This window comes from Triticum urartu, chromosome 1 (genome assembly GCF_003073215.2).
Source record: "Triticum urartu cultivar G1812 chromosome 1, Tu2.1, whole genome shotgun sequence".
Taxonomy (NCBI): domain Eukaryota; kingdom Viridiplantae; phylum Streptophyta; class Magnoliopsida; order Poales; family Poaceae; genus Triticum; species Triticum urartu.
The window spans coordinates 431005647-431077409 of record NC_053022.1 but is presented as its reverse complement, the minus strand read 5'-3'; the positions used below and the strand labels follow the sequence as shown (position 1 = coordinate 431077409).

General features: G+C 49.0%; 2 protein-coding genes across 2 annotated transcripts; both read left to right on the top strand.

Annotated features, from left to right (window-relative positions):
* The first annotated feature begins 23522 nt into the window (after positions 1–23522).
* On the top strand, positions 23523–37926 carry LOC125516453 (E3 ubiquitin-protein ligase KEG). Its single transcript, XM_048681894.1, has 15 exons — positions 23523–24559; positions 26257–26607; positions 26684–26914; positions 27418–27543; positions 27628–27961; positions 28039–28196; positions 28390–28547; positions 28704–28825; positions 28924–29058; positions 31319–31443; positions 31806–31910; positions 32123–32356; positions 35055–35388; positions 35723–35911; positions 36042–37926. Exons 1-15 carry the CDS (start codon positions 23823–23825, stop codon positions 37599–37601), a joined length of 4899 nt encoding a protein of 1632 aa, XP_048537851.1. The 5' UTR covers positions 23523–23822; the 3' UTR covers positions 37602–37926.
* A 12507-nt stretch (positions 37927–50433) lies between these two features.
* On the top strand, positions 50434–58085 carry LOC125516443 (xylan glycosyltransferase MUCI21-like). Its single transcript, XM_048681884.1, has 4 exons — positions 50434–51270; positions 51393–51518; positions 51633–52241; positions 57096–58085. The coding sequence occupies exons 1-4, from the start codon at positions 51033–51035 to the stop codon at positions 57794–57796; spliced, it is 1674 nt and encodes a 557-aa protein (XP_048537841.1). The 5' UTR covers positions 50434–51032; the 3' UTR covers positions 57797–58085.
* Positions 58086–71763: the final 13678 nt, after the last annotated feature.

The window sequence follows — 71763 nt, the reverse complement described above, 5'->3', positions numbered from 1 at the left end:
AATGCAGCATTTGATTTTGCATCTCCCGACCGAGGCAAGATTGGGGGGCCGTGCAAAATCGTTGGTGCTACCCAACTGAGAGGATGCAGAAGACGCTTCGAGAAAAATGTAAAAATAAACGTAGAATTGAAGCATCGATGGCTGAGGCATTCATCACAGAGGAGGCGGCAAACTTCGTAACAGCGCACTACGAAGCCAAAAATCGTCATTTGCATAATCCGAAGCCTCGGTACAATGCTGACGAGCCTAAAAAGGGTGGATCCAACCTCAGCCTATTCAAAGGGAATCTCGCACCAGCTAGTGTTTCACATCCAGTATCTTTGGATAACGAAGAATGGCGGACCATTTCGTTGTATATCTTCAACAACCTGATAGAAGTGCGGCCGTACATCGAGTAAGTTCTCGGTACATTGTTTCGCAACTTCTATTTCCTTTGAACTACTCTTATTCCTGGATATGTCATACAGTCGATACGTCGCCATATTCTCGTATGGAGCGGAGATCCAAAAGGATTCCGTCGAAGAGTATGAGCTTCTCGCAAAGCAAGGAGGTGGCTATCCCGGTTTCATCTCTTGGTTCAAACAAACGGTAATTTCTATTAGACAATTTCATTTCATTCGCTAATTTGTGCATAATGCAACAATCCTTTCATATTAAACTTGTAGGCTAATTCAGAGTCTATGGACGACCGAATTGAGACAAGTCGCTAATGGTTTTGACTATAAGGTCCGTTCATTTGACAAGTACGACATCAACGGGTATCGCTTTCGTACCTATGGCAAAGAGCTATCTATGGCCGACCGAAAGTCTACAAATTGTTGTGTATCTGCTATCGGCGAAGGAGGTACCGAGTATTATGGGAGAGTTGAAGCAATTTATGAACTTCTGTTCTATGGTGAAAACCCACCGAATGTCGTAGTCTTCAAATGTTATTGGTTTCAGCCGAAGGAGACTAGAAGGACTCATGAACATATAGGGCTAGTTGAAATCAACCAAAGCACTCATTTAGATGTTCCTGATGTCTATATTATGGCTCAACAGGCGACCCAAGTATTCTATCTACCGTGGGCCTGCCAAACTAATCCAAATCTGAAAGGTTGGGATGTCGTTTATGAAGTGCCGCCACGTGCTAGACTTTCTCCCCCAAAGGAAGAGGATTATGAACCTCACATTAACCCAGACACATATGAAGGAGAATTCTTCCAAGAGACACGTCTTTCCAAAAAGCGTTTCAAGAACCGCTATACTTCACCCCAAAACATTGAAGTAGACAGCGACAATGAATCCGACATCACCCCAGAGGAGGAACAAGAAGAGCCGGAACAAGAAGAGGTTACTGCTGCGGATGACCTGTCAATGCTTGACCGATTACGTCAAGGTGGCCTTGCACATGTTGATGCCAATGAACCCTATGAGCCCGTCATTGATTATAGTGATGATGATGATTATGCATTTATTGATGATACTGATCGAGATTATTAGTAGTGTCAGGTATTACATTTTTATGTTGTACTTGATGATGATACACTTAAGTGATATACATATTATTATTCATGTCGTCTTTTTTTATGTTGTACTAATTTCGTTTATGTTGTCATGGCAGGTGTTGAAAGATGGTGGGCGCTGGTCGGGAGCGTGGTCTGAGGTCTTCCATTCCAGACGCACCTCTCCGCCGAGCGTTGCTGGACAGTATGGCCACACCGCCGGGCCCTTCTTCGTCGACCGCGGTGCCCAGCAGGGGACGAGGTAGGAAGAGAGGAGGTGGGGCACGTGGTCGTGGGAGAGGAGGTAGGGTGACTGCTACGGCGCCTTCCTCGCCGCCACCCCCAGCTGTTTCACCCGAGCACGTGACTGCTAGGGTGGACTCGTCCGAGGAGGAGGCTACACGGACTCCGGTCCACGAGCCTCCGGTCCACGGGTCTTGGGCCCACGAGCCTCGGGTCGACTGGCCTTCGGCCCACGAGAGTTCGGCCCACGTGACCCCGGAGGAGCACACGTCCGGATGGGGTACCTGGCCGGATCAGCCCGAGGAGCCGAGTGGCCATGCTGATGATGGTGGGGAGCCGACTGATCTTGAGGAGGAGGGGGGCACCGTCTACCAGCGTGGTGCTACACGGCTCCCGTCCGTGCCGGTGACCCGCGAGCAGAGGTGGTTGATTTTCCCTGATGGGGAGAGGTAGTAAGTGCATTTAATATTTTTGTACCTTGTGCATTCACGTTTTTTCAAATAACTAATGCGTTGGCCTTGTCATGCTGCAGGGGTTGGGACCACCATCATAGTGTCCGCCGGCCCAACTCCGTCCTTGGAGTTCTTTGCCGGCAAAACTTCCCGGGGTTTGTCACGTTGCCTGGTGAGGGTCGGCTTCCAGAGCTTGGATTGAGCTGGGAGCACTACGTGGCTGCCCCGCCGCCGGATGAAGATTATCGGACGTGTCGTGTGCGACACGAGGGCAGACATGGTGATCAGAAAGTCTGGGGTATTTCTCCTTTAACACATTTTAAAAATCTTCACTAGCTAGTATATTGTACTAATCAATATTGTCTCATTTGATTGCAGACATTCTACAGTGTGAGGAGGATACGAGGAGGACCGCGGCACATGTATCGAGAACGTCTGCAGGCCTTACTCCAGAACTTACGCACAGAGGCTCGGGGTGGCAGGCTGTTCGAGAATACTACGCCTTGCGTGGTATCAAGAAGACCAAGCCGGCGTGCCGCGATAAGTTCCTGAGTAAGGAGCAGTACATGAAGGTAATTCTTAAGGCCTTCTCTACTTAAGTTCCTTCATTTAGTAATTCTTAGCCGTAGCGCTCAAGTTTCTATTTGCTAACTTAGGCGCCTCCGAGATGGTGTGTGGATCGGATGGATTGTTGGGAGGTGTTGGTCGATGAGTGGTGCTCAAAACAATGGCTAGCCCTCCACAACGAGGCCAAGAACAAACGTGCCCAAATGGAAGGTGTGCCACACCATCAAGGCAGCTCCAACTTATATCAGTTCGGGCGCAACTGGGTATGTGGTTTGCTTCATGATTCATGCAATTCATTCATCATGCTAGCTTGAGCCCTTTAATTACTAATTTTCCATTGTTTCTCTCTTTCAGGCACGCTACAATAAGGCGGATAAGGTGCCAGAGGTGTACGACCTGTATGCCATGGCCCACACTGCCTCTTTCAAGAAAGTCAAGGCTTTCTCTCAGTCTGACCTCGATGATGCAAACAACTTCACCAACATCTCCTCCCACAACAAGCTCGTGAGATATAGAGATGAGGGGAAGGCGAGGAAAGGGGAGGACTTTAACCCGAGCCAGGGTCCCATTGATCCAGAGCTGTTGATGATATCTGGTGGCGGGAGGTCCCATGGCTCCATAGCCATTGGAGATGGACTTATCCGTTGTCCTAGCACTCTCCCGGAGATCAAGGCGCGCCAGTCGAGCTCCGCTCCTGAGATAAGGCCTCGTGAACGGCCAGTGCAACTCGCCATCAAGGTTAGTGATACGTACTCAGTTATCTTTCTCCATTACATTGTGTGCGCTTCCATCAATGATTACAAATGATCATGTGAGTGGTGTTGCAGGCTGCTATACAGAGTGAGAGAGATAGAACGGAGAAACTTCTGGCGAAGGCGGCGGAGAGGCAGCGGGAGTTGGAGGAGAGGATGACAAAGATGATGGAGGAGGAGAGGGCACGGAATGACATGCAGGCAAGGGCCATGTACGAGCTCCTTGTGGTAAGTTTCTTCTGCAGATTAGCCAAAACATTCATGTAGTGTTTGTCTCATTACTAACTAGTATGACTAAGTCGTCAAAACCAAATGTGCAGTCTGTGTGCGAGAAGACAGGTCAGACCGCTCCGCCGATGCCAGTGATTGCTCCTGGGACCACGGTGAGTTTTATTTGAATGGACATTACTTGCTAGTCTTAACATTTGAGTGTCATCATGCTAACAAGACATTGGAAATGATCTTTGGTGCAGCGTAACTCCAGACAAGCATCGCACGATCCTTCTCCAGCTACCGACATGAGCCACCCCGCTCCTACACCTCCTGGATCTTGGTAAGTTTATCTAGTGTTTTGCTTAACACATGCATAAAGACCTAGACTTAGCTTTATTTCCTCCAATGCTTACCATAATGACCTAGACTTAGCTTCTTCTCCTCCAAAATGACTTAATAAGCTTACTGACCTCCAAAACCATCCATTTTACCTAAGTTAGCTCTAAAACGATCTGTACTTAGCTTACTTATGTCAAAAATTGCATAATTAGCTTAGTTAGCTCATAAACGATCCATTTTACCTAAGTTAGCTCTAAAATGACCCATTTTACCTAGGTTAGCTTATAAATGATCCAGTTCATCCAAGTTAGCTCAAAAATGACCCATTTTACCTAGATTAGCTCCTAAATGATCCATTTTACCTACGTTAGCTTTAAAATGACCCATTTCACCTAGGTTAACTCCAAAATGACCCATCTTACCTAGGTTATCTCATAAACGATCCATTTCAACTAATTTAGCTCATAAACGATCCATTTCACCAAGTTAGCTAAAAAACAATCCATTTCACCTAAATTAGCTCTTAAATGATCCATTTCACCTAAGTTAGCTCAAAAAGATCCATTTCAACTAAATTAGCTCATAAATGATCCATTTCACCTAAGTTAGCTCAAAAACGATCCATTTCAACTAAGTTAGCTCATAAATGATCCATTTCACCTAAGTTAGCTAAAAAACGATTCATTTCACCTTAGTTACCTCAAAAACGATCCATTTGACCTTAGTTAGCTCATAAACGACCCATTTCAACTAAGTTAGCTCATAAATGATCCATTTCACCTTAGCTAGCTCATAAACGACCCATTTCAACTTAGTTAGCTCATATATGATCCATTTCACGTAAGTTAGCTCATAAATGACATACTCTTCTTGTTCTAACTTTCTTATTTTTCATTTTGCCGATTTCATTCACTTGATGAAAGCTTGCATAGATGGAGTGCTCCTTATCCCTTTCTCTGTTTCTTTTGTATCGTTGAACTATGCATGTATCGTTGGATGAAACTATTGTAATATATATGGTTGGATGCCTCTATGTTGAACTTGTTATGTATGATGGAACTATGCATGTAATATATATGGTTGGATGATGAAGTTATGTGTTGGATATCTTATATGTTTGCTCTGTAATGGCCTTTTGAAATATATCTATATATGTCATATATATTTGTGATGAAAATTGTTGGATTTAATAAAAAACAGATAAAAGAGCCAATATGCAGGCTCTTTGCCGTCTGCCACCGACGGCAACGGGCTCTTTGCCGTCTGCCGCGGACGGCAAAGAAGACACGTGGCATCTAGCTGTGCTTCCTGGGAGCTGACCCATTTGGTCAGTTTGCCTACAGTGGCAGACGGCAAAGACTTTGCCATCAGTGGCGGACGGCAAAGAACCTGCACTTTGCCATTAGTGGCAGACGGCAAAGAACCTACCATGTAGTGACGTGTAGATGACATCATACGGCGGACGACAAAGACACTAGAAATTTTGCCGTCAGCGGCGGACGGCAAAGGCTTGCCGTTAGCCACTTAATGGACTGACAGCACAATTATTGCCGTCCGCTCTCTTTGCCGTCCGCCGTAGAAGGCAAAGGGCCTTTGCCGTCAGCCGCCAGGAAGCAGACGGCAAAGCAGTTGTTTACCGTAGCCTACTTTGCCGGAGCCTTTTGCCGTCCGCCGTTCATGCCTTTGCCGTCCGCCGTGGCAGACGGCAAAGTAGATGATTCCTGTAGTGATCCCTTCGAGGCAATCCACCACAAAGCTGGAGTAGGGTATTACACCACAAGGTGGCCCGAACCAGGATAAACTGTTGTGTCTCTTGTCCCTTGGGTTCGTCGAGCTAGGCTGTGGAATCATTGAGCCGGCGGGTTGGGAAGAGGGAGTCCTTCCCACGCACCCCAGTGTTCGAACCTATCAAGGGTCTGCGGAACCCCGAATCCGACAAATACTAGGTTTCAACTTTAATTTGTTCAGGGGGTGTAGGTGTTCAGGTAGAACTCCTACGAACCACAGTTGTAGCTTTAGCATGATCCTTTATCCTAACAGGAAAAGGTGGTTTCTCAATATAAGCAGTAGGAACAATAGGATCAATATTATAAGTAATAGTTTCTTCTTCAACTTTAATAGGTTCTACTACTTTCACTTTAATTGGAGGATGATATTTAAACCACTTCTCTTTAGGTAGATCAACATGAGTAGCAAAGGATTCACAGAAAGAAGCTACTATCTCAAAGTCAAGTCCATATTTAGTGTTAAAAGCACGAAAAGCATAGGTATCCATGAAAGATTTAACACAATCAAACTTAAGGTTTATACGTGACTCATTACCTTCGTCAAGTTCCCAATCTTCAAAGTTGCATTTAGTTCTTTCCAATAAATCCCATTTGAATTCAATATCCTTCTTCATAAGAGAACCAGTATAAGAAGTATCAAGCATGGATTGATCATTACGAGAAAGCCGAGCATAAAAGTTTTGAATAATAATTTATTTTGAGAGCTCATGATTGGGGCATGAAAGTAACATTGACTTAAGCCTTCCCCAAGCTTGAGCGATACTTTCTCCTTCACGAGGCCAAAAATTATATATATATAATTTCGATCACGATGAACCAGATGCATGGGATAAAACTTTTGATGAAATTCCAATTTCAATCGGTTGTAGTTCCATGATCCAATATCATCACATGGCCTATACCATGTCAATGCCTTTCCCTTCAAAGATAAAGGGAAGACCTTCTTCTTGACAACATCCTCGGGCAAACCTGCAAGCTTAAATAATCCACAAACTTCATCCACACAGATTAGGTGCATATTAGGATGTAATGTTCCATCTCCTGCATAAGGATTAGCTAACAGTTTCTCTATCATATCTGAAGGAATTTCATAATAAATATTTTCAGTAGGTGCAGTAGGTTGAGGAGCAACTCTTTGATCTTCCGGTCGAGGTGAAGATACCCCGAACAAGCCCCTCAAAGGATTATTTTCCATAGTAACAAGTGACAGTAAATTTCAGCACACTATATAAATGTTTCCTTACCAAATTCCACTTACCAAAGGCGCTTCACTCCCCGGCAACGGCGCCAGAAAAGAGTATTGATGACCCACAAGTATAGGGGATCTATCGTAGTCCTTTCGATAAGTAAGAGTGTCGAACCCCAACGAGGAGCAGAAGGAAATGCAAGCGGTTTTCAGCAAGGTATTCTCTGCAAGCACTGAAATTATCAGTAACAGATAGTTATGTGATAAGATAATTCATAACGGGTAACAAGTAACAAAAGTAACTAAGGTGCAACAAGGTGGCCCAATCCTTTTTATAGCAAGGGACAAGCTTGAGCAAACTCTTATATAAAGCAAAGCGCTCCTGAGGACACATGGGAATTACTGTCAAGCTAGTTTTCATCATGCTCATATGATTCGCGTTCGTTACTTTGATAATTTGATATGTGGGTGGACCGGTGCTTGGGTGTTTCCCTTCCTTGGACAAGCCTCCCACTTATGATTAACCCCTCTCGCAAGCATCCGCAACTATGAAAGAAGAATTAAGATAAAACTAACCATAGCATGAAACATATGGATCCAAATCAGCCCCTTACGAAGCAACACATAAACTAGGATTTAACCTTCTGTTACTCTAGCAACCCATCATCTACTTATTACTTCCCAATGCCTTCCCCTAGGCCCAAATCATGGTGAAGTGTCATGTAGTCGACGTTCACATAACACCACTAGAGGAGAGACAACATACATCTCATCAAAATATTGAACGAATACCAAATTCACATGATTACTTATAACAAGACTTCTCCCATGTCCTCGGGAACAAACGTAACTACTCACAAAGCATATTCATGTTCATAATAAGAGGAGTATTAATTATCATTAAGGATCTGGACATATGATCTTCCACCGAATAAACCAACTAGCATCAACTACAAGGAGTAATTAACACTACTAGCAACGCACAGGTACCAATCTGAGGTTTTGAGACAGAGATCAGATACAAGAGATGAACTAGGGTTTGAGAGGAGATGGTGTTGATGAAGATGTTGATGGAGATTGACCCCCTCTCGATGAGAGGATCGTTAGTGATGACGATGGCTTCGATTTCCCCCTCTGGGAGGGAAGTTTCCCCGGCAGAACAGCTCCGCCGGAGCCCTAGATTGGTTCTGCCCAAGTTCCGCCTCGAGACGGCGGCGCTTCATCCCGAAAGCTTCCTTCTAATTTTTTCCAGGTCAAAACACACCATATAGTAGAAGATGGGCATCGGGGGCCTGCCAGGGATCCCACAAGGCAGGAGGCGCGCCCAGGGGGCAGTGCGCGCCCCCACCCTTGTGGATGGAAGGTGGCCCTCCTCTGGTGCTTTCTTCGTCCAATATTTTTTATATATTCCACAATAATTCTCCATGAAGTTTCAGGACTTTTGGAGTTGTGCAGAATAGGTCTCTAATATTTGCTCCTTTTCCAGTCCAGGATTCTAGCTGCCGGCATTCTCCCTCTTCATGTAAACCTTATAAAATAAGAGAGAAAAGGCATAAGTATTGTGATATAATATGCAATAACAACCCATAATGCAATAAATATCAACATAAAAGCATGATGCAAAATGGACGTATCAGCCCCGACCACCCACCGTAACCGGGAACTCCCTGATATTTTCCTCGCCCTCACTTCTACCATGATTTTTTCCGTCATGGACGGCCCAAAGAATGTCATGCAGGTGCGTCTCTGGCCTGCCCAGGACAAAAAGCCCATTTCTGTCATGATTTTTTTCCATAGAAGTAGGATCCCACCACATCTATGATGATATCGGGTTTTGTCACAATTATCATCATAGAAGTGTCATAAGCATGACAGAAAAAATTTGTTCAGCCCAAAATGTCACAGATGTGTCTTTTTTGTAGTGTAAGTTCATGAAGAACAAAGTAACGCTTTAAGTAAGATGACATGATGTAGAGGATAAACTCAAGCAATATGATGTAAACCCCATCTTTTTATCCTCGGTGGCAACAATACAATACGTGCCTCGCTACCCCTTCTTTGTCACTGGGTGAGGACACCGCAGGATTGAACACAAAGCTAAGTACTTCTCCCATTGCAAGGAAAACCAATCTAGTTGGCCAAACTAAACCGATAGTTCGAAGAGAATTACAAATATATCAAATCATGCATATAAGAATTCAGAGAAGATTCAAATAATATTCATAGATAATCTGATCATAAATCCACAATTCATCGGATCTCGACAAACACACCGCAAAAGAAGATTACATCAGATAGATCTCCAAAAACATCGAGGAGAACATGGTATTGAGAATCAAAGAGAGAGAAGAAGCCATCTAGCTACTAGCTATGGACCCGTGGGTCTGAGGTAAACTACTCACGCTTCATCGGAAGGGCAATAGAGTTGATGTAGATGCCCTCCGTGATCAAATCCCCCTTTGATAGGATGTCGGAAAAGGCCCCAAGATGGGGTCTCACGGGAACAGAAGGTTGCGGCAGTGGAAAAGTGTTTTCATGGATGCTTCTGGAGGTTCGGGAATATATGTGAATATATAGGAGGCAGAACTAGGCCAGGGGAGTCACCAGGGGCCCACAAGGTAGGGGGCGCCCCCCCCCCTAGGGCGTGCCCTCCACCCTTGTCGCCGCTTCATGGCTCTTCTGACTTGAACTCCAAGTCTCATGGGTGTCTTTTGGTCCAAGAAAAATCATCGCAAAAGTTTTATTCCGTTTGGACTCCGTTTGATATTCCTTTTCCACGAAGCTAAAAAATAAGGAAAAAACAAAAACTAGCACTGGGCTCTAGGTTAATATTAGTCCAAAAAATAATATAAAATAGCATATTAATGCATACAAAACATCCAAAACAGATAATATAATAGCATGGAACAATAAAAAATTATAGATACATTGGAGACGTATCAATCTATTTGATGTAATATTCTTTTGAGGTGCGTTTGTTGAGATCCGATGAATTGTGGATTTATGATCAGATTATCTACGAATATTATTTGAGTCTTCTCTGAACTCTTTTATGCATGATTAAGATATCTTTATATTTCTCTTGGAACTATCGGTTTGGTTTGGCCAACTAGATTGGTTTTTCTTGTAATGGGAGAGGTGCTTAGTTTTGGGTTCAATCTTGTAGTGTCCTCACCCAGTGACAGAAGGGGTAGCGAGGCACATATTGTATTGTTGCCATCAAGGATAAAAAGATGGGGTTTATATCATATTGCTTGAGTTTATCCCTCTACATCATGTTATCTTACTTAAAGCGTTGCTCTGTTCTTATGAACTTAATACTCTAGATGCAGGCATGAGTCGGTCGATGTGGAGTAATAGTGGTAGACGCAGGCAGGAGTCGGTCTACTTGTCACGGACGTGATGCATATATTCATGATCATTGCCTTAGATATCGTCATAATTATGCGCTTTTCTATAAATTGCTCAACAGTAATTTGTTTACCCACTGTATGCTATCTTCAAGAGAGAAGCCTCTAGTGAAAGCTATGGCCCCCGGGTCTATTTTCCATCATATATTTTCAGATCTATAAACCAAAAAAACCAAAAAAATACCTTGCTGCACTTTATTTATATTTACTTTATTTTGCCTTTTTATTTATCTTTTATACATATCTCTATTAGATATAACTCTTGTTCGTGACCATGAAGGGATTGCCAACCCCTTTTTCGCGTTGTGTGCAAGTGTTTGTTAGTTTGTGCAGGTGCATACATTGGAGACTTGCTTGTGCCTCCTACTGAATTGTTACCTTGGTTCTTAACTGAGGGAAATACTTATCTCTACTTTGCTGCATCGCCCTTTTCTCTTCAAGGGAAAAATCAACGCAATCTCAAGAAGTAGCATTGTATACTCCATATTACGTAATAAAGTAATGTTTGGAGCACTATATCGTGAATCTAGCGCATACCGGGACCTGTCCTGAGCTGACACGTGCATGCATATGTCTAACGCGTGTCAGAGTGCAATGCAAGGGGCCGAAAATGTCGGATGTGGGGTTCCGGCTAACCCTTAAGGTTCGAACATTGGGGTGCGCGCGAAGTCTTTCCCTCCTACCGATCGATGCTCTAGCTCGCTAAGATCTTGCGGACGAACTCGACAAACTCACAACACAGAAAGACACGGGGTTTATACTGGTTCGGGCCACCGTTATGGTGTAATACCCTACTCCCGTGTGGTGGTGGTGGGTTGCCTCTTGGGCTGATGATGAACAGTACAAGGGAAGAACAGCCTCCTGAGGTTGAGGTGTTCTTGTGCTTTTGGAGTTGTGTGTATCTCTGGGTCTGATGATCTCTCTCCTCTCTACTGTGGTGGCTAGTCCTATTTATAGAGGCCCTGGTCATCTTCCCAAATATCGAGCGGGAAGGGAGCCAACAACGGCGGGCAAATTTGAAGGGGGACAACTAGTACGGGCCATCCTGACAAAAGTAGTCTTCGCCTGCACAAAGCTCTGGTGGTGACGCCGTCTTGGCCTCCACAATGACCTCCGCCTTGTCGTCCTCCTGGTCTTGGTCTCGTTGCACCAAGATGGCAACCTTTGCCTGATGCCTCGGTACTCCGCGGCTGCGCCTGGAAACAAGGACGCTGCGCGCGCTGGCGCCCGCCTGGCGCCCGCCTGGTGTCGATCGTCATGGCTCACATCACAAGAGCCTTGTGAGGTTCTCCCCACCTTGATATCTCCGCTCCTCGCGAGCTAGCCTGACCAGGCCGCTCCAGAGGAGATCTTGCATCGTCCGCCTCACGAGGCTTGGCCCCTCGCGAGGGTCTTGGATGCCTTGTTGATGAAGACGGGCCGTACGGCCTGCTAGCTCAGCCATGCCATGGGCCGCAGGCAGGCAGGTCTGGGGACCCCCGTTCCCAGAATGCCGACAGTAGCCCCCGGGCCCAAGGTGCGCTCGGGCTTGGCTTCGCGGCGAAGCCAAGGGTCAAGTTCGGAGCACCGCGGGCCCCCAAAAGCCCGCGGCCTCGGTCGACGCGTGGCGGTTGATTGGACGTGGGCGTCTCCGCTTCCCCACGCTGCCCTTGAATCCGCCTGGCTATGCGGCCCCTGCGGCCTACACGGTTATTTTTCCTTTGCCACGCCTGGTTCTCCCAATCTCCCTGCTTCCTCGACGCCTTGCTCCACCTTCCCAATCTGACCAGCGCTCCGCCTGCTTCACCTCCATGGCGCCGAAGCAAGCCCCAAAGGGGAAGAAACCTCTGTCCTCGCCAACTGCGCCTCCATCCTTCGAGCCGGCGCTCGGCCGGCCTCGGGTGCTCAACGACGAGGCCATGGGCAAGGTGCGCCCCATGCTCACCTCCAGCTTCAACGAGTGGGGAGAGACGCTGACCTGGCCTGCGTCTCGCTCCAGCATGGCTCGGGCAGTCACCGAGGTTCCGATCTTCATTGACGCCCTCTGGGCTGGCCTGCTTCCTCCCTTCTCCGCCTTCTTCAATGCGGTGCTCGAGCATTATCAGATCCACATGCTCCATCTCGACCCTCAATCTGTGACCCTTCTTGCCGTCTTTGCTTTCGTGTGTGAGGCCATGGTGGGCATCACCCCCCCCCCCCGTGGCACTCCTCCGCCACTTCTTCTCGCTGCATCTCACCGGTGCCCGACAGAGCTCAGGGTGTGTGGGCTTCCAGCTCCCCTCATCTGCAAGCGAGTTCCGCACGCGATGGGTGTTTGTTGATGCCGGCGTGCTCAATCCTCTGCTCCAAGCACCGGTGGGGCCTTCCATTCCAAACTCCGGCTGGGGCCATCAGAAGATCACGAGCCCATGCCTTGCCCCCGTCTGGGCTAGGCTGAGGTGGTTGAAGGACCTTGGCGTGACTGCGCCCATGGTGGTGAGGGAGTTCTTCAGGCGTCGAGTTGCTCCGCTTCAATGCCATTCTCGCTCGATGTGGGACTTGCTCAGCAGACAGGACAACATGAGGGTTCAGGAGGAGGGGCTTCCTCTCGCTGCGCGGCAAACGGTGCTCATGGTCCTATCTGGTGTCCCTCTGCCGGACGAGATGCCCAGGAAAAGCTGCATGTTGTACCGCTGCGAGAACAAGGTCACCTTTGCCGCGAACATGCCTTCCTTTGATGAGTGGGGGCTGCGCCCAATTGGCTTGGTGGGGCCCCGCGAGAATCCCGTCATCGTGGTCCCATTCTTTGTCGCCGGTGCCGAGCTCGCCCCAGGTGACGGTGCGGGGGAGCGAGCGGCGACGGTGGTCGGCTGCTCAGATGTTGAGGAGCACATGCCGAGCGGTGATCCGAGGGCGTCGTCCTTGGGAGTTTGCGACTCCCCTCCTGAGGCGTCGGTCGCTGATGAGATGCGGCATGCGGCTCCCGAGGCCGAGGCTCCAGGAGCCTCGGGAGGTCGCAGCAAGAAAGAGCTGGGCTGTTCGCCACATCCAGGCTCCCCTAAGGCTATCCCTCTTGGTTCTTCTTCGGCTCCGCCGCACGCCGGCCGTCACGTCCAGTGCTTCGGTCGCCTTTGTGTGGACTTCGAGGATCTCCGCAAGAGGAAGGGATCCCCCAGCGGCAGCAACAACTTCGGGCCGTTGAAGCGACGGAAGTACATCGCTATCGACAAGTAAGTACCTTATCTTGGTGATCTTCTATGTGCCGCCTTCCTTTCCTGACGATTGTGCCCTCAGGTCCCCTTTTGTTAAGGCCGTGAAATCTCCAGAGAAGCAGCTCCCTCTCGTCCCATCGCACCCACCAAGCTCCAGCGTTACAGGCTCGGACGCTGCCCACGGCGTGGGGTCAGCCATGGGAGTTGGCCCGTCATCATGGCGTCCCGAGCTCGCGCCTTCGTTGTCCTTTCTTCGCGGCCCTGCTCAGAGCACAGGAGGCATGCCAATGGCTCCTCCCTTGGTCACGGTCGGTAGCTGGCTAGCCTCGATCCTGGAGTCTTCTTCAAGCAGCGGGCCTTGTTCGGTTCGGGCCCCTCGCGAGGGTCAGCTGGTGCCTGGGGCCGTGCCAGCCCCCAGCCCCCAACCGGGAGGTGGTGCGCCACTTGATGCTCCACCCGCAGCCCCCGAGGTGGAGGACGAGGTGGGCCGAGCGTTCGAGCTCGAGCACGAGTGCAGCGTGGTCCGCCACGAGCTCTTCCAGGAGGTGATGGGCGCGATGAACCGCCTTGATGAAGAGCTTTCTGGTGTCGACTCGCGTCTTGAGGCTGAAGGTCTTCGGCTGGTGGAGGAGCGGCGCAAGCTGCGAGTGGCCATCAACCTTGGTCGTTATCATCGTGACCTCGAGAACGCGAAGACTGAGGCGTCCCTCAAGATTGCCAATGAGGCCCGAAGAAGCTCACGAGGCCGATCGCCGCCGCGAGGCTGCGGAGGAGCGCGCGTGGGAGCTCTAGGCCTGGAGCGCATCCCTTGAGTAGCAGGTCGAGGCGCGCGAGGCCTCCCTTGCGTCGATGAGGGGGACGCCTGCGGAGGAAGAGGAGGTCCGGCAGCGCGAGGAGACGCTGGCCCTGGAAGCCGTGGAGCGCAGCCTCGAGCTCGAGCGACTGGAGACGAGGGAGCGTCAAGTCGCTCAAGTTGAAGATGCCGCCAGGGCCCGCGAGGCCAGAGTCGAGGAGGAGATCAATCGCCGGGTGGCCGTGGTTCGCGTAGATCTGGAGGGCAGGTACAACCTGAAGCTGAAGCTTGCCGGGCAAGAGGGTGCCGGTAGGGCCGCCGCCCTCAGGCCCAGGTTGGACGAGGCCGAGAGGCATGCGGAGGACACAACTGCCGCCCTGGTTACGGCGCAGGCGGACTTGGCCTCCGCCCGCGCCGAGCTGCTTTCCCTCCGGAGACGAATCGACGACGCCGAGGCCGTCGCTCGGCAACACAGGGATGAAGTGCTTCAACGCCGAACGCTGGAGCGCGAGCATGATCCTATGCTTCAAGACCTTCGGAACAAGGCCAACACCGCCCTGGGTTATATCTACGACGAGAACGCCCCGACCCCTCACTCAAGTGACTACGCCAGCCACCTGACCTTCTTCACCGAGGTGGTGACGCGCCTGGAGGCTCAATCTGCCAGAGCTCGGCAGCTTGTGGAGGAGAGGGGTCGTGGCCTGCTTCAGCGCGCCTTCTCCCGTGTCTTCAGTCACCTTCTGAACGCCGACCCCGACTTCGACTTTGATGCCGCCATTGCCCCTGTACCCATGGCCGTCCGGGGCGACCTGGCGCGTTGGGTAGAGGACCATGTCGACGCGTTGGTCAGGGCCTTCACCTTGGAGAATGATGGGGTGGTGGTCATCACAAACGAAGGTGACATAGTCAACAACGGTGATGGGGGCGTCGCCGACGGCGGCGACGATTCCGACGAAGATGATGACGATGCGAGTGGCACGTCCATGGACGATGCAGCGAGCGATATCTCTGGCTGATCCCATATTCTTCTGTTGTTTTACTCTGCATGCAAAACTCGGGCATGGCCCTTGGAAAACTTGTAAGAGCATTTTGAGAGGGGGAGCCCCTCGTGTAAGCAAATCGCAGTTTTTACTTTCCTATGCAATGTGGGTATATGTCCTCGTGAGCTCATGAAGCTGGGGGTGAGTTTCCCGACGTGGCATACCTTAGTCATCGCCAACTTAGGGCTGGGTCGTGAGGCGACGAGTTACTGAGAATCCTGCGGAGCTTATCGCCCCGTTTGAGGGGGCCCCGCAAGGGGTGAGCACCAGGCGTAGTGCTAGCGCGTGCTTTGCGCGGTCCGGCTCGCGAGGAGCTTTGCGAGGGAAAGGCGATGGACGTGAGTCCCAAACCAAACAAGATCCAGAAGGCGAGAAACGGCTCGAACGAGAAAAGGCACCCCCCCGCGTGCATCGATAAAAATTTAGCTTCAACTTAAGTCCAGAATCAGAAAGCAAAGCCACAGAAAGAGAGATCCAAAGCAAAAGGCCGCGTCCGGCACCTAGTCTAGTCTTCAGGTCTTCAAGTCTTCTCACCGGCACGGAGCTAAGTGTTGTCCACTAGGCATGGGAGGGAGCCCCAGGGCCTGAGTCGGGCGCTCCTGGGACTCCGGGGCGTGTACAACCCCAACTCATTATTACGTGAGAGTGTCACGGGCGGCGAGCTTCACAGGCACCGAGCCTTCTTCACAGGTACCGGCCTTGCTTCATATCGCCAGACGAGGGCCCCGCCTTGCGCCACCCTTGACCTCCTTTGAGCCGACCGGAGACCAGGACGACACAAAGGAGGGAAAGAGGACGCCAGCGGTTCCCTCGGCGACCACAGGTCCTCTGCGGGGGAAGGGTTGTTGAAGCCACCCCGGCAGAGGGCCTACCTCCGGGTGTCCCCTGGTTTCGCGTGCCTTGGGGAGGGGCCTTGCTCCTGGCTCCCTCCCGGCGGCCCCAGCGTGTCTCCCTTGTTGAAACGGGTGCCGCCATGCCAGGGTTGCCGATCGATGCTGCAACCTGATTCATCTGCAGCCCATGGTTAGCATAAGCCTGTTCCTGAGAGGTTAGCGGTACCCTATAGTTGTCGTTGCCGGCGCGATCGTTGTGGTTCTCCGCTGGCTCTTGGAAGGCTTCGACTCCTAGCGCCCCCTTCTCCCCAATCTTCTCCAACGAATGAGCCGATGTCGTCCTCTGGTGTGTACCCTTGGTCCATCATGCGGGGCACGTAGGCTTCCGGGGCCGTCACCCCGAACACCTCGTCGTGGTGCCCCACGCTCCATGTTGCTCTGCCCATCATGGCGTCCTAGGGATGATAATATGGCATCTGGCTGGTGAAGGAAATATGCCCTAGAGGCAATAATAAAGTTATTATTTATTTCCTTATATCATGATAAATGTTTATTATTCATGCTAGAATTGTATTAACCGGAAACATAATACATGTGTGAATACATAGACAAACAGAGTGTCACTAGTATGCCTCTACTTGACTAGCTCATTGATCAAAGATGGTTATGTTTCCTAACCATAGACATGAGTTGTCATTTGATTAACGGGATCACATCATTAGGAGAATGATGTGATTGACTTGACCCATTCCGTTAGCATAGCACTTGATCGTTTAGTTTATTGCTATTGCTTTCTTCATGACTTATACACGTTCCTATGACTATGAGATTATGCAACTCCCGTTTACCGGAGGAACACTTTGTGTGCTACCAAATGTCACAATGTAACTGGGTGATTATAAAGGTGCTCTACAGGTGTCTCCGAAGGTACTTGTTGGGTTGGCGTATTTCGAGATTAGGATTTGTCACTCCGATTGTCGGAGAGGTATCTCTAGGCCCACTCGGTAATGCACATCACTATAAGCCTTGCAAGCATTGCAACTAATGAGTTAGTTGCGAGATGATGTATTACAGAACGAGTAAAGAGACTTGCCGGTAACGAGATTGAACTAGGTATTGAGATACCGACGATCGAATCTCGGGCAAGTAACATACCGATGACAAAGGGAACAACGTATGTTGTTATGCGGTTTGACCGATAAAAATCTTCATAGAATATGTGGGAGCCAATATGAGCATCCAGGTTCTGCTATTGGTTATTGACCGGAGACGTGTATCGGTCATGTCTACATTGTTCTCGAACCCGTAGGGTCCGCACGCTTAAAGTTTCGATGATAGTTATATTATGAGTTTATGAGTTTTGATGTACCGAAGGAGTTCGGAGTCTCGGATGAGATCGGGGACATGACAAGGAGTCTCGAAATGGTCGAGACGTAAAGATCGATATATTGGACGACTATATTCGGACATCGGAAAGGTTCCGAGTGATTCAGATATTTATCGGAGTACCGGAGAGTTACGGGAATTCGCCGGGGAGTATATGGGCCTTATTGGGCCATACGGGAATAGAGGAGAGAGGCCAAAAGGAAGGAGGCATGCGCCCCCCCTCTGGTCCAAATTGGAATAGGGGTGCAGCCCCCTTTTCCTTCTCCCTCTCCTCCTCTTTCCTTCTCTCCTACTCCAACAAGGAAAGGAGGAGTCCTACTCCCGGTAGGAGTAGGACTCCCCCCTTGGCGCGCCCTTCTCCTAGGTCGGCCGCCTCCCCCCTTGCTCCTTTATATACAGGGGCAGGGGGCACCTCTAGAGACACAAGTTGATCAAGTTGATCGTCTCTTAGCCGTGTGCGGTGCCCCCCTCCACCATAGTCCAACTCGATAATACTGTAGCGGTGCTTAGGCGAAGCCCTGCGTCGGTAGAACATCAACATCGTCACCACGCTATCGTGCTGACAAAACTCTCCCTCAACACTCGACTGGATCAGAGTTCGAGGGACGTCATCGGGCTGAACGTGTGCTGAACTCGGAGGTGCCGTACGTTCGGTACTTGATCGGTCGGATCGTGAAGACGTACGACTACATCAACCGCGTTGTTATAACGCTTCTGCTTTCGGTCTACGAGGGTACGTGGACAACACTCTCCCCTCTCGTTGATGTGCATCACCATGATCTTGCGTGTGCGTAGGAAATTTTTGAAATTGCTACGTTCCCCAACAACCGGGACTATGGGGGGTGACGCTTGCATTCGTGCTTGTCGAGGGCGACATGGGGGGGGGTGGAGCCCCCTATGTCGTCGGCCGTGCTGATGTTGACGAAGCCCCTGGGCGTACTCGATGGCACGCAGATGTGGTGAGGCTCGCCGCGCGACCTTGCAGTGGCCTGGGGGGAGTCGATAGCAGAAGGGTGGCGCTCCCGATGCCGCTGCGTCCAACAGCTCAGCAACACGCTCAAGCAGCGTGTCCCGGCCGCTCTCCATCAGCCTGCATCACAGTAGCTCCCTTGCCACTGTTAGTGCCGTCCGCATGTTCGCTTTGCTCCCGCCGTGAGTGCGGCGCTGTTGCTGCGGCGTGACTCGCTGCTCTCGCCGTGGCTCGTACTTGTCGCGGGGTGAGGGTGGATGATGCCTGGTCATGCTGTCCACGCCCAACGGAGCTTGGTGGCACCCGCGTCGCTTGGGGTGCGGGGTCGAGACCTTCATGGGCAGGCGGCGCCATCCGGGCCGTCCGGGCCGGCCAGGCTGCCCAGCGGTCGGATCCGGCCCTTGGGTCGCCAAACATCGTAGCCGGTGAACGTCGGAGAGCTGATTGGCGGAGAAGAAGCTCCGGTGCACCCCTACCTGGCGTGCCAAATGTCGGATGTGGGGTTCCGGCTAACCCTTAAGGTTCGAACATTGGGGTGCGCGCGAAGTCTTTCCCTCCTACCGATCGACGCTCTAGCTTGCTAAGATCTTGCGGACGAACTCGACGAACTCACAACACAGAAAGACATGGGGTTTATACTGGTTCGGGCCACCGTTGTGGTGTAATACCCTACTCCAGTGTGGTGCTGGTGGATTGTCTCTTGGGCTGATGATGAACAGTTCAAGGGAAGAACAGCCTCCTGAGGTTGAGGTGTTCTTGTGCTTTTGGACTTATGTGTATCTCTGGGTCTGATGATCTCTCTCCTCTCTATTGTGGTGGCTAGTCCTATTTATAGAGGCCCTGGTCATCTTCCCAAATATCGAGCGGGAAGGGAGCCAACAACGGTGGGCAAATTTGAAGGGGGACAACTAGTACGAGCCATCCTGACAAAAGTAGTCTTCGCCTGCACAAAGCTCTGGTGGTGACGCCGTCTTGGGCTCCACAATGACCTCCTCCATGCCGTCCTCCTGGTCTTGGTCTCGTTGCACCAGTATGGCAACATTTGCCTGATGCCTCGGTACTCCACGGCCGCACCTGTTTCCTTAGCACCAAAGAGGAAACAAGGACGCTGCGCGCGCTGGCGCCCGCCTGGTGTCGATCGTCATGACTCACGTCACGAGAGCCTCGTGAGGTTCGCCCCGCCTTGATATCTCCGCTCCTCGTGAGCCAGCCTGACTAGGCCGCTCCAGAGGAGGTCTTGTGTCGTCCGCCTTGCGAGGCTTGGCCCCTCGCGAGGGTCTTGGATGCCTTGTTGATAAAGACGGGCCGTACGGCCTGCTGGCTCAGCCACGCCATGGGTCGCAGGCAGGCAGGTCTGGGGACCCCCGTTCCCAGAACGCCGACAGAAAATGCCCTTTATGTATCAATGGATTGTATCTAAATGAACTATCGATTAAATTGTATTGTTGATGTGCATGAATCAACTTTCTACTAGGGGGTGTTCTTACTCCTTAGTAGCGTGGTCAAAAATTAGTGAGGGTGTGTGTGACGGCCTTATACACCTGGCAAAGTGGCACGACGATGTTTTGTAAATAGGTTCAACCGTCTTGTGGTAGAGCGACCTATGTCCTATGGGAGGGTCATCGAAAGTGGTGTCCGGCGCACGGGGCACTTAGAGTGCGGCTGCTTCTGGTGTCCCACGACTCCCGACTAGTCCAAGCCTTATAATGTCCCTCGGCTTCAAGCTCTCGGCCTTCGTTTGCCCTCCTGAAGGGGCTCAAAAGGGGAGAGTGACCCTCCACTTGAGTGTATTTAAGTGAGAGTGAGTGAGTTACATGCCCATGGGTGGCTTCGTATAGGCTAGGGGTCCTTGACAAATGACGCTACCCTTGAAGTAAGGAGGTGGGAAAGTAGAAATAGGTAATTTTCCATCCTTTGGCCCATGTGATTCTTATTGGGCTATGAGGTGGGATGTGGCCCATTAGGGGGGAGATTCCTACACTAGAGGAGGTCTTCTTGCCTGGACCTGTACTCTTCTTGCCTTCTCCGTTGACTTGTTCTTTTATCAGGTCTTCCTTCTTTGACTCATTGACCATGAAGCCTCGCTTAGACTTTCGTTGACTAGGGTGGCTTGGACTATCGTTGATTGCCTTGATTGGTCTTGAATTGTGTTGACCACATGTGTGGCACTCCACGTGGGATAAGGGATGGCACCTGAAGTAGGATTAAAATACACTACACAACATGTACAATGCAAATAAATGATTATCTTCTATATACCTTGCTTTGCTTCTAGGTTGTGTTTGACTGACCAATTCAACCGAACTAAACTAACATCATGTTGTAGCATGTCATCTCATAGGCTAAGTTTTGTACTTTCAGATGATTCATTTAGAGCTTCTTTTCTATCACTCGTTTAGCTTTGAAGGTACATTAGTTAAAGACTATTTCATATAGTTTGCTTAGTTTTTTTGTTGCAGTGGCTCTGCGTTAAGGGCGCAACAGGTCATCTAGGGGGAAGAACAAAAGCCGAAATAAGGCTAGAATAGGAGAGGTTGGGACTCCAAATTGTGAAAGCCTTGTTGTAGGTACCAAATGATGCGAGGCAAGCCATGTAGGGTAGCCCGATCTTCAAAATTGGTGATGGATTCATGAGCGAACACGAAAAAAAAGAGGGAGCCAAGGGACATCACAAGAGGAATAACACACAAGACTAAGATTCACCACCAATCATTCACTCATAACCCAAAGTCAATACATGAGGTGCATGCGACTTAGATACAACAAAACAAATAAAGCTAAAATGCAACACAAGGTAGTTCATCCCCAAATCCCAAATAGAGATGGGGTCTTGAGAGATAGTTCTCCCCAAACCAGAGAGAGAAGGCTTGGAATTACTCTACAAGATGGAGGCCTTGGTCCACTCAGGGTGGGTAGGTCAGCAAAGCCATCTTAAGTTGATAGTCTATACTTTGTTACCTAAATTTAAGAAGGGTGCAATGTATATAGTATGGGAACAAAGGGGTACAAAGGTAATGAAAGCTAAGCGGACTGGGCCCGAAATCGTGCTTGTTGGCATGTCTCGGAGGGTTCAAGCACTCGGAGACTTTAAGGTGACTCCGAGCGAAGACAAAGAGATGCGGGGTTTGGCTCGGAGGGCCCTTGGAAGCTCGGAGCGGGCCCTGAACCTGTGTAGTGCCTTTGCACGTTGCCTTGGAGGTGACTTAGAGGCTCCGATGGGCACCAGAAGCACCACCGAGGCTCCAAGCTTCGCCGTATCCTTTGACTGGCCTTGCCCCCATCATTCCGACTTCACTTCTTGTCCCTTCTTTGAGTCCTTCACGATCCTTGTATTCCGTCCCTTCATACCTAAGCATACATAGTGTTTTCACTTGAGGGTAGGAGCCATGCTTCCTTAAAGTGCATAGGAAGCTCAAAAGATGAACAACATCACATTGGTCTGGATTGCATGTGCACATGCTTGTGTCATCGGTCCACTTAGACTTGACATTAAGTTCCCGGTGATGTCCATGATATGCCCCACATCAGCTGTCCAATGACACGAAAATGTAAACACTTTGTTTGCCAGTTTGTGACATAACTCAAGCCATGGATATGATTTGTGGCTAGTCAAACAAGGGCATGTTCCATGATTTATGTGCTTGTCCACAAGCTCGTGCCCTTTAGGCATGCGTTTATACTTGTCGCAACATCTTGCATGTGCCCAATGCCTGGAAATTCTTGAATTGAAAGATTTCTCAATTTACTCCATAAGCCTATGTCGGTGCCAATGACAGTATAAATGACTTGCATATATGCAATGCCATTTCCTACATTAAGCCAGTTTTGCCCAAGTGAAAGCATCACGACATTTCACTTGTAGTTTCTAGCAAATGCCCTCGTGAATCAAATAGCAACCGTCAACTAATTTGGTAAAGAGCAAACACGTGATCAACTATTAATGACACGTGCATGCAAGGTTGAGGTTGTTCTAGCTGCAATCATACTCCAAAAAATGGGAAGACCACCATAAGGATGGACCAACCAAATTGTTGACGTATCATTTGTATCTGCAATGGCGGCGAGCAATGCTTCATTATCATGACATCCAGAGTTCGTGAACATGCACATGTTGAGAGGGCTTAAACCGTTCTCTCCAATAGACTACACTGCTAGTGAAGGTGGAGATGGACTTAGCGATGACGGTGTCAATGCATTTCCAAGAAGACTAAATGGCCAATTATAACGCATGGGCTTGATTGAAGACGCAAAGTCACATGTTAGCATAGGCAAGGAGATAAGAAAACTCTTTTTCATAGGATTAGTTGGTTCCAAATATAGTAAACAATGACCTCACAAAATATGTTCGAGCCCATAGTTAGACGATGTCCAACACCAGTTTGTGGTGTTTTGACATGGCGAAGCCTCACTGAAGGTGTGTGGTCGTAATGTTTGCATGTGTAAGGAGATAAATAAATTCTTCTCTATAAGATCACTCCGTTTCAAAATATAGTAAGCCATGAATCCGTGAAACATGCTTCGAGTCCACGCAATCGGAGCACCGACTCAGACATGTTTCGATGAGGTGGACCTAGTAGACATGTGAACATGTGAAAGAAGAGGGGAATGTCTCGATTTTCTGTCTCTTAGTTACATGATGAAAACCCTCGTTTCATAATACTCCCTTTGTCTGGAAATACTTGTCAAATAAATGGATATATCTAGATGTATTTTAGTTCTAGATACATCTATTTTTATTCATTTTTGTGACAAGTAATTTCGAACGGAGAAAGTACAAGACAAGGATCTTAAAACGCGTTGACTAAATCTTCCTTCCTTCATTCGGCATTGAGACGTCTGGTCATGCCCATGCTCCGAAAGTAAAAAACCCAAGCACGGGAACAGATCGCCACCGCCGAAGGAACGAACACGCGCGCCGTACCACCTCCATTCCCCAGAGAGAGAGAGGGGGAGAGAGAGCAGGAAAAGGTGGGCGGAGCAAGCAGGCAGGCGCGTGCTGTCGTCCCTCGCAGGCTCCCACCGCATCATCACCAACCCCCCTCCCTCTTCCATCTACAGCTCTCTCTCTACTCCACATCCCCTCAAAAAATCCAACTCCTCCCCGCAAACCCCACAGCCCAGATCTGCCCGGCCTAGGGCACCGGCGCGGCCCCAAAACCCCCCTCCCCCCCCCCCCGGCGCGGCACGGCGCGGCGCGATGCGGGTGCCGTGCTGCTCGCTCTGCCACGTCCGCTACGACGAGGACGAGCGCGCGCCGCTGCTCCTCCACTGCGGCCACGGCTTCTGCCGCGCCTGCCTCGCGCGCATGCTCGCCGCCGCGCCGGGCGCCGTCCTCCCCTGCCCGCGCTGCCGCCACCCCACCGCCGTCGGCAACTCCGTCTCCGCGCTCCGCAAGAACTTCCCCATCCTCTCCCTCCTCTCCGACTCCCCTTCCTCCCCCTCCTTCCTGCACTCCGACTCCGGCTCCTCCGACGAGGACGACGAGGACGACTTCTTCGCCCGCCCCAAGCGCGCCCCTGCCGCCGCCCCCGCGCCCGCCGCCGGCCCGCCACCCTGCACCTCCGTCGACCTCGCCTCGCACCCGGACCTCAAGCTAGCCCGCCGCATCGGGAGCGGCCCTCCTGGCCCCGCTGGCCAGGAGGTGTGTGCCGGCACGCTGTCCCGCGCGGGCCGCCCCGGTGGTGCCAAGAGATGTAAGCACCCTGTGGCGGTGAAGAGGGTGCCCCTGTCAGCGGCGGACGAGCTTGAGGGCGTTCATCAGGAGGAAGTAGAGCGGTTGAGACGAGCCTCCACTTGGTGCCGGAATGTCTGCACCTTCCATGGCGCCGTCAAGGTCGACGGCCACCTCTGCTTCGTCATGGATCGGTACCCAGGGTCTGTGCAGGAAGAGATGCGGCAGAATGGTGGACGCCTCACGCTTGAGCAGATCCTCAGGTCTGGCATTACATCTAATCATGGAAACTTACTAGTTGTTGGGTAGCTATTCTGTTGCTTGTCGAGCTTATTGAGCGCAGTAAAATACCTTCAACCATAGATGAGATGCAACTTAACGTGTGTCGGTTTATCTGCTACCTGCACATGCTCATTTGCATGTTTTTTTGCGCCAAGCAGTCTAGCTAAGAATGAAATTAACGGTCGTATATTGTCGTATGCTAGTTTGAGCTGCGACGTGGAAGGCGCTTACTTGATTAGTGGTGCTATGCAATTCATTATCAGCACGTGCTCATTTGCATGTTTTTTACGCCAAGCAGTCTAGCTAAGAATGAACATTAACGGTCGTAGTATTATCGTATCCTAGTTTGAGCTGCGACGTGGAAAGCGTTTATTTGATCAGTGGTGCTACTCAATTCATTATCAGCGAGTTTCTCGGTATGAATACGTGCCGAGCTATGTCCGGTTAATGCTGCCAGCTTCTTTGTCCCCTTTAGTCTGTATGTGTTGTCGTGTTGTAGGCGTAACAGGCTCGGAGCTCTCATGAACTTAAAGTTAATTTTAGTTAATGCCTGTAAGACCAAGGTGCTCTCTGCTTCCATTAAAATCCATTGGTGGATTTTTCTAGCCAAGATGCTCACAGAACCGCATGGCTTTGGCAATGTGTTTGATGGTCAATTCCCATCAAGCTGCTGAGCCGTGAAGCTGCAGTTATCTGTATTATCCATGAGCTGAGTGACCAGCATGCTTGGGTATGCTAAGAGCATGGACTTTTCCAGCGTGCATGCTCATAAGTAAATTCCTAGATAGTGTATGTTGGTGACTACGCCCTGCTGATCTTTTTTCAGATCATATCTTGCACATCAGACGTTTTTCCATCAAACTGGCACGGTCTTTAAAATGGAAGGCATGGAGCAAAATTCCCACCTGTGGTTGTTTTCTACTGTAATAATACTCCCTCCGATCCATATTAGTTGTCGCTGAAATGGATGTATCTAGATGTATTTCAGTGCTAGATACATCCGTTTCAACGACAACTAATTTGGATCGGAAGGAGTATTATTAATATCAGCACTGACCACTGTTTTTGAGTCAAACGACTAGTCGGGACTAGTCGATGAGTCGTAAAAAGAAGTCGACTCAAACAACGTATTGACTAGTCGATGAGTCGCAACTGCAGGGTCGACTATTCAAGAGTCGCTACCCCAGAACGACTCGTCGACTCGAAAACCTTGGCACTGACTATGGTTTCCAAGCATCTGTTATATATTTCTGTGCAATTGACTAGCGGAAGACATTTTATATTTTGGCTGATATTTGAATTTTATTGCATGCTAATTAAGGCCATTTCAGACAATAGGTTCAAGTAGCTTGCCTTGTTTGATGTATTTGCATTTACCAGCTGCCCATTCTCCAATGATTTTCTGCGCAGTTGACTGTTTATCTATCTGTGGTTAGATTATCCTAATGCGAACTGCATAGTTAATCGCTTTAATGCTAAGCGCATGGAAACACCCATACCATAAGGAAAAGTTACTTATTTTGTCATTCAATCCATTTATTTCTTATGCTGCAAGGAAGTGCAACTGCCTTGTTTACCAGTATGTCTGTTGTTTTCATTCTCGCAAAGGATAATAATTATTTGGTTCTTTTTTAGTGTGCTCTGTCTGAAGACTTCTTTTATGGGCCTGGCTTTGTAGGTACGGAGCAGATATTGCTCGTGGAGTAGCAGAGCTACATGCAGCGGGTATTGTTTGTATGAGTATAAAGCCTTCCAACATTCTTTTAGATGCAAACGGCCATGCAGTCGTCTCCGACTACGGTCTTTCGGCAATTTTGAAGAACCTCACTAGTCGGAAAGTGCCTGATGACTCCAACACGTCTGGCATGGATGCTACGGTGCTTAGTCCCAATTATACAGCCCCAGAGGCATGGGGACCATTGAAGAAGTCACTGAATCTGTTTTGGGATAGTGCAAATGGAATATCACCAGAGTCAGATGCATGGAGTTTTGGATGTACACTTGTGGAAATGTGCACTGGAGCTGTTCCGTAAGTAGTCTGATTATTACTTTTGTGTTTCTTAATGCTTTGCAAATGGTGTGGTTAGATGCTGATTGAAATGCAGATGGACTGGGCTAAGTGCAGAGGACATTTATAAGTCTGTTGTAAAAGAAAAGAAGCCACCTCCACAGTATTCAAGAGTAGTCGGTGTAGGACTTCCTGGAGAGTTGTGGAAGATGATTGGTGATTGTTTGCAATTCCGTGCCTCGAGAAGACCATCTTTCCAGGACATGCTAAAAACTTTTCTTCGCCATCTACTAGAGATACCAAGGAGCCCTCCTGCAAGTCCCGAGAAGTAATTTCTTTATCTAAGTTTGTACTTCTTTGTAGCATTATAATTGGAATATGATCTCTAATACACACACATTTTCTAAGTACAAGCTAGCGCAGGTGGTGAAGAATATACTGATATGTAGTACCTTTGATAATGATGGCAAATTTACTTATAGCAACCCATGCAATTAATACAAATGCTTCTATATGGTAATGTGAGTTTTGAAATCTTGATTGCACGCGTTCTAGAACGGCATATAGTGCAACTTACCAACATAAGTTAGACATATTGGACGAGGATGAAGGAAGTGTTTGCTTTGGCTGCTGGCTCTCCAGTGTGTTCACTTGTGTCAGTTCCAGGCTAATGTTTAAGGTTTATGGAAACTTAACTGAAAGCGTGTCAGCAAAAGACTGAAGATGAATATTATCTTCAGTGGAATATATGTTATATTTCCCCAAGTAATTTTCTTGTGAGTTTTTAGCTTTCTAATATAGTTGATTCTAATACATTACTTGCTTAAGCAGTGACATTACAAATGTAAGCTTGCCGAATGGTGTGGAACCATCACGAACCTCCATGTTGGACCTCGTTCATGATAATCCGAATGCTTTACATCATCTTGTGTGCGAAGGCAATGCTGCTGGTGTTAGGTTAGCTCTTGGCAACTTCCTATGGCTACTTATACAGCTATAGCCTGTACTGTATTAACACTCATTTTTTTCCGAGCCTGGCAGGGATCTACTTGCAGAGGCCGCCTCAACGGGAAATTCTAGTTTAATTCGTTCCCTCTTGGAAGCACAAAATACAGATGGATATACCGCGTTGCATTTAGCATGCCGTAGAGGCTCAGCAGAGCTTGTGGAAGCTATTGTAGCTTACCAAGAGAATGTGGACATATTAGACAAGGATGAAAGCCCTCCAATTGTGTTTGCTTTGGCTGCTGGCTCTCCACAATGTGTTCGTGCACTTATTAGGAGATCCGCTAATGTTAATTCTATGCTAAGAGAAGGCCTTGGTCCTTCTCTTGCTCATATCTGTGCTCATCATGGTCAACCAGAGTGCATGCAAGTAGGTCATCATGTTCATCTCCCATGTTCTGAGATAAGCTGGTTCCTATTTTTAGTATCTTTCTGTGTGTTATGCAGGAATTGCTCATGGCTGGAGTTGATCCTAATGCAGTAGATGGAGATGGTGAATCTATTTTGCATATTGCTGTGACCAAGAGATATACTGACTGTGCTATTGTCATACTGGAAAATGGAGGTTGCAGTTCTATGAGCATACCAAATTCCCAGAATAAGACGTAAGGATATATACACTACGTAGAAATAGTGAGCTGGGAATTAGGTTTTATTTATATGCTCTTTTATGCTGCTTTCTGCCAATGTTTTCTGTTCATTCATTTGAGCCGCTCCAGCTTGAGATCTTCCTCTTTTGTGGTGCTTTATCTGTCTAATTTTTTCTATACTGTGACATCATTCTCTCACGATTAATAGGCCATTGCATTTATGTATCGAGACGTGGAATGCCAGTTTGGTGAAAAGATGGGTCGAAGTTGCATCGAAAGAGCAGATAGTTGAAGCAGTTGATGTACCTAGCCCTGTTGGAACAGCTTTGTGCATGGCAGCTGCTCTTAAAAAGGAGCATGAGAAAGGTAATTGCTCAATTACTTATATCACGCTCAAAAGATACTGCAGTAGCCAATCTTTTTATGTCAGTTCTTCAAGGATAATGATACAATAGACAAGCTTGCCTTTATCCATTGCATACCACGTTTGTCCTAATAGTATATCTGGTTTGTATTTGCTAGAGGGCCGAGAGTTGGTAAGAATATTGCTGGCTGTCGGTGCTGATCCTACAGCACAAGATGACCCACATTGCCGAACTGCGTTGCATACTGCAGCAATGATCAACGATGCAGAATTGGTAAAGGTAAAGGTTATTTGCTGGTTACATTTTTTCTACACTCTTTTGCTGTTCTGTTTTCTGTATCAAAATAAGACTTGTTTTGTCTTTGTATCTTATGGCAGATTATCCTCGATGCTGGAGTTGATGTAAATATAAGAAATGCTCAAAACACAACACCACTTCATGTTGCACTGAACAGAGGTGCAAACTCATGTGTTGGCTTGCTTTTAGCTGCTGGGGCAGACTGTAATCTACAGGTATTGTGGCTTAGTTTATTTTCCAATCATTTCAAAAGATAATTAGATAAGTCTAGAAGCCGAGTTAAAAAAAATCTCTCGCGCAAGTAGCCAACTGGATATTAGGAGTTGTGTGGTAATGCTACTACATGGGAGCTGTTCCTAACATGCGATTTACTATTGTACTTGCTCAAATTTATGTGATTTCCATCATGAGTTCACCATATAACATTTTGAATTATATACAGTAACATGCTGTTCAGCCAAATGTATGTGTTCGTCTGTGACTTGAGAGTGGTCGGGAGGACCTTACTAACATAATATGTTTTTTTAATAATTTACTCTAGAAAGTATTAATTACAGTAGAAAAAGAGACACCATCTCCAAAGAAGCATGGAGACACGGACACGCGATACACAGCCGTTCGGGGATACGGAGTTAAAAATAAAAATAATACATCAAATTGCAAATGCTAGTATTAGTCTATTAGAGAGTAGAGACCAGGCTGCCCTCACTCTCACCCCTGGACAATTGGCTACTGGCGGTGGTGCTCCCAAACGCCATGCTCCCTGACAGCAGCAACAATCAAAGCAGCAGCACCAGCATTCAAGTGAGCGGCAGCTCAACAGCAAGCATCAACGGCATGGGTGCATGGGGAAGCAAGCAGCAGCAACTCAACATCAAGAAATCGAGCAGAGAGATGAAGAGGTTGAGGAGAGGCTTGTTGGGTTACCCGCTTGACCATGGTTGCTGTGGAGGCTGAGTCCAGGCGGCGGCGGCGGTCGAGTCCAGGCGGCAGTAGCGTTGAGTCCAGGCGCCGGTGGCACATCTGCTGTAGCTCGGAGCAGCGCTCCTTTTGTGGCGTTGTATTAGGCAGAGGCTGTTATTGGGCTTCCCATGTCCCTAACGTATTCCATACATGTCCCAGACGTGTCTTCCATTTTTTTCCTTTTTTCTAATTCGGAAATCAGGGGATACTGGGGGATAAGCTAACGTATCCAGCCGTATCGCCGTGTCCCGCGGAACTAGGACAGCAATTCGGCTGTTTTGGCCGTGTCCATGCTTTGTAGACCATCTCTAATTACTGGGATGTAGCAGCCTGTATAGGGGAAACTGTAACTTGAAGTAGTTCTGCAGCCACCAACAACCACTTTCTCCTCGTAGCTATATATTTGAAACCAAATGTGTCAGCGGCCCAATTTTATTTCCCAGGCAACATCGAAGATTTCAAGTTTCACTGAGTTAGACATCTCTATCAAGTACCAGGGTCACTGTTTGAATCCTTGGACATTAGTTTTTCTGTTATCTAAGGGTGTGTTTGGTTGCTGTCACGTACAGGAAAGTCATGGGTCGGATCTGTTCCTGGGCCTGGTTTTCGTGTTTGGTACATAAGTGGAACGGTGACCAACTCGTTCCCTCGAACCGAATATTCGGCCCAGATCCGGAACGAGGCGAGACCTCGAAATTGAGCGGACGACGCGGAACCATCTGCCCCTTGTCTCACTCGCGCGGCAAACCCTCTCGCTCACGGCCGTCGCTCTTCTCTCATCCTTCAGGCCGGCGGCTCCTCTGTCGTCTCTCCCTCGGTCCGGCCCCATCCCTGCCGCCCTCATCCCTACTGGCGGTGGCGCCCCACCACAGATCTGACCAGGGCCGGACGCGCCGGAGGGACGGCGACACCCTCATCTCTGCGTGCTTCATTGCGGTTTCCTACGGCGGGCGAGTCCTTGCTTGCTGGAAGGTGGCAGCGGACAGCACCGACCTTGCTTCCTGGAGCACGGCGACGATGCTGTCTTCAGATTAGAACTGGCAGGAACCACTTTCCATTGTTCTAGGTATTTTACGATTAGGATTGGGTTGTCTGCTAGAACATTTCCATGTTAGTTTAGGGCCTTACTAAAGTTAAAAAGTGCATGCCGATAATCCTGATCTAAATATCATGAATAATTTACAAAAACTAAGTTTACTGTCTCACTGATGTACTCCCTCCGTCCCAAAATAAATGTCTCAACTTAAGTACAACTTTAGTACAACACTTATTTTGGGACGGAGGGAGTATAAATTGGTCCTCTGAAGTTGGAACTCCCTTTGTCTCCTATGTTTTTCTTGTACCTTTCTTTGGTTCTCCTGACCTTCTCATGGTTTATAGGTATTGTACGCAGAACTGGAGTTCTGACATAATCTTTGTTGTTACTGCTTGTATTTTCTTCAAAACCTGTTACCATTGTGTCAATACTAAGTGTTCATGTCTATTTAATGTTGTGCAATTTGGTTAAATCAGGATGACGACGGTGATAATTCTTTTCACATAGCTGCTGATGCATCCAAAATGATTCGGGAAAACCTGACTTGGGTTGTTCAAATGCTGGAACATCCATCACCTGCTGTTGATGTGAGGAACCACAGGCAAGTTACTATTGAACGCTTTATTATTCCTATTTCTTACGGCCACTTGTGGTGAGGAAGAGTGTAAGTGTTTTGCTCTTTTCTTTTTTTGAGGAATCCTTCTGTCAGGAACTCGGGATACACCTTGTATCCTGAGAAAACATTAAATGACATGACTTGAAAGTTGAAACTGACAATTGATTGCTTAAGTAACTATCTCCATTTATTTGAAGCCTTTTGCGGCAAAGCTGTTGGAACTTATCTTCTTGTACTTGCTTTTGTGTTTAGTTGTGTGATTGTGTGAAGACAATGGTACCATGGGTTAGTTTGTGTTATGCAAACTTTTCACAGCATATGTTCTCAAGTTTGAATATTAATTTCAGAGGTTGGACACTGCGAGATTTTCTTGAGAGGCTCCCACGAGAATGGATTTCTGAAGAACTGATGGAGAAACTTGAAGATAAAGGAGTTCATCTCTCTCCAACCATGTAAGGAACTCATGTCATATTGCTTTTATATTTCTTTCTGCATTATGTTTTAGGCTTTTAGCTGTTTCCTTGATGATCCTTATGAGGTCTAATGTTGACTTTTTGTTACTTTCAAATTTAATTCCTTGAGCAAAATTGCTGTGTTCTTTTAGCTGGTCATTGTGAATTATTGCAAGATCATCTTTAATGCATTTACTTCATTCTATAACCAGATATGAGGTTGCGGATTGGGTTAAATTTAGAAGAACAGTTACTTCTCCGGATTTTGGCTGGCAAGGTGCTGGACCCAAAAGCATTGGCTTTGTCCAGTCTATTGTAGACAATGACCACCTTATTGTGTCATTTTGCTCTGGAGAAGCTCGTGTTTTGACCAGTGAAGTTATCAAGGTCATTCCATTGAATAGGGGCCAGCATGTGCAGCTCAAAGCTGATATTTTGGAGCCAAGGTAAATGAACCTCGATGCTTCCCTACTTCGTGGCTTTTGCCTACCAGTGAAGTGAAGAAAGCAATGCTGAGTTTGTTTATGGGATACTAGTTATTTTGTTGCAATGGTTCAGTGCTTCACTTACCTGTTTGAAAGTATGGTGACCATTTTTGTGGTTTATCTGGGCAATAAGATAATTAAAATTAACAGACACCAGATGAAATATCAAACATGTGAAAGTTTTACCAAGTTCACATAAAACAAATAAAACGCAAATATATATTTCATGATTGATCTAATGATACCCGATTTCTATTGCAGGTGTTGATTTTTTTATATAAATAAACTCGGTCAAACATATAAAATCTTGACTTCTGAAAATATTTATAGTTTTGGACCATTCGACACGGTCTCTCCCATTGCACTGTGCAGGGGTAAGGCTTGCCTCGTATAATCCTTCCCCATACCCCATCCGGTGGGGGAGCTTCTAGCACTGGGTCTGTCCTTTTTATATTTTCGACCAAAGGGAGTATGATTGAGTTTCTGCACCGTCTATTTGTAGGTATCTGCTAGTAAATGACCCAAATGATACTAGCGACAACAACAAAGCCCTTTAGTCCCAAACAAGTTGGGGTAGGCTAGAGCTGAAACCCATAAGATCTTGAAACCAACTCATGGTTCTGGCATGTGGATAGCTAACTTCCACGCACCCCTGTCCATGGCTAGTTCTTTGTGACATTCCAGTCCTTCAGATCTCTCTTTACGGACTACTCCCATGTCAAGTTTGATCTACCCCGACCTCTCTTGACATCATCAACACGCTTTAGCCGTCCGGTATACACTAGACTGGAGGCCTGCGCTGAATATGCCCAAACCATCTCATACGATGTTGGCCAAGCTTCTCTTCAATTGGTGCTACCCAACTCTATCATGTATATCATCATTCCGAACCCTATCCTTTCTTGCGTGGCCACACATCCATCTCAACATGCGCATCTCCGCTACACCTGACTGTTGAATATGTCGCCTTTAGTCGACCAACACTCGGCGCCATACAATATCGTGGGTCGAATCACCATCCTATAGAACCTGCCTTTTAGCTTTGTGGCACTCTCTTGTCACAGAGAACGAAGCTTGGCACCACTTCATCCATCCGGCTTTGATTCGATGGCTCACATTTTCATCGATATCACCGTCCTTTTGCAACATTGACCCCAAATATCAAAAGGTGTCCTTTTGAGGTGCCACCTGCCCATCAAGGCTAACCTCCTCGTGCCCAGTAGTACTGAAGTCGCACCTCATGGACTCATTTTTAGTTCTACTAAGCCTAAAACCTTTCAGTTCCTATCATCCCCCGTCCGGCTATCATCGACTAGCACAACATCATTCGCAAAGATCATACATCATGGGCTCATCCATCACCAAAGCGAAAAGATAAGGGCTCAAAGCTGACCCTTGGTGCAGTCCTATTTTAGTCGGGAAGCCATTAGTGTCGCCATCGCTTGTTCGAACACTTGACACAACATTATCGTACATGCCCTTGATGAGGGTAATGCACTTTGTTTTGGACTTTGTGTTTCTCCAAGGCCCACCACATGACAGTCCATGGTATTATTCTTATCGTAGGCCTTCTCCAAGTCAATGAACACCATATGCACGTCCTTCTGCTCCCTGCATCTCTCAATAAGTTGTCGTACCAAGAAAATGGCTTCCATGGTCGACCTTCCATGCATGAAACCAAACCGACTTTTGGTCACGCTTGTCATTCTTCTTAAGCGGTGCTCAATCACTCCCTCCCATAGCTTCATTGTATGGCTCACCAGCTTAATTCCACGGTAATTAGTACAACTTTGAACATCCCCCTTGTTCTTGAAGATTGTACTAATATACTTCGCCTCCATTCTTCTGGCATCTTGTTTGCCTGAAAAATGAGGTTGAAAAAAGCTTAGTTAGCCATATTATCGCTATGTCTCTGAGGCCTCTTCACACCTCAATGGGGATACAATCAGGTCCCATCGCCTTGCCTCCTTTCATTCTTTTTAAAGCCCCCCTTACCTCAGACCCCTGAAACGCCTGCTGGTATCATCAAAGGGGTCGTCCAGTTCAATGGCAGAGCTCTCATTCTCTCCATTGAACAGCTTGTCGAAGTACTCCCGCCATCAATGCTTAATCTCCTTGTCCTTCACCAGGAGCTAATCTCCTCCGTCCTTGATGGCATTTGACTTGGTTGACATCCCTCGTCTGTGCTAGGTTACAGGCGCTAATTATGCTGTCTATTTGTAGGTTAAGGATCCACTAAACCAAAAACTTGGTGGAGACCTTCCCGGTCTGCTTTACGTTATGAATATGTTTTGCTGTTTAAAGTTTAATTTAGACTAATGTACTAGGATCGTGTCTAATCACAGGTGGTTAAAATGATCATAGCCTGCAAATGGTATCTATTTGCAAGACATAATTCTGTGCTTCTGCCTACTGCCAAATGTAAAGCTTGAAGTCTAATGTTGGAATGTGTGATTGCCATTTGAGTTTCTTGCAAAAAATCTATGAATTGTCATTTGCATGTTAGTAATCCTAATCTTTCAATATAAAATAATTCTTACTGCATATCTATTAAGTATCCAACCTAATGGTTTGTGAAGAAAAAGAAAAACATAATGCACTTAATTAACCTTTCTGTGTGAAAATAAATGGTCTTCTGATAATCCTTTTGTTTCTCCAGATTTGGATGGCGTGGTCAGTCACGAGATAGCATTGGCACAGTTCTCTGTGTCGATGATGATGGAATTTTGAGAGTTGGTTTTCCAGGAGCATCTAGGGGATGGAGGGCTGATCCTGCTGAAATTGAAAGGGTTGAAGAATATAAGGTTGGCAACTGGGTCCGGATTCGTCCGTCACTAACGGTTGCCGTACATGGCATGGAATCTATTACGCCTGGAAGCGTCGGTGTTGTATACTCGATCAGACCAGACAGCAGCCTTCTATTGGGTCTCTGCTATCTGTCCAATCCATGGCTCTGTGAGCCAGAGGAGGTCGAACATGTAGACCCCTTCAAGGTATTTGTTTTGTACTTATACCACTCGTCTCATGAGGTCCACAACTCCATACTCAGATAGTCAGATGTCTTTATCATGAAGCGGAGTTTGGCGTTATGTGAGTATTTGTCTGCACTTTTTAATGGACTAACTAAACAACAACCTCTCATTAAGACCACAACAGAAATCTTTTACTATAATAATTGGTTAGTCAATTTTGTAAAGGTGACTAGATTTGACTGCGCTACACAGCAAATGACAAACTGGCCCTTGTGTATGTGTGTGCTTCTGAGATATTTTCTGTCCTGCTTTGATTTTGCTTTTGTGTGATATTCTTTTATCTGCTTACTTCCAGATTGGACACCAAGTGTGCGTAAAGAGATCTATTGCAGAGCCCAGATACGGCTGGGGTGGTGAAACTCATCACAGTGTGGGGAAAATAATCGACATCGAGAGTGATGGTCTGCTCATAATTGATATCCCTAACCGATCTACACATTGGCAGGCGGATCCATCAGACATGGAGAAGATCGATGATTTTAAGGCACGGAGCTTCCTACTTTCCCCTTCATTAGCTACTTTTAACTTTTCTGTTTTGCGTTAGAGCTATTCTTTGTCCTGATATTTGCAGAGCAAATCCTAGATCCTCATCTTATGTTTGTTTGTGCTTGCAGGTTGGTGATTGGGTTAGAGTCAAAGCAACAGTCCCATCCCCAAAATATGGCTGGGAGGATGTGACTCGTAGCAGTATCGGTGTAGTTCATAGTCTGGAAGAAGATGGTGACATGGGTGTTGCTTTCTGTTTCAGAAGCAAGCTTTTTCTTTGTTCGGTAGCAGACGTGGAGAAGGCACAGCCATTTGAAGTGGGTGAAAAGGTTCATGTGTTACCTTCCATAACTGAGCCACGCCTTGGATGGTCAAATGAAACTGCAGCAACCATTGGGGCCATCTCGAGGATAGACATGGATGGCACTCTAAATGTCAAGGTTTCTGGCAGAAATAGCTTGTGGAAGGTCGCTCCAGGTGATGCTGAGAGGCTCTCAGCTTTTGAGGTTGGAGACTGGGTGCGCTTGAAGCCAAGTGTTGGAAGCAGACCTACTTATGATTGGAACAGTGTTGGAAAAATAAGCATAGCAGTGGTCCATAGCATTCAGGACTCTGGTTACCTGGAGCTGGCAGGTTGTTTCAGGAAAGGGAAATGGTTAACTCATAACACAGACATCGATAAAGTACAGCCCTTTAAGATTGGTCATCATGTTCGGTTCCGCGCTGGAATTTCAGAGCCGAAATGGGGTTGGAGAGATGCAAAGCCTGATTCGAGAGGCATAATTGCTGGTGTGCATGCTGATGGAGAAGTAAGGGTGGCCATCTTTGGTGTGCCTGGGTTGTGGAGAGGTGATCCTGCAGATCTTGAGATTGAGCAAGTCTTTGAGGTTGGAGACTGGGTAAGGCTGAAGAACGATGCGGATGACTGGAAGTCACTCAAACCAGGTAGCATCGGGGTGGTGCATGGGATTGGATATGAAGATGATGCTTGGGATGGAACCATTCATGTGGCATTTTGCGGTGAGCAGGAAAGGTGGATAGGGTTTTCTAGCCAGCTTGAAGGAGTCAGCAGGTTTGTCGTTGGGCAGCGTGTGCGGATCAGAGGCTGTATCCGTCAGCCAAGATTTGGTTGGTCTAATCATAATCATTCAAGTATAGGGACCATCTCGTCTATTGATGCTGATGGGAAGCTAAGGATTCACACACCAGCTGGTTCGAGGGCTTGGTTGATAGACCCAGCCGAGGTGGAGAAAGTGGAGGAAGAGGAGGAAGTCTGCATTGGAGACTGGGTAAAGGTTAAGGAGTCGGTTGTAACCCCTACATATCAATGGGGTGATGTGAACCACAACAGCATAGGGGTGGCCCACAGGGCTGGGGATGGGGAGCTCTGGGTTTCTTTCTGTTTCTGCGAGAGACTATGGTTATGCAAAGGTTGGGAGGTGGAGAAGATTAGGCCCTTCCGTCAAGGTGACAGAGTACGGATCCGACCCGGTCTTGTCGCCCCGAGGTGGGGATGGGGCATGGAGACATATGCGAGCAAAGGTGAGGTTATAGGTGTGGATGCAAATGGGAAGCTGAGGATCAAGTTTCGGTGGAGGGACAGACTTTGGGTTGGAGACCCTGCTGATGTCATTCTCGATGATACCCCATCACCGACGGAAGCTTCTAATGGCGGCTTTTGTTCATAGCCTTGGGCATTCTTTTGACCCCATACATGATTTCTTGCTCCCTTCCATTGTGCATCATTTCATATTTAATGCAGTGGAGTTGCAAGTTGCACATAGGTATCATCATCGGATAGGCATGGCGTGTTGATAGGCAGGAGGGGAAAGAAGAAAAGAGGGTGAAAACCAAACCTTGAAATAGAAGACATGATAACCAGCACCTTAGGGTTCTTGCATGCATGTATAATTATGCGCCTGACTCGTTTTTTCTTTCTTTCAGTGTATCATATAGCAGTGTACAGGTTTGGACCTGAACATTAATTTAATTGATAGTGCCCCTGTCTGTATCCTTGACTTGTCTGGCGGCTGTGCATTGCTGGTAGAATTTTAGAATCTGTGGCTCCATGTGATCCTGCTGTGATGCAGATCAATGCTGCTTGTGCCTTCTTCCCAAAGCTGCTACGTATATATGTTCAGATTTTAGCTGCACCTATGGCGAGTGTAGCAAACATTTTAGTTGCCAAAATGAAGAAAAAACATTTCTGTTAGGAGGGCTTGCCACTTTTACCAGCGTATCAGAGAGACAGTTTCTGTTCCGAGGAACGTACAGGAACAGAGTACTTGTCAGGTGCACGACACTGTCCGGTGTCCGGAGGCAGTTGAACCCGACCAATTGCTTCTGTTTAAGATCAAGTGCGGTCAATCACGTTTAGCTACGTACTCCAGCGTGCTCTACTTCCAGTGGCACCGTATTCCCCCCAGCACATGTTCAGCTCATGCTTCCCTACGTGCGTTGAAGATGGGGAAACGATTCAACCGCAAGGCAGCTTTCGACCTGAAAAGAGGAGCTGCTCTTGTTTAAGTTGCCTACTTGCAGAGGGCAAAAGTTGCAAGTTTGCGATATTTAATCGTGTGTGCACAACACACTGATACTGGTTCTGCTTATGCACTACTCCCTCCGTACTCTTATATTTCTTTACCTACGAAAGGCCATTCTGCCCTAATAAGAAGAAAAGAAGTCCTTTTGGAAAACGAAACAGAGTTCTTATCATACAAGACAGAAGAATATTTGCCTTGAAAAGTGACTAGTGCCACATAGACTATCCCACCACATCAGAGTCACTACTCACTACCGTCTTAAATAGACGGCAGAATGATTCGTGCACGACATCTTGTCCAGTTTATTCACGTAGCTCTCAAAGAGCACATCAGTATGTGGACAGTAAGTGACATGTATTATGCGATCTGATCATCTAGTACTACCTGTTTAGCATCGGAGGGGCAGGAGCACCCACCGGATTAGATCATCTACATGTAACCACCAGAGTTCTATCATAGCTGCTACCAGATCCCTACCGGTGCTTATCGCAACGGAGGAACAAAAGAAAAGTGCTCACTTACCGATAAAAGGAGTGGATGGATAACGCGGATCACAAGCCAGACTGGGCTGGGAGTTGGTGCCAAGATGTGTTGTTGGTAAGCGTTTTCTAACGGCCGATGGGTGCTGTCAGCGTCATCGCAAATCTCGACTCACCAAACGTGCTCCTCTGAGTAGAGCCCATGCCTGGCCTACTAATCATGCATGACTATGCATGCACTTAAGCACTTTGTAGGGGTTGGATGGCCTCGTGTCAAAGTGACACCAGCACCGTGCCATGCATGGGCATGGGCGGTAGTTCGCGCGTGTCACATGCCGACGATCCGAGACAAACATAGTGAATCAGCTGGAAAAGAAGGCCTGATTACTTTCCAAGGACAGAGTTTGTTAGTGCAACCGCAAGCATGATTAGAGGTGTCTAACAACCTGGGCCATCCCCTTCCTTAGGACACGATTGTTAGTTAGTGATAATTTCGAGCTTTCTCTTCATTTCATCTTTTATTAGCAGTTCCTTTGTTTACCCTCTTTTTGAGCCTTCTTTCATCTTTTCTTCACCATTTCCTTTCCTCTCCTTTGCCACTCGTACGATCAGCGCACACGAATAAGCGAGTGAGTGAGTGATGGGGGGTACCTTATAAAATTGTAAACAAGAAAGGAAGGATGGGGAGTACCTTATACATCAAGCAAACAGCGAGTGTGATTCCATGTTTCTCTTGTCTGTCCATGCAACGATCGGGATAAGACCGACAGGCACCACCTCTTGCTCGTTTACCTGCTGATTGGATGACCATGCGCCATGTTCTCGCTGCAACAGCAGGGGTACATTACAAGAGAAAGAAGATGTAAAGAGTGTTTCTGCTTACCTTTTTCATATACCCATGGAAACTAAGCGGGTGTTGAGACAATTTTTTGTTCATACTCCCTCCGTCTTAAAATAAGTGTACTTTGTACTAAGTTTGATACACTTATTTTGGGATGAAAGGAGTACCATAGTACATCTCTTATTCGAAAAAAAATGCAAACAAACATAGTACATCTCTCGTTAGACCAACTCCACTGAAACAGGCCGTACTGGAATAAACAACAATTGAACGATGGACTAAATGTGAGCGATCATTCTAACTACTTCCCTTCCACAAGAAAGTACCCAAAGTCTTCATTTCTTCTGGACACCATGCTGTTATCAACATCAGTAATCGATCGCAGGTGTTTGGTGAGCTAACACAGGTCAAGCCAAAGACATGCTCCAAATAATAGTCGGTGGATCAACGAAATGTATGACAAAAGGGGCGCAACATATTCAAGTTAAATTAGGAGCAATAATTGGACACGGGAAGCTTCTACTATACCAACTACGAGAAAGAATAGATTCGAAACTGTTGATATGGTATTAGGTGACGCCGTTGGAATCTCATCCTTTTTAGGCCAACGAATAAAGATTTATTTTGTTCTTGTAAAATGCTTACGCAGTGGACATCGTACACATGCAATTTGTCATGGCAAAAGGACATGAAAAGGAGAGGAAGTACACGTACGTGCTAGGCGTGGATAAATCGTTGAGTTATACGACAAAATAGGGTTTACTTTTCAAATAGATGTTTTTACACGGATTTTTCAGCAACGGGTTTTGCTAGGTACTCCCCAAAGGAGAAGAATGCCCTTGCCACACTTGTGTAAAATCTTGCAAGTAGAAAAAATGTTTTACAAGTGACACATTAGATACCTTTAATCTGTGAAATTAAGATCATGCACTAAGGGAGACAACATGTCTTCGGAGGTCTTTGTCAATAGTTCATGACCATGAGATTGGCAAAATTACTCTCTCTTCCTGCTAAACATTCCTTTCACTTGATGTCTTGTTTTGTTAAAGTGTCGACTTTATCATTATGCCTCTTCTTTTCTTCTCTATTGGGGACCCTCTAGTGGTTAGGCACATTCTACATCAATGTACGGTGTATGGCTCTATGCAACCTAAAAACAACTAAATATGAACAAACAACCTGCAACATCCGAGGTACATTTCTATGGACAAGATTACATTGGTAAAGAGAAAGGAAAGCGGTGGCCCAACCGCTCAGCGCGGAACCATCAAGCTGGCGGCACCCCCTCACGAATAGATGAAGAAGAAAACCAGTTTGCACCCTCTCATGGCATCAAAATAACATAGACACGCGAGAGGTCCTATTCGACGCACAACGCGTCGAGGGACGACTAAAAGCACACGCCCCAGGACGCTTGCTTCATTTGGTTGGCCAGTCGCCCTATTGGACCTTAGCCCAGCGAAGCAGAAAACCAGTTTGCCCCTCTGCTATTAGCGAAATAACCCACACGTGCGGGAGGTCATATTCAGCATGGAACGCGTCTAAGGACAACCAAAAACACACACCCCAGGACACTCGCTTTGGTTGGCTGATGAGTCGCCCTATTCGGCCTCACCTATCCGGAGAAGTGAAGCAAAGAAAATTGAAAAAAAAACTAGAGAGAATATTAAAAATGTTTCAAAAAAAATGTAGAAGTCACAAATTTTGAAAAAATTTCAAAAAAATAAAACATGTAACCTATTTGAAAAAAAATCATGAATTAAAAAAATGTCAGTGAATTCCAAAAAATGTTCCCCAAAATTCAAAAATATTCATGAATTTAGAAAATGTTCTCGGATTTTGAAAGAATTTCCCTGGATTTAAGAAATGCTCACCCATAATAAAAACTTTTATGAATTTAAAGATTTTTCTATCGATCAGCATAGAAGCGCCACACTCACATGCTAATAGACCCGACAACAATGCACGACTGATTTCCTCCCTGGTATGTGGGGCCACAAATGCAAAAACCTATCTCAATGCACCAGGGGCGGGCTCCATTCTAGGGAGCTCGTGAGCAAAACAACTCCATCCTTTTTTGTTTTTGTTTTTTTATGCGAGGAACTCCCTCTGTAAACAAATATAAGAGCGCTTAGATCACTATATTTACTTACACAGGGAGTACTTCAGTTTTTTTTTTTAGAATCATGAAGTACTTCGGTTAGTCAACGCTGTTGCGCTTAGGCCGTCGACGTACGTGTGAATCCGCAGGTCCTGAAAATATCACGTAGTCAGCCATGTGAGAGAGATTGACTCTTAAGTCTCAACTAACGTTCATAAGCTTAGCTAGCCAACAATAACGGCAATGACACGAGACAATCTCCGGAAATGGCACGTACTCTCGGTGGCCGAATTGGTCTTGGACGAGGCCGACACCTCACCTCATCGCGAGCTGCTACGACATGTCGTTAACTTGTTATTATACGTTTGCAATAATCTGTTTGTATGCATCATCAATATTTCTTCTTCTTCTTATTATTATTTCATGTATCAAAAAGGAAAAACATGGGTAGCAGTCTCCCACATCATATCCTACTGCTGGTGAAATGCATAATTAACGCATTAAGATACTAGTGATTATTGAGATGGTGAATAGGGTGACCTATTCCTAGAGGAATTGAGCGGCAACTTAATTATGACGAACTGGCTTCTTTCTGGCATGTCTTCCTGTGTTGCAATGCTTTAGGGCCTCTTCGATTCGCGGGATTGTAAAATCACAAAAATAGAAAGAGCGCCGGATTAGAATACCGTGCACATCCAGTTCTACATGATTAGAATTTGCTTAATTGCATAACAGGGTGTACAAATTTTTAACAGGTTTTTCAAGGTTGAAGTGGAGGCTAGATTTTCTATGAAACACAATAAAAATGAATTCTTTTTTATGTGTGTGGAATATATAAATGATTATTCATAAAAAAATTCCTACTCTCCCCGTCTCATAATATAAGACATTTTTGGGCACTAAATTCTTTTTTATGTGTGTGGAATATATAAATGATTATTCAGAAAAAAAATTCCTACTCTCTCTGTCTCATAATATAAGACGTTTTTGGGCACTATAGTGTCAAAAAAACGTCTTACATTATGAGACGGAGGGAATATATGATTCTATCCTACAAATCAGACACACAACGAAGAGAAAAATTCTAAGGATTCTAATAATTCTCCAAAGGTCCTATGAGAAATCCTCTGAATCAAAAAGCCCTCAACGTTGTCGAGCCTGCGTGCTCCCCCATGTCCATTTCTCTCGATTATTTTTCATTAAATACCGACGTACATACATCATGTGGTAACGTACAGTACGTGGCGATAGCGGAAAGACCGGCCGGCCCAACAGCGCGAACGGCGTATTATACTACGTGCTCATAGAACATGGCCACGAACTGCACTACATTCCATTTCCCATTAGGATACCATAGAGAGGTTGGCGGCCTCAAGTCGTATGTTTGACTAGCACCTCCAATTAACTTGGCTTCTTGATTTTTTGCAAGAGAAAAATACGCCGCGTCCGGTGAGTAAACAAAGCGTTCCCAATCCCGCTTACGCCGGCTCGTGGTCTGTGATGCGCCCCCTCCGGTTGAACTGCAAACTTTAATAAGTGGAGTATCTCGCCACTTCGCCAATACTACAATCTTCCACTGCCACGATGAAACCCTCGTTTCAAACTTGCCGCGACAGCCGGATCCTGCAGCGGATAGGCCAGCAGTCGCAGCTTACTGAATTTCGCCGGCTGTTTTCTCAACTGACCAGTCCATGGGCATTTAGTTAGTCAGTAATGAGCACATCGGCTTGTCTGCGACGGACTCGGGATCCGGCGCATCCCAGAGCCAGCGGCGGCCTAGAAACGCAGGGCGCCTCATGCCGCCTTGTCGCTTCCTCTGCGAGCTTCTCCTCAGCCGCGCACCGGAGAATATTTAACCGTTGAGCCGCAGCCTGACACGGAAACATATATGTAATGCTAGCAAACACGGCAGCAGCCACGGCCTGAAAATGTTCGGTCCTACGCAGCAGCCACACAGTCCGTGCCAATAATGCTTCACTTACGGACGGCCTCCACGGAAAGTGAGCTACAAACAGACGCCCTTTGATTTCAGGGTGGGGTCTCTCTCACCACAACCAGATAATGCCACATCTGCCTGTAGATTATCTTCCATGAAATATTGCCTGTAGCTGTAGCATTGTTGCAGTCCGTGCCTCTGTTGGATCGGATCTCCCGCTGCACTGCACTACTGGTGACGAAAACCGAACGGAACAGGAAAAATGCAAACGGCAACGAACGTGCTGGCCATCAACAGTTTTTCCATGCAGATGCAGTAGTACGTGAGATCGTTTGAGGCGACGAAACCGCAAGCATGTGCCGACGAGATTTGGAGGGCCGGTCGACGTGCGTGCCAAGGACACGTTCGTGAACTCGACGGAATCCCAAAGTGCCTGGTCGATGTCGTGAAAAGTTGTGACGGAAGAAATCAGCGGCCGGCCGGTGAAGATCGGCTTACCGGTCAGGGGTCACCGTTTAGCAGATTCTGTGCTGTGTACGTGGCGTGCATGCACCAAACCAAACCGACCAGGTGCTCGGCGCCCACAAAACTAACCACTTACCTGGAAAGAAAGACCGATGGTGTGCACTCGAAGCTAGAATCATGCATGTGCCGACCCGCACATAACAGCCGGACCGGAGCATACCGCCAAGCCGGCCGGTGGCACGTACTACGTACTCCTACAATCATGCCAGGACCTACCACCACTCACGGTCACTCACGGCCACAGCCTACTCCAGCCACGAGGGTACTTTCAGACTTTTTTTTCCTTTCATTTGGCAAACAATCTCAGAGATGGTGCCATGATTGAAACTCGTCGCAATGAGATTGCACCACCTGCTGCACCCAAGAAGATGGGGCGAGACGATCGACTCTGCATGCAGCGGTGAATAAATTCCGGTTCGGGGGCAGTGGTGGCGGCAGGCAGGTGGGGCCAGGGCCGCCACCAACCGTTGGTTGCGCAGCGTACCGCGGACGCCAGTTTCGAGTTATTACCACTACGCCTGCCACTGGTAGTACAGTGACAGCGTACTACTACTACGCCGCCACTGGCCGGCCGGCAATAATTTTCCGTGCCCGGCCGATGGACGCGCGCGGCAGATTCAGATTCACCCGGCCGGTCTCGCCGACGTAGCCGTGGTACCACGCCGAAGCTCGCTCGCCCGGACCGACCCCGTGACGCCGCGCGTCGTACCGGGCCGACGAGACGAGGAGAGGTGGGCCGTATGTATGCGGTAAATGGAGGATTGAATTCGTGTCAGACCGCATTCCATGTAATAGCTCGGTCCAGCTACACTAGACGTAGTCTGTGGCCATGGGTGCATCATCAATTCATCATCGTCTTAGAGGAGCGGAGGGGCCGTGGCGATCGCTGGGACGGCGGACGGGGATCTCACCGACGTACTACTCAGGAACCCCCTCCTTTGTTTTTTCCCTGATAGGAACTTGGTTTCATAATCATACGTATGTAGCACGGCCTCGGCTGCTGTCAGCTAATCATTGTCACCGTCTATTTTCTCCTCAAACAAAAACCATGACCAGCCCCCGTGCAACACACGCGCGCGCGCGCGCGCGCACACGTCTCTGGAGAAACAGCAGAAGGACATACACGGGCGCAAGCTGTTGGTGACAAGAGACAAAGCAGCCTTCGGCATAAACAACTTCCCGCCCCGTCCCGGGGGCAAGCCAAGAAGACGATCACAAACAAGCTGTGACGCATAAACTCTAGATTAGCACTGTAATCTAATCTAATCTAATCACCACTGAGGTGTTTAGTTTGTGCCAAGGAATTCTCCACTGAGACCTCCGGAGCACAGGAATCCAATCCCAGCTCCAATACGGCCAACCGCCCCTTCCTTGTCTAACTAATCTAACCTGTCCCGGCCGCATCCACTGCTAATAATGAATACATCTTCTTTACATGCCCACACAGGGTCATGGCAGGGGCAGTGCTAATCCTAGTCGAGCAGGCCCCACGGCGACTAAGCACGCACGCACGCACCGTTTTCTCTCCCGGCTAATCATCTCCCGCACCACTATTATTCTCCTCCTCATCTTCATCCGCATTTGTGGACTTGCGGTGGCAAACAGTAGTGGAGCGCATGCACGGCGCCACGCAAAGCCAGCCAGCCAGCCAGCCGCGCACGCCATGCGATGCCATGCGAACCCAAGCCAAAGCAGCGGCGTGCCGTTGCGCTCGGCAAGGCACGAACATTACCAGCACAGCAGAACAGAGTGGGGTGCTGCGACGATGCCATTCCATGCCCTCCACGGCCGGAAACCAGCTGACGCGCGCCAGCGTGAGCCGAAATGCAAGGAATTTCCGTGCGCCGCACTGCCGCAGGGCGGTAAAAAGCCGCTTTTTGTTTCTTACATTCCTTCCGTGAGCTCCGGAAACCGTGCGCCCGGTGGAATGGCATGGTTGCTTGCGGCGCCGGCGGCCCGTTGCCCCCCGGACCGGACAACCGGGCCGCAGAGGCGGCAGCGGCGCGTGTCTCGCATGCGCAGACGCCCCGGATCCGCACTGTGGCTCGTGGCTCGTCGCAGGTTCCCTCCCTGCCCCCCGTGAGTCGCGACCGAGCCGAGGGAGTAGCAAGCAGGGCCAGGGCAGGGGATCCGATCGAGCCGTTTTGACCGGAGGAGCTCTCTCCCCCGTGTGCGCGCGCTTCCGGTTTTCCTCTCCTTTTGTCACGGGTCGTGTTGCGATCCTATTTATGTTCGCATGCTGTAACAGTTCGCCCACAACACTTTTTGTCGCCTGCCTCTGCCCGGGGCTCGGAATAGCAACGGCTCCTAGTGGTAAGATGATGATTGCGTGCGAGTATATCTGGTATGGTAAACCCACTGTAGGGCATGCTAAATTGGACGGTAGAGCTTTCGTGCACAAGACTAGTAGTAGCACATTTGGACCTCCCTCTGGTGATCTTGATCTCTGTAGTTATCGCGTTATCTCTTTCTTTCTTAGTTGGAAGGTGACTGCTTCTACAAGTTGATTCTTGGTGGGTGGCTATTGCTACGTCACGAGTGGTGATATAACGGGAGGCGTTCCGTATTCGCGGTGCCAATCTGTGCGGTAGAAAAAGTTGAAAGGGATAAGCAAAGAGAAAGAAAGAAAGAAACGGAAACCCTTTCCCAAAAAGAGTCTAAATTGCAACTAAATCCGTGGAGCATGCATACACTAGTAGAGTATATACTACCTCCGTCCTGATTTATAGGACCTCATTGTATTCTGTGCCAATTTTGATTATAAGTTTGACTAACAAAATGTTCACGCATGTCATAAAAAAATATAATTGACACTATGTTTAAATACGAATCCAACGATATAATTTTTGTTGACATGCATTAACATTTTATTCGTTAAATCTTTGATCAAAATTTGACACAGATTACAAAGGGGGCCAATAAACCAAGACGGGGGTAGTATTAAGTAAATAAAGTGGTTGCCTAAAACCTCTCTCCGTCTCCCAAGTGATTTGAGCTTCTAGAGAAGAAATCTTATAAATCTCGTAGCAAAAAGGAAAAGAAAACATACAAATCTTTTTTTCTAACTCCGACAACTTTTATTAAACAGTAACCATATCAGTTACAAGGGAGAGGATTAAGAACTCAAGGGTTTGCTCATGCTAGACCTAGTAAGTAGTAAGCTTCCCTCTATAACGTGCTTCTCGCTAGCCAATGTGTTGCCGCATTACTTTCCCTAGCACGGTGAACAATCGTGGCCCTGCCGGAAAAACTCAACAACTTGTGGCAATCATGAGTTAACACCGGAGCGGAAGCACGTTACTTCAATGGATCTAGACTGGCTTGTGCTATCTTCTGTGAATCAGACTCCACAACCGCTAAAGAAATTCCTAGCTCGCCTGCCGGACACAACCCTTTCAGTAAAGTGAACGCCGCCATGGAAGAAACATCCATAGCGTACTGTTTATAAGAGCAAGAAGCAGCGATAAACGCTCCTGAACTGTCAGGTAGCACAACCCTTGTAGCTCCCACCCCTCGTCCACATGATAGCTTGCATCAACATTCAGCTTTATAACCCAATCAGCTGGTCTGGTCCTCTTATATTTCTCGTAACCTTTGCTCTATCACAAGTAAAAAACATGTGGTGCAGGTCCTTACGGTCACTACGGCACACTGGACAAATCACATGAGACAACATGTGGCGATCAGATAATGTACAATAGCATGGCACGATCCCATGAAGAAATGTCCAGTTAAACACATTCGCCTTTCGAGGGACCGACCGTCCCCAAAGAACATTCCAAACCGGGTGCGGATCAATCCTTCCCACTCCCAGGTTCATCAGTGCTCTTGTTCTGTACTCAGTTTCCCACGTGATATGGTACGAAATGTGAAACATCCTGAAAAATGCCAAGTTTATCTGACTAGCCATGAGATGCAAGGAGAATTTGGAATATCCTTTCAAAATCCGCAGGCCAAAAAATTCCTTTACTAACTGTTCATCCCACTTTTCAGATATAGGGTTAATCAAATCTTGTATTTTTCTGCAGTAGACATTGCCCCCTTGGGGTCATTACCTTTCGATCGTGGCTTGTCGGATCAACCGAGCCTTCCAAATGTTAATTGATGCACCATTCCTAGGCCGCCGCTTGTTTAAAAGTTTTCATACCTACCATGGTGCTTTGCCACGTATGCGACGAACCTTTTGTTATAGTAGCGTTCATCAAAATTCGGGTAGTACTTAGCTCGTAACACCTGGACACATAAGGATTTTGGATCAAATAGTAATAGCCAGCATTGTTTAGCCAGCATGGCTTTATTAAAATAGTGTAAGTCTCGGAATCCCATGCCACCTTCATGTATAGGGATACACATCTTTCACCATGCTTTCCAGTATATTTTTCTTTTATAATGTGTGTCACCTCATCAGTATCTAGCAGTGGCATCACAAATAACATTACAAATATTTTCGAAATGTTGAAGAAGACATAGCATAGATCGGGATGGCTTGTGCCACAACCTTCAAAAGCGTCTCCTTACCACTAATCGATAGCACTTTTGAAATCCAGCTATTGATGACCGCACATACTCTATCAAGAAGGTTTTTGGAAGCAGTCACTACAGTCGATTCCAACCTTCGACGGTAGTCCCAAGTACTTATCAAATATAGCATCTGAGACAAAATAAAAAATTGAAATTTCCCATAGAAACAATATTATTAAATTTGTATCAAAAATAAAAATTGCAATGTATAAATTTTATGACACGTGTTTATGTATTACTTGTTTAATTAATGGTCGAAGTTAAATCACGAAATCAGATGTGATCATGTAAATTGGGACGGAGGAGGTACTTCGGGTGATTCGAGTGGGTCAACTCCTATTTCGACTACGAGAAAGTAAGAATAGCCAAGGTCCATGCCAAATATGGTCATCGGGACACAAATGGAGCAACCGCTTAAACCTTGCCGCGACCAAACCTCTATTCAATGCTCATGTGGGTGTCACATGAAAAGCCATGTCAAAACTCCCTACATCGCAAGTTAGGGCTCATGACGGACGCAATGTTGACCACAATGTTGTGTGCAAAGTGTGAACATGATAAGTGTCGTTGAAAACATGTCCACGACCCAGTCTAGTAAGGTGGGCTTTTGTCCCACAAAACACAACTCTAGACTATATCAGGACACATATATCCCCAACACGCCGCCAAAGGGGAATAACGACGCCCACCAGCTTGATGAGATCTCGATGGATAGACTCGAACCAACACCCGTGCAAATGTCCAAGGAAGGAGCCACAAACCGCCAAAACACGGCCACTCACACACCTCCGTTGTCCTAGGTAATTCCGATGCAACGACCACACCATCGCCACCTCGAAACCAAGCCACGAGCAAGGCCCACGGGATAGATCTATTAGAGCCGAGCCACATCTGCAACCACCTATCTATATCCATGCCACCGTCATTGGAGCCACAAGCATTCGTGCGACGCCTCCGTGTGACGCCTGCCACGCCAGAAACACCCTTGTTGTGCGCTAGGAGGGTGAGCTGCCACCTCATCTATCCCTCAAGATGGGTAGAACTATGAGACGTAGTCTGCATCTCCTAAGTTCCATCATGACGTCGGGAGACATTTAGCACCAAAAGCCAGCAAAGCCGCGCGATTGGAGGGCACTCGAGTCACCGTTTAGGAGAATAAGTAATAACACCCGTAACCGGCATTCGCCTCACGGGTTTAGCGTGACGACTTCATACAATGTGCGGCGAGGATGGAGCAAAACCAATAACAGAGCTATGGTGCGGCTAGGGTTTTATCGGAGTCAACCCCTAAAACTACATCCGTGTAGGAGGGGATTTCCCCCCGACGACGGCCATGCATGTGCTGGCACATTGCCAGGATCTACCAGAAGCTCTCGCAAAGTCGCAAACAGTGCGCCGCCGTACTAACACAAGAACAGTTTTAGGGGAGGCAGCCCCGGCCGCGTCGCGGGCGATGCACGGCATTGTAAACGTTTCAAGCCGTCATCGCATCCAGTGGAAGACGACTTTAAAAGGCAAACACGACACGGCAAAAGCCGTTATCCTTTCACGAAAAACCCTCGTCCCGGAAACCAACAAGGCGAAGCTGTAGAGCCGAAAGACAGCGCAGAAACTTCTAAGAATTCCCCAGATCGGCCCTGCGTTTTGCACACATGCGGCATATGATTTGGACCCTCTCCCCCCTCCCCGGCGGCGATCGCAGATTAGTAGGCCGGGACAGCGCGGAGGAGGTTAGCATATATAATTAGCGCCATCAAACCACCCTGTTGGTGTTGGGCTGTGTTTCCTCTTGTCCTCCATGTGATTCCAAAGTGCTCTGCTCTGTATTCCTATTCCCTCTCTTCAATCTTCATTACCCCCTCCCCACCTCCTCCCCCTCCCCCCCTTGCCCTCTGATCGTGACCAGCTATTACTCTCGGCCAGCCAGCCCACCCTTCCTCTCCGGCAAAGCCCCCCTCGGTGTCCTCCTGTTCTCCCCAATTGGCCCCGTGCTGTCCGGCGTTCGGCTCGGCTTGCGGGGCGCGCGCGGGTGGCACCCAGAGGGGCGGCGGGCGGAGCGCGGGGAGCGCCGGAGCGGAGCATGCGGCGGTGAGAGCGCGGGCAGGAGGAGGAGGAGGAGCGGGGAGCTTCGCTTCGCTTTGCTTGCTTGGTTGCTGGCGCGGAGGGAGGGAGGATGCAGCAGCCGCAGCAGCACCACCATCACAAGCCCAAGCCGTCCCTCTCCGGCAGCCTGTCGTGGATCCGGAGGTCCCCGCCGCCGTCGCCGCCGCACAGGAAGCCCTGGGGCGCCGGCGGCGGCAGGGGCCGCTACGCCTGCCGCGCCGTGCCGCTGCTCGTGCTCACCGTCTACAGCCTCTTCACCGTGCTCCGCATCCCCAGCTCCTCCCTCGTCGTCAACACCGCCGATTCAGGTGTGCCCCCCGCCGCCCGAATGCGATTTCTCTCTGCTTTGCTCGCAGCGCGCCGCCACGCCTCCTGGGTTAAATGCGCCCCCCTTTCGGCCGTAATGGTGACGTGTGTTCTCTGCTCCCAGAGCGCGTGGACCGGCGGGAGGATGTGGAGGCGTTCAAGACCCACCTGCCGTCGAACCAGAACGGCCTCGAGGCCCGCCAGGAGACCCGCTCTCCGGCGTCCCTCCCGTGCTCCGCCTTCATCAGCGGTGAGCTCCTTGCTCAAGCTATTACTATTCTGTTAGCCGCTTGCTTTCTCGCCTAGCTTAGCTAGCTGATTTGCGTGCGGGATGCTAATGGCGGGCGAATTGGTGCGTGCGCAGGCGAGGCGGGCGGCGGGCCGGCGGAGGAGGGCGTGCTGTGCTGTGACCGGAGCCACTACCGCAGCGACGTGTGCTACCTCCGCGGCGACGCGCGCACGGACCCGTCCACCTCGTCGGTGCTCCTCTACAACGCGCCCCGCGGCGCCGCGCCGGAGAAGGTGCGGCCGTACACGCGCAAGTTCGAGGAGAGCATCATGCGGTCCATCGACGAGGTGACCATCGTGCCCGTTCCCGCGGACGCCGGCAACGGCACCGCCGGCGAGGACCCGAGGGACAGCCTGCGGCGGCGGTGCGACGTGCGGCACGCGCCGGGCGTGCCGGCGGTGGTGTTCTCGACGGGCGGGTACACGGGGAACGTGTACCACGAGTTCAGCGACGGGCTGATCCCGCTGTTCGTGACGGCGGAGCGGTTCGGCGGCGAGGTGGTGTTCGTGGTGCTGGAGTACCACTACTGGTGGCTGGGCCGGTACGGCGCCATCCTGGAGCGGCTGACCAACTACAAGATCATCGACTTCCGGTACGACCGCCGCGTGCACTGCTTCTCGGAGATGATCGTCGGCCTCCGCATCCACGGCGAGCTCGTCGTCGACCCCAAGCTGATGCCCAACGGTACGCTCCTAATTCAACCCCCCGCTGCTGCTAGATTCCAATTCCCCAATCACATCGCCGTCGCGAGTTCAATTGCCACCGCTGGTTACGTAGTAGCAGCAGCATTCTGCCGCGCCCATTGCGCGCGCTGCGACGTCGATTTGTTAGTTTGTTACGAATGTGCTCCGCCAATTCGCGTGGGCGTGGCGATTTCGGTGGGTTTTTCCGTTAGAAAGAATTTCGGTGGGATCGTCCGGCGCCGTGGAGCCGAACTTCTCGCCAGCGTCAGCGGCGGCGGCTTGTTGCTTACGGAGGGGAACGGGATTAGCGAGGAGCAAAAAGGCGCGTGAGAATTCGTGCGGCCCGGTCGAGATCCGTGCCAATTCTGGTCGGATGAACCATTCATTCCCCCCTTAGCCGCGGTCAGGGGTACTAATTACCCCCGACCATGTCCACGTGTGAGTCGCTTTTCACCTCTCCCCTGGTTTTTAAACCAGGCCTAGCAGTACGCAAACAGTTGGTTAGGGCGGGTAGAGGGGAGCCCGAGCATCGGTGGAGCGATAGATAGATTGCAAATGACGCATCCGACGCTCCACGGCGCCATGCCGTCAGCGACAACGACCGTCCGATCGGTGCGTGGCGACGACATGCCGCACGCGCGCGCGCGTAGGACGCATCTGACACATCTCCGGCCACCTGCTCTGCCCGACACTCCGGCGGCAACGGTAAGCGGCATGTGCGCGAGCGCGCTTTTTCGTTGGATGCCAAAGGAGACGGGTGAGGTGATGAGCGAGGGAGGGAGGGAGCACGACGGGCGGGGGAATCTGGCGGCGATGATGAGCGGCGAGATCGATCATGGCGGGGGTTGATTATTTTACGGGAAACGGGCAGGCAAAAGCCGGCTTTTGCGAAAGCGTCGCCCGGAAAAAGCGCACGGAACGGATGAGGGGTGCGAGACCCTGACGCGCTCGGCGGGCGGGCGGACGGACGGATCGGTGCTCCCGTCGCCGTCGCCGTCGATGCTGGCGTGCCGTTTTCGTGCGCGGACCGGTAATATCGCAAGTAACTGGCCGTACTGCCGGTGCTCCATTTATTACCCCCGCCCGTTCCGTTTCCCTGCAGATAGACGGGGGCCGGGCACGCAATGCTCGTGCAGCATTGTCAATGCGCACCACTACAGCACTTTGGATTAATTATTACTAATGCACTGCGAGTAGAGTAGAGTTACTTGCACAAGTGGGTTAACTTAATTGGGATGGTGCGGTGACAGGAGTTCACAGCCACTGCATTCGAATTTTGAACCAAAGCATAGCAGAGCAGAGGAATTAGTTAATGGATTTGTAAAATATTAGGTGAGATTTGTACGTCGATTATTTATTTGTGGGGCAGGGCCGGGCAGGAAATGCGATGAGGGCTCCACGAAGGGAGGCGCAGTACCCACCTCCACGTTCGGCTTGGCGACCCGGTTGTAGTTGGTTCCAATTAATCCGGCCGACGCCGAGTTATTGTACTGTAATGTGCCCATTCATTTATAGCCCCATAAACACCCATGTACCGGCCAGTGTACTAATCTCCCGCTGTTACGCCAGATCTTGGGTCAGCTGTACTGCTGAATTACATTACACAGTACTACTGTTAATGGAGCTGAGCACGTTGCTCGTTCAGAGCGTCAATAGTAAATCGGCGTGTCAGGGAACAGAATTGGAGACGCGCATAGAATAGTTGGATTCGACGGATCGGGCATGTAGATGTAGATGCAGGGGCGGGGGGCGTGTCTGTGCAAAAAGAATTTTACTTGCCTCGTGTCGGGGCCGCACTTACCATATCGATCGGGCGTTGCTAGCTTGTGTTCGTTTCTAAATCGAACTACTCCCAGGCGTTAATAAAGCATGTGTCTCTCTCTTGGCGTGGAGCATGTGCAATGGGGGCAGCGTCATAAATCTTTCTCTTCTTTTACGCCCACATGCGGTGCCTAGTTTGGGTATGGGTACTAACCACCCCTGTATATTTACGCCTCCTGTCGCGTCCTGTCCTCTAGCGCCCAAGAGGAGCGGCAGCATGAGAGGCTTGCGGATCCTTCCCCAATTGCAGAAGGCATCGTGCGATATGCATATACTCTTAGTGTTACTTTTTGATAGTAACGTCATGGGTGTCAATTAATTCCTTTGATAGATTGCACGAAATAGCCGGTTGATTGACGGAGAGCACGGAAAAAATACACCCCATACGTTTCATTCTCCTAATCCATCCCCGGCGACGTCAACGCACCGCCCATTTTGATTGATGATGGGCTCCGGATATTTTCTTGAGAGCCATTGACAGGGGGATCATCCGTTTAGCAGCACGGCGACAGCGGTGTTAGGCTCTTGGCCGCTGGGGATATACATCTGAATGCTGGCGATAAGAGAGGAGATATCGGCCGTGGGCTTGACTAGGACATGTAGGGACTCGGAGGCGCCGGGCGGCCCTGCGAGCAGCACCACCATGCCGTAGCGCTAAGCCTCACTCGCCTACGTCCTAATCGGCCCGTCCCACCGGATGATTAGTTATTCGCTGCTGGCCGCCGGTTGACGGAATGCTGCTCTCGCGCGCGCGGATGTGCGTCGGCGGGTACCGCATTGCTGTCAGCCGATCGGGCGAAAGCGTCACGGCATGCGCCTTTGGTTTCATTTGTTTTTGACACGCCTGATAGAGTCTCTTGTGATGTGCGTGGGAGCGTGGGTGGAAGGGAGGGAGGGTGACCGATGGAGAGTAAGCTCAAGCTGGGAGGGACCATGCGTGATAGTGGAGAGAAAAGAAAGGGCGGTTGGTTTAGTTTAGCCGGAGCAGCACACAAACGGCTTCGTGCTCCGTCATGCTTCCTCGCTCGCTTTTCGCCGTATGGTACGTGGTGACGCCTCCACTCTACAGCACCACTACAGCCACGGCCAGGGTGACGGACGTATGGAAGTGCCTCACGTAGTTTAGGTCTGGACCTCTGCTTTTCTCCGTCTCTGGGTTGAGCAGTTCTTCGGTGTCAGGAGTGGCAATGGATGCACCACAACTAGCATCACGCTACTGGACCGAGGAAAAAAATGGATGGTTGGTAGTAGCTTTTTTTTTTAGATGTTGGTTGGTAGTAGCTGATCCAAAGCAAAAGAAGAGGAAGGCACAAGTAGTGAGTGGCCCGTGGTTTTTATCTATCTATCTGTCTGAGTATACAGGTAAAGCAGGACGAAAGAAGGGAATGCATGTGATCCGGAGGTTGGGGAATTTTTTTAAATCGATTTTATGACTGTGACCACCAAGGCAAAGAGGCTCCAGATTTTGACCGGCAAAGGCCCCCTGGAACGAACTCTTTAATGAAAGGAGGCGAGGACTTATTTGGGGTGCCGCAAAAGGCCGGCCTTTGAACAAGACTAAAAAGGGGAAAGGAGAAGGGTGGTGAGTCTAGCGACTAGGTAGGCAGTAACTACAGGGGTGGGGTACGGCATATCATCTTGAGATTTACGAAGTCACCGTAGGCGCCTCGTCGTCGACGAGAACGTCTCCTCCCACTGAAATCGCATCGCCGGAAATCCTGAAATAAATCCAGGAATAATGCGAGCACCAGGATTTGAACCCTGGTGGGTTAGGGATACCACTGTCCACCTAACCAACTCAACCACAGGTTGATTCGCGCAACTTCTCTGTCGGTGAGTTTGCGTCCACAGGGTTTCTGGGTTTGCGCGCGCACACACACAGAGTCAAAATGGACTTAGGATTATAGATTGGTAAGAAAGCTTTTGCACCATCTCAACGTTTATCCGATTATTATTGTCTCTGAATTGCAAGTCTCTTGTGTACTCCAAGACCAAGTAACAAGTCGAGGGTTAATCATATGCTTGGCCAGCTGGCAGACAATGAGGATTACGTAAGAGTTGACTTGGGGCGCACAATCGGCTTGGATCTTGGAGCAAAACTACTAGTCCATCTCCATGCATGGCAGCCGGGCTGGCCAATGGTAACATCCGGGAGTGGCGTTGCGTCATTCTCAGATCTCGCGGAGGTCGCGGATGGTTGGCCGTGGAGTGGAATAACCCGTCGTGCGCCGGAGGCTACCGCGGCACGCAAAGGCGCCGTCGGCAGCGGAGGCCAGCTGTCCGTTTGTTTGTTAATAAAGGCCTGGCCAGTCAATCTCGGGGTGCGAACGAACGCGGAGATGCATGGGATGGACCATTTACGTGCGCAGCTGGATCGCGAGGAATGCACATTCAAAAGGGGTTTACATGCCGCCGCTGTTTTCCATAGGCCGGTTGGTGATTGACATGCATAACCTAGCACTAGTAATGGCCTCCTAGTAGACTATGAGTATGATTGATGGGGCCGGCTAGCTGCTGATTAGTTGTAGTGGTATAATTGTTGTCTGCCTTATGACAAGTTGGTGGCTAGTCTGCGTGCTCTCAAGTGTAGATAGCTAGGGTTTATACGTACGTGTTTGGAGTGTGCATTGTACTGTATATATACTACTTGTGGGCTTGATGGAGAGCGACTGGTTGCGTCGAGGTCGATGTCGATGTCTTGAGCTCGAGGCAGGTAGAGAGGCGACGACACTCGACATCACATGAGCAGCAATAGTTGGGCCTTCTTCTTTGGGGAAATGCGATGCGTCTTGGAACGCCTCTGTTACGGCAACGTTTAAGGCTCCGCTCGCAACTTCGGACTGCACCTGATTTGCCCTCAGTACTCAATTTTGGTGCATAAACATAAGTTGACACAAGTGAAACGAACACAGTTAATAAATTCTAGTGTCAGAACTTAATTGGTGCATAAACATATTCCGAGTACATTAATTGCACCTGCAAGTAAACTGCTGCAATTGCTAATATCGTGGTGGATCTGTGCACGTGCTTGCAGGCAAGAGCATCAAGGACTTCCAGGCGCTCCTCCACCAGGGCTACAGCGGGAAGCCGTCCGCGGCGTCGTCGGCGCCGCTGCCGCTCCCTCTCGCGACGCCGGCCCGGCCGTGCGTCGACCACGCCAAGGCCGCCAAGCCCAAGATGCTCATCTTCATCCGCAAGCAGAACCGGGTGATCCTCAACCTGCCGCACGTGGTCACCGCCTGCCGCCGCGCCGGCTTCGCGCCGCACGTCATGAACCTCCGGCGCCAGACGCCGCTCCCGGCCATCCACGCGGCGCTCGCCTCGGCCGACGCCATGGTGGCCGTGCACGGCGCGGCGGTCACCCACTTCCTCTTCATGCGGCCCGGGACGGTGCTCCTCCAGATCGTGCCCGTGGGGCTCGACTGGGCCGCCGAGTCCTTCTACGGCAAGCCGGCGCAGCAGCTCGGGCTGGAGTACCTGGAGTACCGGGTGGCGCCCGAGGAGAGCTCCCTGGCCGCCGAGTACGGGCTCAACAGCACCGTGGTGCAGGACCCCTCCGTCATCAGCAGCCAGGGCTGGTGGGAGATGAAGAAGGTGTACATGGACCGGCAGAACGTGACCGTCAGCATCAAGAGGTTCGGCGAGCTGCTCCGGGCGGCCAAGCTGCACCTCAAGAAGAACGCCACCGCGTGCGGCGGCAAGGCCGCCGGCGCGAGCCACGCGGCGGTGAGGTAGCGAGGGGCTAGTTGAGCCCCGGATAATTAGGTGTTAATGAATCACAGTCCACAGCCGTCAATTTTTAAGTGTTTCTTCTTCTTCTTCTTCTTTCTTCTTTCTTGTGTTATTTCTGGTTGGAGGTGGGGGAGGAGGGAGAGTATATCGAGTACAAAAGAGGAGATCATCATGTACATAGAATTGGATTGGTTGGAAGCCCCCGTGCACAGTACTCCTACATTCGTTCAGTTCATGTTGTTGTTAGGGAAAGTAATAATTTATGTTAGGCCTCCAAGTCAAGTTCACAGCAGCAATCGCCATAGTTTTCTTTCCCAATCTCCATGTTACTTTTCATTTTTCATTTTCTGTCAAGTGCAGTAGAATCCAGACCGAGATATGTGATCATTGATCAGCAACAAGGCCTTGACGAGACGAGTGACAGTGCAGAGCCGCTTTTTCACGAGAAAGAGGGAGGCAAAGGTCGGACGTGGAGACGACAGCTCTGTTCATCTGCGTCTTTTTACCACCGTGGATTCCGTGGCGCGAGCAGCACGTGGGTCATGCATCTTGTCTTTTCCCTCTGATGGCATGGCAGCCGCGTGTTACGCTCACCGACAGGTGCGCGGCAGAGCGGCGTGAGGTGGAGCCGACTTGAACGCCGAGGTGTGCTAATAATGCTGACATGGGGACACTTGTCCTCTCGCGCTGTGCTCGCCGTCGGGGTTTTACCGTGGCACCGTTTTTAGTACCGAGGCTGGATGCCGGCGGGTGACCGTAGCAACGGGTAAGAGCAACTTCAACGGCGCCACCCACCCAGACGGACGGCGCTTTTGTCCATCTAAATCGGCCGCCCGTCCTGCGTCCGTCCTGTTTTAATTTGAATCGGCTATGCGTCCAACGCGTCGACCTATTTCATATTCACACACAATTTTTTTAAAAGGTCCGCGGTCATAGATCATGTCAGCGGTCATGTCATTGTCCGAAACTCATGTCGGCACAATGCCATCGCTGGCATACAATGCCAGCTTCAAAATAACACCATACAGTTCATGCTGGCGCACTCGCCGGCGGCCGATACACATGCTAGCACATAAAAGGGATGGGAGTTAAGTTCAACCACGCCATCGCGGCCTCGTGGTCATGCCAGCACACCTGCCGGCATACAAAAAAAGGATGGCGCTTGCCGCCATAGATCACTCGCCGTCGAACTTGAGCATGTCGGCCTGCATTTTCTCGAACCACGGTCTCTTTCTTGGCGACACGGTGTTGAGATCCACCTTCATGATCTTCACCCCGGTCATCATGCTCGCGAGAGCCACTTCTTTCGTCTTGGTCTTGGCGTTGGCGGCCTCAATCTCTAGCATCTTGGCTTGGTTCTCTGCATCCATCTCAAGCCTCCTCCTTTGGATCTCCATAAAGGCGTTCATTTGTTCTTCTTTGTATTGCCGGCACTCCTCCTCCCTCGAGTCCTTCTTGCTCATCATGCCCTCCACGCTTGCGATCAAATTGTTCGACGCCGCATCCCGCTTGTCCTCCTTCCTGGAGTTGGTCTTCGCCCGCGGCCGTGCCTTCTCGCCGTCCCCAACCTCCTCCACGGCTTGCTTCCCCTACGCGACTTGTGAGCGGCATATTGCGCCTTGAACTTCTCCTCATCTTTGATGACCCTAAAGCAATGGGAGAGGTTGAAGCACTTGCCAATATGTTGGACCTTGAATGCCTCCAAAGTTTGAAATGCCTACAAATATTTTGCATGCAAGCATATTGGCAAATAGTATGCAAATGAACACGCAAGCATAAACGGAATGACACAAAAGTGGGCGGCTTGCTAGCATACCATGTCTTGCATGCCGATGCCGCCAACGGGGCGGGCCTTGACGCTCTCAAGAGTGGCACAAAATTTGTTACACTCTTGTTGGATCACCCTCCATCGTTTCTCCCACCCGCGCGTGCTTACTATTTGGTACGGCGGAAACTTCTTGCGCTCATGGAACTCAGGTGGACACGAATCTGAAAGGTTGGTGCCTTTTGTTCGGCGCCCGTCTCGGGGTCTTGCCCAATGTCTCTCCAACACTCACAAAGAAGTTTGTCCTCGGCCGCCGTGTATGCCTTGGTCCGCTTGCTCTTACGCTTTGACTTTGCCCCGGCGGCTTGGTTGGCGAGCTCGTCCTCGAACAAAGGCTCCCCTTCGATGTCGCACTCGTCCTCTTCCTCTTGCTCGTAGCCCTCTGGAAACTCGTGGTCAACCGGGAAGTCGTCCAGGTCCAGGTCGACCTGATCATGCATGAAGGCCGTCTGATCTTGCTCAAAGGTTGACGGCGTGAATGCCCCTCGGCCGTCCTGGCTTTGTCTCTCATCGGGATCATAGCCGGCCTCGGCGGCACCGCCAGCGGCCGGCGCACCACCCTCGACGATGATGTTCTACATGTAGTCGTCGTCGCCAGAGGCCGACATTCCGTCGAACAGCTTGCGTGCGCCCGGCAGCACTTCGGCTGGCATGTGTCACGCGCATTTCCTCGCGCCTTTGGATAACGAGCCACCGGTCACCGGTGTGGCGTTGAGGTCGATGGGCGCCGACACGGGCGTGGAAGGCGCCACCACGCTCACCTCGGTCGAGCACTCTCCGGAGAGGTCGGAGGCCTGCGGGTAGACGTGGAAGACGGGCATCGGGGTGCAAGCCGACGCGCGGGGCGAGTCGGGCAGCACCATCCAAGGGAACGCGGATGAGCCGGTGCTGGCCGCGGCCACGGCGGCATTGACGAGGCCGTGCTTGCTAGGGTTTAACCCTAGCATATAGAGCGCCTCCCTCGTTGCCGCCGTGACGCGGGCATTGGTGACCTCTTGCTGCGCGGCGGTGATGATGGCTTCGTCCCTCGGGTCCGTCGCATGCCTCCGGCCCTTCCTCTTGGCCGACTCCCTTGCACGTTGTTCGGGCATCAGCGTCCTCTTCGGCTTGGGCACGGCGGTGGTCTTGCGGAGGGCGCGAGGCCTGCCTTTGCCGGAGGGGGCAGTCGTCATGCTGGACGAGGCGAGGGAGGCGAGGCCGGCGGCGTCGTCGAGGTCGTCATCCATGGCGTGGGGCGGGAGCGCGTGCGGGCGGGAGGTTTTTTTTGGGGAGGGGGTGGAGGGAAATGGTGTAGTCTGCCACCGACCAGCGGGCCCGGGGAAGGAGAAGGCGAGCGCACGCGTCAATCTTGTTGGAAATATGCCCTAGAGGCAATAATAAATTAGTTATTATTATATCATATTTCATTGTTCATGATAATCGTTTATTATCCATGCTAGAATTGTATTGATAGGAAACTCAGATACATGTGTGGATACATAGACAACACCATGTCCCTAGTAAGCCTCTAGTTGACTAGCTCGTTGATCAATAGATGGTTACAGTTTCCTGACCATGGACATTGGATGTCGTTGATAACGGGATCACATCATTAGGAGAATGATGTGACGGACAAGACCCAATCCTAAACCTAGCACAAGATCGTGTAGTTCGTTTGCTAAAGCTTTTTTAATGTCAAGTATCATTTCCTTAGACCATGAGATTGTGCAACTCCCGGATACCGTAGGAGTACTTTGGGTGTGCGAAACGTCACAACGTAACTGGGTGGCTATAAAGGTTCACTACAGGTATCTCCGAAAGTGTCTGTTGGGTTGGCACGAATCGAGACTGGGATTTGTCACTCCGTGTAACGGAGAGGTATCTCTGGGCCCACTCGGTAGGACATCATCATAATGTGCACAATGTGACCAAGGAGTTGATCACGGGATGATGTGTTACGGAACGAGTAAAGAGACTTGCCGGTAACGAGATTGAACAAGGTATCGGGATACCGACGATCGAATCTCGGACAAGTATCGTACCGCTGGACAAAGGGAATTGAATACGTGATTGATTGAATCCTCAACATCGTGGTTCATCCGATGAGATCATCGTGGAACATGTGGGAGCCAACATGGGTATCCAGATCCCGTTGTTGGTTATTGGTCGGAGAGTTGTCTCGGTCATGTCTGCATGGTTCCCGAACCCGTAGGGTCTACACACTTAAGGTTCGATGACGCTAGGGTTATTAGGAAGACTTTTATGTGATTACCGAATGTTGTTCGGAGTCCCGGATGAGATCCCGAACGTCACGAGGAGTTCCGGAATGGTCCGGAGGTAAAGATTTATATATGAAAAGTTGTTGTTCGGGTTCCGGGAAAAGTTCGGTTTTTTTCGGCATTGTACCGGGAAACTTCTGGAAGGTTCCGGAGGTTTCCGGAGGGGTCCGGAGGTCCGGAAAATGTTCCACCACATCCAATACAGCAGCGTGGGCTGTAGGGGGGCACCCTAACCTTAATGGGCCAAGGGCACCAGCCCCCCTAAGGCCCATGCGCATGGGAGAGGGGAAACCCTAAGGGGGAGGGCCTCCACTTGACTTGGGAGGCACTCCTCCCCCCTTGGCCGCCACCCCAACCGTAGATGGGATCTAAGGGGGCCGGCCCCCCTCTCTCCCCACCCATAAATAGTGGAGGGGTGGGAGGGCGGCCACACCCTTTGAACCTGGTGCAGCCCCTCCCCTCCAATACCTCCCCTCCTCCGCGTGAGCTTGGCGAAGCCCTGCCGGAGAACTGCCACTCCATCACCACCACGCCGTCGTGCTGCTGTTGGACTCTCTTCCTCAACCTCTCTCTCCTCCTTGCTGGATCAAGGCGTGGGAGACGTCTCCGTTTCGTACGTGTGTTGAACGCGGCGGTGCCGTCCGTTCGGCGCTAGGATCATCGCTGATTTGGATCACGACGAGTACGACTCCATCAACCCCGTTCACTTGAACGCTTCCACTTAGCGATCTACAAGGGTATGTAGATGCACTCTCCTTCCCCTCGTTGCTAGATTACTCCATAGATTGATCTTGGTGATGCGTAGAAAATTTTAAATTTCTGCTACGATCCCCAACAGTGGCATCATGAGCTAGGTCTATGCGTAGTTTCTATGCACGAGTAGAACACAAAGCAGTTGTGGGCGTCGATTTTGTCAATTTACTTGCCGTTACTAGTCTTATATTGATTCGCGGCATCGTGGGATGAAGCGGCCCGGACCGACCTTACATGTACTCTTACGTGAGACTGGTTCCACCGACTGACATGCACTAGTTGCATAAGGTGGCTAGCGGGTGTCTGTCTCTCCCACTTTAGTCGGATCGGATTCGATGAAAAGGGTCCTTATGAAGGGTAAATAGAAATTGGCATATCACGTTGTGGTTTTCGCGTAGGTAAGAAACGTTCTTGCTAGAAACCTATAGCAGCCACGTAAAAACTTGCAACAACAATTAGAGGACGTCTAACTTGTTTTTGCAGCATATGCCTTGTGATGTGATATGGCCAAAAGGATGTGATGAATGATATATGTGATGTATGAGATTGATCATGTTCTTGTAATAGGAATCACGACTTGCATGTCAATGAGTATGAAAACCGGCAGGAGCCATGGGAGTTGTCTTAATTTATTTATGACTTGCGTGTCAACATAAATGTCATGTAATTACTTTACTTTATTGCTAAAGCGTTAGCCATAGTAGTAGAAGTAATAGATGACGAGACAACTTCAAGAAGACACGATGATGGAGATCATGGTGTCATGCCGGTGACAACGATGATCATGGAGCCCCGAAGATGAAGATCAAAAGGAGCAAAAGATATTGGCCATATCATGTCACTGTTTGATTGCATGTGATGTTTATCATGTTTCACATCTTATTTACTTAGAATGACGGTAGCTTAAATAAGATGATCCCTCACTAAAATTTCAAGAAAAGTGTTCCCCCTAACTGTGCACCGTTGTGAACGTACGTTGTTTTGAAGCACCACGTGATGATCGGGTGTGATAGATTCTAAGATTCGAATACAATGGGTGTGACGAGCCTAGCATGTACAGACATGGCCTCGGGACACATGCGAAACACTTAGGTTGACTTGACGAGCCTAGCATGTACAGACATGGCCTCGGAACACGGAAGACCGAAAGGTCGAACATGAGTCGTATAGAAGATACGATCAACATGAGACGTTCACCGTTGATGACTAGTCCGTCTCACGTGATGATCGGACACGGCCTAGTCGATTTGGATCATGTTTCACTTAGATGACTAGAGGGATGTCTATCTGAGTGGGAGTTCATTAAATAATTTGATTAGATGAACTCAATTATCATGAACATAGTCTAAATTGTCTTTGCAAATATGTTGTAGATAAATAGCTCACGTTGTAGCTCCCTGTTTCAATACGTTCCTAGAGAAAGATTAAGTTGAAAGATATTGTAAGCAATGATGCGGACTAGGTCCGTAGTCCGAGGAGTGTCCTCACTGCTACACAGAAGGCTTACGTCTTTGATGCACCGCTCGATGTGCAAACCCCTACAACGTCGTCTGTGGATGTTGTGAACACCTGACAGACACATCCTGACGACTACTTGATAGTTTAGTGCACCATACTTTACGGCTTAGAATCGGGATTCCAATGACGTTTTGAACGCCATAAGGCATATGAGATGTTCCAAGAGCTGAAATTGGGATTTCAGGCTCATGCCCGTGTTGAGAGGTGTGAGACCTCTGACAAGTTCTTTAGCCAACAAGATGGAGGAGAATAGCTCAACTAGTGAGCATGTGCTCAGAATGTCTGGGTGCTACAATCACTTAAATCAAGTGGGAGTTAAACTTCCAGATAAGATAGTGATTGATAGAGTTCTCTAGCCACTATCACTAAGCTACTAGATCTTCTGATGAACTATGACATGCAAGGGATGGAGTTGATCCCGGAGCTGTTCACAGTGCTTAAGACCGCAAAAGGTAGAAATCAAGAAGGAGCATCAAGTGTTGATGGTTTAACAAGACCACTGGTTTCAAGAAGGGCAAGGGTTAGAAGGGAAACTTCATGGATGGCAAACCAGTTGCCGCTCCAGTGAAGGAACCCAAGGTTGAACCCAAACCCGAGACTAAGTGCTTCTATTGTAAGGGGAACGGTCACTGGTAGCGGAATTACCCCAAATACATGGTAGATAAGAAGGATGACAACTTCAACAAAGTATATACGTGTTATTAATGTGTACCTCACTAGTACTCCTGGTAGCACCTGGGTATTGGAAACCGATTCAGTTACTATTATTGGTGACTTGAAGCAAAAGCTACGGACTAAACGGAGACTGGCTAAGGGCGAGGTGACGATGTGTGTTGGAAGTGTTTCCAAAGATTGATGAGATCACCATCGCACGCTCCATCTGCCTTCGGGATTAGTAATGAACCTAGATAAATGTTATCAGGTGTCTACGTTGAGCATGAATATGATTAGATCATGTTCATTGCAATACGGTTATTCATTTAAATTAGAGAATAATGGTTATTCTGTTTACGTGAATAATACCTTTCATGGTCATGCACCCTATGTGAATGGTTCATTGAATCTCGGTCATGGTAATACACATGTTCACGCCAAAAGATGTAGAGTTAATAATGATAGTACCACTTTCTTGTGGCACTGCCGCTTAGGTCATATTGGCGTAAGATGCATGAAGAAACTCCAGATCGATGGATGTTTGGAGTCACTTGATTTTGAATCGCTTGACACATGCGAGCCATGCCTCATGGGCAAGATGACTAAGACCCCGTTTTCAAGTATAATGAAACGGGCAAGTGACTTGTTGGAAATCATACATGCTGATGCGTGTGATCCAATGAGAATTGAAGCGTGCAGTGGATATCGCTATTTTCTCATCTTCACTGACGATTTGAGTAGATATAGGTATATTTACTTAATGAAGCACAAGTCTGAAACGTTTGAAAAGTTCAAGCGATTTCAGAGTGAAGTTAAGAATCATCATAACAAGAAGATCAAATTCCTACGATCTGATCAATGAGAATTTCTGAGTTATGAGTTTGGTAAACACTTAAGACATTGTGGAGTTGTTTCACAGTTGAAGCCACCTGGAACACCACAGGGTAATGGTGTGTCCGGACGTCGTAATCGAACCTTATGAGATATGGTGCGATCTATGATGTCTCTTACCGATCTACCGCTATTATTTTGAGGTTATGCATAAGAGACAGCTGCATTCACTTTATATAGGACACCATATAAGTCCGTTGAGACGATGCCGTGTGAACATTGGTTTGGCAAGAAACCAAAGTTGTCGTTTCCTAATGTTTGGGGCTGCGATGCTTAAGGCTTCAGCCGGAGAAGCTCGAACCCAAAGCGGACAAACACATCTTCATAGGATACCCAAAGGTGACAGTTGGGTATACCTTCTATCTCAGATCCGAGGGCAAATTTTTTGTCGCTAAGAACGGGTCCTTTCTCGAGAAGGAGTTTCTCTCGAAAGAATTGAGTGGGAGGAAGATAGAACTTGATGAGGTTGTCGAACATTTATTTCAACCAGAAAGTGATGCAACACAGAAAGATGTTTTCTATGGCGCCTACGCCTGTTGAATAGGAAGTTAACGATAGTGATCATGAAGTTTCGGATCAAGTTGCTATCGAACCTCATAGGTCAACAAGGATATGTACTACTCCTGAGTGGTACGGTAATCCTGTCTCAGATATCATGTTGTTGGACAACAATGAACCTATGAGCTATCGAGAAGCGATGGTGGGCCCGTATTCCGACAAATGGTTAGAAGCCATGAAATCCGAGATAAGATCCATGTATCAGAACAGAGTATGGACTTTGGTGGACTTACCCGATGATCAGCGAGCCATTGAGATAAATGGATCTTTAAGAAGAAGACGGACGTGGGCGGTAATGTTACCGTCTATGAAGCTCGACTTGTGGGAAAGAGTCTTTTCACAAGTTCAAGGAGTTGACTACGATGAGAATTTCTCACCCATAGCGATGCTTAAGTCCGTCAGAATCATGTTAGCATTAGCTGTATTTTTCGATTATGAAATCTAACAGATGGATGTCAAAGCAAGTTTTCTTACCAGTTTTCGTAAGAAAAAGTTGTATGTGATACAATAAAAGGTTTTGTCGATCCTAAGGATGCTAAAAGGTATGCTGGCTCCAACGATCCTTCTATGGACTAGAGCAAGCATCTCGGAGTCGGAATATATGCTTTGATGGAGTGATCAAAGCTTTTAGGTTTATACAATGTTTGCTAGAAACTTGTATTTACAAGAAAGTGAGTGGGAGCACTACAACATTTCTGATAAGTATATGTGGATGACATATTGTTGATCCGAAATAATGTAGAATTTCTGGAAAGCATAAATGGTTGTTTGAAGAGTATTTTTTAAAGGAAGACCTGGATAAAGCTGCTTACATATTGGGCATCAAGATCTATAAAGATAGATCAAAATGCCTGATGATACTTTCAAAGAACGCACACCTTGACATGTTTTTGAAGGAGTTCAAAATAGATCAGTCAAAGAAGGGGTTCTTACCTGAGTTGTAAGGTGTGAAGTTGAGTAAGACTCAAAGCTTGACCACGGCAGAAGAAAGAAGAAGGACGAAGGTCGTCCCCTATGCTCTTGTCATAGGCTCTATACGGTATGCCATGCTGAAGTACCGCACCTAATGTGTACCTTGCCACATGTCTGGCAAGCGGGTACAAAGGTGATCTAGGAGTGGATCACCAGATAGCAGTCAAAATTATTCTTAGAGGAATAAGGAAATGTTTCCCGGTTATGGAGGTGATAAAGAGTTCGACATAAAGAGTTACGTCGATGCAAGCTTAACACCTATCCGGATAGCTCTGAGTAGAGACACCGGATACGTATAATGGAGCAACAATTTGGAATAGCTCCAAGTGGAACGTGGTAGCATCATCTATGATATGACATAGAGTTTTGCGAAATACATAGGGATCTGAATATGGCAAGACCCGTTGACTACAACCTCTCTCACAAGCATAACATGATCAAACCTAGAACTCTTGAGTGTTTATCACATAGTGATGTGAACTAGATCATTGAGTCTAGTAGACTCTTGGATGTTGGTCACATGGCGATGTGACCTGTGAGTGTTAATCACATGGCGATGTGAACTAGATTATTGACTCTAGTGCAAGTGGGAGACTGTTGGAAATATGCCCTAGAGGCAATAATAAATTAGTTATTATTATATCACATTTCATTGTTCATGATAATCATTTATTATCCATGCTAGAATTGTATTGATAGGAAACTCAGATACATGTGTGGATACATAGACAACACCATATCCCTAGTAAGCCTCTAGTTGACTAGCTCGTTGATCAATAGATGGTTACAGTTTCCCGACCATGGACATTGGATGTCGTTGATAACGGGATCACATCATTAGGAGAATGATGTGATGGACAAGACCCAATCCTAAGCCTAGCACAAGATCGTGTAGTTCGTTTGCTAAAGCTTTTCTAATGTCAAGTATCATTTCCTTAGACCATGAGATTGTGCAACTCCCGGATACCGTAGGAGTACTTTGGGTGTGCCAAACGTCACAACGTAACTGGGTGGCTATAAAGGTTCACTACAGGTATCTCCGAAAGTGTCTGTTGGGTTGGCACGAATCGAGACTGGGATTTGTCACTCCGTGTAACGGAGAGGTATCTCTGGGCCCACTCGGTAGGACATCATCATAATATGCACAATGTGACCAAGGAGTTGATCACGGGATGATGTGTTACGGAACGAGTAAAGAGACTTGCTGGTAACGAGATTGAACAAGGTATCGGGATACCGACGATCGAATCTCGGACAAGTATCGTACCGCTGGACAAAGGGAATTGAATACGGGATTGATTGAATCCTCGACATCGTGGTTCATCCGATGAGATCATCATGGAACATGTGGGAGCAAACATGGGTATCCAGATCCCGCTGTTGGTTATTGGCCGGAGAGTTGTCTCGGTCATGTCTGCATGGTTCCCGAACCCGTAGGGTCTACACACTTAAGGTTCGATGACGCTAGGGTTATTAGGAAGACTTGTATGTGATTACCGAATGTTGTTCGGAGTCCCGGATGAGATCCCGGACGTCACGAGGAGTTCCGGATGTTGGAAATATGCCCTAGAGGCAATAATAAATTAGTTATTATTATATCACATTTCATTGTTCATGATAATCATTTATTATCCATGCTAGAATTGTATTGATAGGAAACTCAGATACATGTGTGGATACATAGACAACACCATATCCCTAGTAAGCCTCTAGTTGACTAGCTCGTTGATCAATAGATGGTTACAGTTTCCCGACCATGGACATTGGATGTCGTTGATAACGGGATCACATCATTAGGAGAATGATGTGATGGACAAGACCCAATCCTAAGCCTAGCACAAGATTGTGTAGTTCGTTTGCTAAAGCTTTTCTAATGTCAAGTATCATTTCCTTAGACCATGAGATTGTGCAACTCCCGGATACCATAGGAGTACTTTGGGTGTGCCAAACGTCACAACGTAACTGGGTGGCTATAAAGGTTCACTACAGGTATCTCCGAAAGTGTCTGTTGGGTTGGCACGAATCGAGACTGGGATTTGTCACTCCGTGTAACGGAGAGGTATCTCTGGGCCCACTCGGTAGGACATCATCATAATATGCACAATGTGACCAAGGAGTTGATCACGGGATGATGTGTTACGGAACGAGTAAAGAGACTTGCTGGTAACGAGATTGAACAAGGTATCGGGATACCGACGATCGAATCTCGGACAAGTATCGTACCGCTGGACAAAGGGAATTGAATACGGGATTGATTGAATCCTCGACATCGTGGTTCATCCGATGAGATCATCATGGAACATGTGGGAGCAAACATGGGTATCCAGATCCCGCTGTTGGTTATTGGCTGGAGAGTTGTCTCGGTCATGTCTGCATGTCTCCCGAACCCGTAGGGTCTACACACTTAAGGTTCGATGACGCTAGGGTTATAAAGGAAGTTTGTATGTGGTTACCGAATGTTGTTCGGAGTCCCGGATGAGATCCCGGACGTCACGAGGGGTTCCGGAATGGTCCGGAGGTAAAGATTTATATATGGGAAGTCCTGTTTTGGTCACCGGAAGAGTTTCGGGGTTTATCGGTAACGTACCGGGACCACCGGGAGGGTCCCGGGGGTCCACCAAGTGGGGCCACCAACCCCGGAGGCTTGCATGGGCTAAGAGTGGTGAGGGACCATCCCCTTAGTGGGCTGGTGCGCCTCCCACAAGGGCCCATGGCGCCTAAGAGGTGGGAAGGGGGCAAACCCTAAAGGGGATGGGCCTTAGGGCCCATCTAGTGGCGCCTCCCTCCCCTCTCCCCTCTTGCCGCCACCCTTGTCCCCATCTAGGGCTGCCGCCCCCCCTAGGGGTGGGAACCCTAGAGGGGGTGCAGCCCCTCCCCTTCCCCATATAAATAGAGGCCTAGGGCTGCCCCAAAACACACGTGATTTGATCTCTCGTTGGTGCAGCCCTGCATCTCTCTCTCCCTCCTCTTCTGTGGTGCTTGGCGAAGCCCTGCAGGATTGCCACGCTCCTCCATCACCACCACGCCGTTGTGCTGCTGCTGGATGGAGTCTTCCTCAACCTCTCCCTCTCTCCTTGCTGGATCAAGGCGTGGGAGACGTCATCGGGCTGTACGTGTGTTGAACGCGGAGGTGCCGTGCGTTCGGCACTTGATCATCGGTGATTTGAATCACGACGAGTACGACTCCATCAACCCCGTTCACTTGAACGCTTCCGCTTAGCGATCTACAAGGGTATGTAGATGCACTCTCTTTCCCCTCGTTGCTGGTTTCTCCATAAATAGATCTTGGTGATACGTAGGAAAATTTTGAATTTCTGCTACGTTCCCCAACACCAGAATGGTCCGTAGGTAAAGATTTATATATGGAAAGTTGTTGTTCAGGTTCCGGGAAAAGTTCGGTTTTTTTCGGTATTGTACCGGGAAGCTTCCGGAGGTTTCCGGAGGGGTCCGGAGGTCCGGAAAATGTTCCACCACGTCCAATACAGCAGCATGGGCTGTAGGGGGGGGGCGCCCTAACCTTAATGGGCCAAGGGCACCAGCCCCCCAAGGCCCATGCGCATGGGAGAGGGGAAATCCTAAGGGGGAGGGCCTCCACTTGACTTGGGAGGCACTCCTCCCCCCCTTGGCCGCCGCCCCAACCCTAGATGGGATCTAAGGGGGCCGCCCCCCTCTCTCCCCACCCATAAATAGTGGAGGGGTGGGAGGGCGGCCACACCCTTTGAACCTGGCGCAGCCCCACCCCTCCAATACCTCTCCTCCTCCGCGTGAGCTTGGCGAAGCCCTGCTGGAGAACTGCCACTCCATCACCACCACGCTGTCGTGCTGCTGTTGGACTCTCTTCCTCAACCTCTCCCTCCTCCTTGCTGGATCAAGGTGTGGGAGACGTCTCCATTCCGTACGTGTGTTGAACGCGGAGGTGCCGTCCGTTCGGCGCTAGGATCATCGGTGATTTGGATCACGACGAGTACGACTCCATCAACCCCGTTCACTTGAACGCTTCCGCTTAGCGATCTACAAGGGTATGTAGATGCACTCTCCTTCCCCTCGTTGCTAGATTACTCCATAGATTGATCTTGGTGATGCGTAAAAAAATTTAAATTTCTGCTACGATCCCCAACAAATCTCGTGTCTGCGTCGACGTGAATCCGGCTCAAAAATGGGTCAGGAATGGGTCGAAGGCGGACGAAAAGCGGGCGCGCGTCCATTTGGCTCGAGCCAAAAGGACGCCCATGGACAAAATGGGTCGCCCCATTGGAGTTACTCTAAGAGCATCTGCAGCCGCGCCCCCAAAAGAGCCCTTCAAAGCGCTTTTTAGCGCCGACGCTGAAAAAAGACTCAGTCGCGTCCCTAGGAGCCAAATTTTCGCTGGTTAGGTCTGAAATTGGCGTCGACAGACCCAGGCCGAACCCGGCACGCTCGGGGGAACCGTTTTTGGAGCAAAATAACAGCGGGCCCACCGAGTCAGTGACCCTGGCGCGTCGTCGTCCTCATCGCCTCGGCTCCCCCGGGAAATCAATGTCAAGGGTGCCGCGCCGGTCAGC

Coding starts and splice junctions, on each gene's coding strand:
- LOC125516453 (XM_048681894.1), top strand. CDS start 23,823: ATGCGGGTGCCGTGCTGCTCGCTCTGCCACGTCCGCTACGACGAGGAC. Junction 26,608..26,683: donor ATGTGCACTGGAGCTGTTCC/GTAAGTAGTCTG, acceptor ATTGAAATGCAG/ATGGACTGGGCTAAGTGCAG. Junction 31,911..32,122: donor GTTCATCTCTCTCCAACCAT/GTAAGGAACTCA, acceptor TTCTATAACCAG/ATATGAGGTTGCGGATTGGG.
- LOC125516443 (XM_048681884.1), top strand. CDS start 51,033: ATGCAGCAGCCGCAGCAGCACCACCATCACAAGCCCAAGCCGTCCCTC. Junction 51,519..51,632: donor GTGCTCCGCCTTCATCAGCG/GTGAGCTCCTTG, acceptor GTGCGTGCGCAG/GCGAGGCGGGCGGCGGGCCG. Junction 52,242..57,095: donor CCCCAAGCTGATGCCCAACG/GTACGCTCCTAA, acceptor ACGTGCTTGCAG/GCAAGAGCATCAAGGACTTC.